The 72,089-nt window shown below is 39.9% G+C and overlaps 1 protein-coding gene across 1 annotated transcript; it reads right to left on the bottom strand.

Annotated features, from left to right (window-relative positions):
* Positions 1–37,665: 37,665 nt before the first annotated feature.
* Positions 37,666–42,332, bottom strand: LOC148030480 (uncharacterized). The gene is made up of 3 exons (XM_087686813.1): positions 41,745–42,332; positions 40,782–41,007; positions 37,666–38,412 (listed from the first exon to the last, which is right to left on the bottom strand). Exons 1-3 carry the CDS (start codon positions 42,075–42,077, stop codon positions 38,024–38,026), a joined length of 948 nt encoding a protein of 315 aa, XP_087542939.1. The 5' UTR covers positions 42,078–42,332; the 3' UTR covers positions 37,666–38,023.
* Between the last annotated feature and the right edge of the window lie 29,757 nt (positions 42,333–72,089).

Consider the following 72,089-nt stretch of genomic DNA (forward strand, 5'->3'; position numbering starts at 1 on the left):
ATATTCTAATATGACGTCTAGATCATATGGTATCCAGATCATATGTACTCTCTTCTAATTCTCCCTCTACATTCATACTTAAACTTATTAAGTAATACTTGTCATATGCTTTATTGGTGGGGAATCCTTATTTCCTCATATTATATATATGTTCATGGGAGAAATTAGGAGCCATCACCTCTCTTAACATTCCATCATCTTCATTTCCCTTAAGATGGGCTACAAATTCTCTCTTGTGAACTTGTGTTCTTTCCATTCACTTAGGAAAGGGATGTCCTAGCCTTTCCTCCTTTTGGCTAGGTAGTGCCCTTCTTTAGCTCACTTAGTGAGGATTGGGTGGAACCACTCATCTTTTCATCTCTCAGAGTCAAAAGACCGTCAAGCCGAGCGTTAGAAGCAAGAAAGAGCTGAATGGGCTAGATAACGAGCCTAAATAATTAGAAGATATTCTCCACAAAGGAGTGGTCCAATATCTTTACAAGGGTGGGGTCTTAGTAACCCTAGCTCGATGCATAGTCCACTCTAGGAGAACATACTAGTACTTCCTCTCTTTTAATTAGCCCGTCCACTTTGAGTGGAGTAGTAGTTTCAATCGTTCAAACTCCTTTAGCAAACCCAGTTGCACATGGTGCAACCCATTGTAATTCTAGCAGGAACACTGGACTTGCCAACCTCAAGGTTTCCTCTATCCATTTTTAATGGGTTAGCAAAGGAAGACACTAAACTTTATATCAATGAATTCCAAAAGTTAATGTTTAACTATCAAATTCAAGATTAAGGACACTTGATGATGTACTTTGATATGACTTTGAAAGGATGAGCTGCAGTACGGTATCATAGCCTAGAGGCTAGAACCATAACTATGATTGACTTATTCTTTGCGGCCTTTCTAAGAGAGTTTGCCCCTCTGAAAGGGGAGGTTAGTATTGGCTACATGTTTTTAATGTCACACGTTAAGAACCTCACAAGAATGTTTGTGGTGGGTATGCTAAGAAATTAAAGGAAATATTCTGTAAGTTGTAAACCTATATTCCTATTCCAGCTGTTGATCAGTTGCAATACTTTTTGGATGGGTTAGATTTTAACATTCAAGTGTAGTTGAGTAGTGTTGCTCTTGCGGACGTTGATACGGCTATTGCAAGGGTAGAGGAGATAGAATCGTGATTGCAAGTGGCTTATACTTCTAGGGAAAATTGGAACCTGAGGTTAGAGTTTGGAAATACGTTAGCACTGACCAATGGAGGTCAAGGAATGTCTATGAGTCCTCCTAATGGGAGAGGAAGCATAATTTCAAATGTGCCCATGTTGCCAGCTCCTCCCAGTGTGACTTTGCCTATGGCTAGTCAGATGGCTCCACCAAATGTTGCAAGTCAAATGATAAATCCTACCATTGCTCCAAGAAATCAACAGTCAATTCCCAATCAAGTGGTTAGTAAAATGGAACGATAGGTAAAGGATCGCGGCAATGAGTCAAGTGCATTGAATGTCATTGGCAAAGTTAAGGATATGATGAAGCATTACACCGATATGATTAGTTATCAATATAGACAAATAGCTGTTGATGTCAATTTTCTTAAGAAACAATAGAATCTGATATGGAGTTGACACCTTGAAGAGAGTGGTCCCTCAAGATTCAGTTGTAAGTGGTGTGGTAGCCAATATTTTCCTAGGAATTGTCCAAATGTTAAATATGACATATATGGAAAGTCTAGCCACTTAGCTAGTACTTGTTGGAGCAAGATTAGTTCTCTCAAATAAGGAAGTAAACAGCCAGGTCTGGTCAATCATCAAGCGCAAGGAAATAATCTCCAGTAAGATGAAAGATCAAAACATATACTACAAAGAGGGAAAGCTATGGTAGAGGAGTGGAGTTAGTCTTATAGAAGTCATTTGTGTCAATGGCACTGAAGCTTCTAATCTACGAGTCATTCCGAGAGGTCAAAAGGGTAAAGAAGCTGATAAAGACAAGGTAAAACCTATCAAGGGAAACCTTAAGCAAGATGATAAGGGTAGTCCTTAATCCTAATATGGAAGGAGGAACTATTAAAGCCGTAGATAGTAAAGCTGACCCCAAGAAGGATAAAGAGTCGCCAAAGAAGAAGGAAAAAGTCAAGAAAGAAGCACAAAAGTCAGTTCAAAGACCAAAGGAGAGAATGGTCTAGCAAGAAAAGCAAGCTCTTGCAAGTTATCATGAATTTGATTTAGCAAGTTCTCTTTGCAAAGTTAAGTTGGATGTAAACCTTTTGCAATTGATTAAGTTGTCTCCAAGAGTGCATAAAGAATTTAAGAAGATTCTTCACATGGGGTATATTAGTGAACCCTTGGGAATAGCACAAGTAGGTGATGATTGGTTTGAACATGCTGAAAAGCATTGCCCAAGGGTGGTAGTCTATGTTGATGGAATATTAGTGGATCATGCTATTGTGGACACAAGATCCTCCATCAACATTATGAGTTAGGAATTGATGGAGAGGTTGAGATTAGAAATAAAAAAAGATGCCTCCACGATTCTCTGAATGGTTAATGACAGTTTAAGACAACCTGAAGGTTACATTACTAAAGTACATGTGACCATTGCCAATGTGGAGTGCATTATGGACTTTAGGGTCATTAGGTTTATAGGGTGACCTAGCTATCATGTATTGGTAGGCATGTCATGGATCTTACAAGCAGACTGCCAGGTTGATATACCCGCTAGTCGATTGATCTCTGGTAGAGGTGCAAGACGTGTGGTAGTAGATGCCTATCCTGAATCTCCTCAAAGTGAGAGAGTTCCTTTATCTTCGTCCAAGTTTGATACATTAGATGCTCCATCTGCTAGTGAGTTGTCATCAAGTGACGAATCCAATGAGGGGTCTACTACAACAGATATCTAACAAGTAACCTTGAATGAGCCAATAGAAGCTTAGGAGAGAATAAGAGATGCGGATGTGATTGAGTTAGACCTTGGCACATTGAATGATTCAAGGGCAATCGAATTAGGGTCCATGCTCAGTTTGAAAGAAAGAAATGACTAGGTTTCCTTGATTCGGGAATTCTACGATATCTTTGCTTGGAGTTGTGATGAGCTGAGAGGAATTTCTCCCAGCCTGGTTGTTCATACTATCCCCTTAAAGGAAGGTAGCCACCCTGTGCGATAGAAAGTAGGGCATATGCCTTTCAAATTAAGAGATGGGCTATTTGAAGAATTGACAAAGCTATAGAAAGCTCGCCTGATATTTCGGTTCAATACACGAAATGGTGTTCACCAGTTGTTATCAAGAAGAAGAAGAACAATCAGATTTGGCTTTGCGTAGATTTCAAAGAGCTTAATAAGTAGACGGCTAAGGATTACTATCCACTGCCATTCATTGATTAGATTTTGGATCAATTAGTGGGGATAGGGAAATCTATTATTTTATGGATTGCTTTGTTGGATACAATCAAATGGCTATTGCAGAAGAAGATAAGCTAAAAATGACATTTATCACCATCTTCAGTACCTTTGCATATCATGTGATGGCCTTTGGGTTATGCAATGCACCTGGTTTTTGGCAATGAACAGCTGATAAGACTTTTGGTGATATCTCCCTAAAGGAATTAAAAGTCTTTATTGATGATCTAGGGGCAACCACCACAAGGGAATGACAGTTGCTCATTCTAAGGAAATGTTTTGAGTGTTGTAGACAATTTTGCATTGCTCTTAATCCTAGAAAATGTGTCTTTGGAGTGCCCTATAGACTATTATTGGTCCATGTGGTTAGTTCGGTTGGTATTGCAATTGATCTTGAAAAGATAAAGGTTATAGTTGCTATGAGCCCATCAAATACTCCAAAAGAGGTACACAACTTTCTGTCATCAGTGGGATATTATCAAAAATTTATCAATGCACTGGTAGAAAAAGTGTTGCCATTGACGAACCTCCTATCTCTTAGTTTTCTATTTGAGTGGAGTGAATCTTTTCAAGTATCTTTTGAGGATGTGAAGTAGGAACTAGTGAAAGTACCAATCCTAAAAGCACCCAAAAGAAGTGAAGTTTTCTACATATTTTCAGCAACCACAATGCATAGTATTAGCTACTATTTAGCCCAAATTTGGGAAGAGAAATGGTATCATCCAATTGCCTTTGCTAGCAGGAAGTTGGGGATATTTGAAGTCATACACACATGGAGAAATTGTGCCTTGGAGTGGTCTTCTCACGACGAAGAAATTTAGGCATTATAATCTCTATGAGAAGGTAGTATTCTTTATTAATGTAGGACTTAGATTGTTGCTGAACAAGTTGTAGCCACCTGACCATTTAGAAAAGTGGTTAATCACTTTGCGAAAGTTCAATTATGAGATTAGGAGTAAGCCACCAAAGCTGCAGGGTATTGTCGAATGTCTTGTGGATTTCGGGGAGCCAAAGGAGATTTTGGGTGAAGGAGGTGACATCAAAGGTTTCTTCAAGATTGATACAGCTTACATCCCTTCCTGGTATGCGGCTATAATGCATTATTTATCTATAGGATGGTTTGGGGCTGCTTTATTGAAGTCGAAAAAGAGGAAGATCAACAACAAGCATTTTTCTTTTTGATTATAGAGGATGTTTTGTATCAGAGAGAGGAGTAGATGACATTTATCACCGTTGTGTAGTACATAATGAGGTACCATTCATTCTTGAGGAGTGCCATGACTCAGCATCATGTGGGGGACATTTTGCTGGACGGCTTAGCACCCAAAAAGCCCTTCATGCTAGCTATTGGTGACCAATCGATTTTCCAAGATGCTTTTAGTTATGTTAAGCATTGTGATATCTATCAAAGACACAATGTGAGGGAAAATTGTAAGCGACCTCTAAATCCCATTTTGGTTACATTACCCTTCAAAAAATGGGGTATTGATTTTGTGGGACCAATATACCCTTCATCAACTACACGTAAGTGGTATATTTTAGCGACAGACTACTTTACAAAGTGGTATGAAGCTCGAGCAATGGTGAAGGATAATGCTAAGGAGATGGCCAATTTCATCATGGAGCAAATTGTTTGTCATTTTGGTCCAATGAAGGAGATTGTGTCCGATCGAGGGACACACTTCTTGAATAAGGTTATCATAGCTTTGACTGAAGCTTTGAAGATTAAGCACAACAAGACTACCCCATATAATCCTCAAGCGAACGGTCGAGTTGAGAGTACAAACAAATAGTTAATTTGAATATTATCCAGTATCATATTAGAAAGTAAGCGCGATTGGGATAAGAAATTATATGTGACAATCTGGGCTCACAACACCAAATTCAAGAGAGCCATATGCCACACCCCGTTCAAGCTAGTGTATGGGCAGGAGTGCATTTTGCTATTGGAAATAGAGCTGCCTACTGTGTGATTCACTCTTAATCATTCGTTGGGAGAGGCAAATGCATTACAAGAAGGATATACTTCTCTGGCACATCTTGATGAGATTCGATTGCAAGATTTACTACATCAAGAAATAAGAAATCGGACAATAAAATCCCTTCATGGCATTCGGGCTAAGAAGTACAAATTTGTGAAAGGTCAATTGGTGTTATATTATGATGCTTATCATGAGCTATTCCCAAGTAAATTAGAATCCAAGTGGGATGGACCATACAAGATTGTACATTTAGGAAAGAATGGTTCTAGCCCTTCTAGCAGATTTGTAGGGGGTAGAGTTTAAGACTAAAGTTAATTTTAATAAGCTAAAGCCTTACTATGTGTAAGGGGTGATATTAGGCTTGGTGCATGTGCAGGTCCTAGCTTTAATGTGCAGTAGGTATCAAGACGAGCGGATGGGACAAATCATTCCCTATCTGGAGCATCCATATCTAGAACAATGTCACCACCAAGGTCGAGTGATTTGGTGGAGTAAAGGGTATCAGGTTATTGAGTGGCAAGACGATCTTTTATGTGGAAAATTAAGGTCTAGTACCACCATTGTCAACAAATTTTGACTAATATTCCTATCGAGTTCAATGAGGAAGGGGGGATTGTGCCTATTATACATCCTCTCTCTCAGTTTGATTTTGATGATCATAAGTATGAGTGAGCTAATTAGTATGGTGTGGCCTATCAAATGAAGCTTGGATTTATACTCTGTATTTTGACAAAGCTTCCAGAGGCTTGCTAAACATGCGAGCATTGGAGTGGTCATTAAATATCCTCGACATCGAGTTGTTATGAAGATGGAAGTCTATTTAGGACTCTCTTTTACTAATAATATAGCAAAATACAAGGCCTTGATCAATGGGGCTGAATGTAACCTGATGTGGTAGTATCTGTTGATTATTGTTAAAAGGTGACTTGCACTTAGTGATCAATCAACTGAATGGGACCTCTAGTATGCAGGGTCCCATTCTACATATGTATCATCGCGCAGTCTTGGATACATTGCATATCTTTGAGATGGTGATTTGTCAATTAGTTCCTTGTCAGTGGACTCGCTTTGCAGATTCCATGACTAATTATGCTTCCATTGAAGATATTTTTTTCAATTGTGGTATAGGGGAGCTTTTACAATTACCTTTTAACATTAGCCTTGGACTACTTTGGGGTCTTCTTGCTGACATGTTATATTCCAGCCGTCGATGATTAGTATGGGTTATGGGTCAGGTAGCAATTGAGCACCTTCCTACTTTGTCATGGATGCATATGATTGTGAATCGTCATATTCGTTGGACACCCCTTACTATTTATGTAGGGGGGTTAGCTAATAACCTGATGCACTTAGTGTACGGCCTGATGAGTCCTTATCCTTCGTTGGTTTTGTGCCGTAATAGAGTTATGTTAGGATCGAGGGTTTGTTTCAACAACACGCTACTAAATGGTAGTGAAGTGTCTTATTTCTTTAGGCCACAAGGGCTAGTTTGTGGGTTGTGAACTATTCTATTCCTTAAGGCCAAGAGAGCCATGTGTCTATTTGGTGCAGGTGTGATGCCTTGTCTTCCTAGGGGTAGCAACTAACTGAAAAAAAGAAATAAGGAAGGTTGGAGCGAAAATAAAATTGAGCAAAATAAAAAAAGATTAAGCGCCGCCTTGCAAGAGCTTGGTAGGTACTTGGATACTGAATTAGGACGTGAGGCCGATGCCTTGTTCTCCTTAGGTCACTCTATGCTCAGCTCCCTCCTTTTTACACACTCGAGTATGGAAATTTGTAAGAAAACTATATTAAAAGAAAATATATGATAAAGTCTGGGCTATAGGAGTATCTGCCTAGTAGAAGTTCTTGGTCCAGTTGTTCTTAGTTAGGTAGGTAGTTCAGACCCCCATTAGAATGACCTCTTTGATGGTTCTTTTAGCTAGTCCATGTTGGAGCAATTGGTTAGTGACTCACTCTAGCTTTTTGTCAGATTATGCTAGGCCTATCCCTTATGGAGTTTCATGCCTTGATTCAGTTAGGGGGCAGGGTGAGGATTGTTCTTGTGCTTTGTTGAGTTATTTTTTGTGGCAGCTTGATACTTTGATGGAATTTAGTTGTGCAAATCAATTCATGGGATTTGATGGGTTGAGTCGCCCTATCCCATAGACACTAATCAGAGTAGATTTTGAAGACAATTTTTGAAGCGAAAAATAGCTCGGGAGGCCGTCAAAGACCAAATTTTCATGCAAAATGAAACAGTTGCAGATCATTGAGCTAGAGGTTTCCTAGATGGAGTTCGATGCTAGAAAGCCAACGCAACTCTTAGTTCATCAATTGGAGTTCGTTTGACCCTCCCTTTTAATCCATGCAAGGTTTCGCATTATGAAGCAACTACATGATTTGGAAGTCGAAAAGTGAGTGTTGGGTGCAAACTTTATAGATTTAGATGTCACGGAGCCAATCATCTAAACGAATCTCAATTTTGAGTATGTTTGCCCCCTCAAAAGCGAAAAAACTAATTTTCACATAGTGTAAAACCTCCAAAGTGAACGAGTTTTTTCATGTTTTAACTTTAAACTTGGTTTAAGCTTGTAGAATGAAGGAGCATGAACAAAAAACGTTTTTTTGGAGGAGGGGAGGCGAGCGTGTCATTTTTTTCGACACCCTCTCCAATCATTAAAAAATGATTTTTTGAGCCTGCAACCATCAGAGAGACCCTCTTGGCTATGAGATGCTCCATTTTTTTGCCCATCGCTCTAGAAATGATTGAATCTGATGCACTATTTAGCAAGATCTCATTTTAGTCTTTCTCTCTCCTCTCTCCTCTTATGGTGGTCTGTTCTTATGGATCAATGTAAAAGAGAGGGGGATGGGCTGAGATGGACATTTTTTGTTAAAGGATGAAGCAAGAGTGTAGAGACACATGAATTGGAGTTGGACGGATTGTCAAAGGCCATGGAAGAGCGTCAACGGGCCTCCAACATCGAAAAACGTGTGCCATAATGAGCGATTTTATAAGAAAAATGTGGATTTTATCGTTTTAGGATGGATTCTTGTTGGAAATGGTTAGTAATGCTTGGATTTGATTGCCAATTCTCTGTTTGATCAGTCATGATGAAAGAATCATAAAAAATCAATCGCACAAAAATTGTATGCAAAATACGCAAAACCCAAGAGTAGGTGGTTTAAAGAGAAATATGCGGTTTTTTGGGATTTTGGTGTGCATTTTCTGTTCCCATAGAATGAAATATGCTAATAATATCTTTTTTATAAGAGTAATCAGTCTACATCTAAAAATTAGTAATTATATGTAATTTTATATAAATAAATAGGAAAAATTTAAAAAAATAAAAAATTAAGTTTTTCGTATCATAAAAATAAGAAAAAATAATATTAATATGCGATTGTATAATGGAGTTGATGCATGAGGTTTAGCAACCCCCTTTATTTGTTAGATGAGTTTCTTTCACTTTTAATAACACATGGAAAATATGCCCTACATCTATCAACTCATGTAAAATCTTAAACGGTAGGGGATAAGGGGTTTGTTGAGTGGTTGAAGTACATTAAATTCCAATGTTTGATGTTGCATATCATATAGAGTTTGTGATTGTTTAAATTTAAAGGGACTAGTAGCACAAGGAAGCTCGATGCTAGTCCTAAACAACGAAGCATTCGTGTAGAAAAGAAAAGCATAAAAAGAATTGTCTTCGCGCTATCATGTTGTTGATTTTTAATGAATATTTTTTTGAGCAAAATTGTCATATTCACTTGCATTGATGCACCTCATGGTATCGAATAGTGGATGCATAGTACTTGTTTGTGTGAGTGATGACCCGACATGCTGAGAGTGTGAGGTATCCTAAGCCGTAGGGCTAGATACTCGATTCCTTGGGGTTTATTTGGTGAGGTTTATATATCATCTCCTGGATCGATTTATCAAAAGAGTGGACTTTTTTTTAAAAGTGATTTATGTTCATGGCGCATCTTGGGGCCAATCTTCGAGGTGTAGGAGAGCCATAGTGGAGCTATGGTGATCAATCGAGGGGTGCTTCCTGTGTGTGTGCCATGTGATGTATAACACCACGATGTTTAGGGACTCCCTTTGAGGACTGGGGAAAATAGTTATTTGTTAGACTATGAAAAAACACTACAAATGCAAAGTCTTAGATGCTCTTAGCCACAAGGCCACGTGGGGCGATTTTAGGTGAGTAGTGAGGCCTAGTTAGTGCTTTAGAGCCAGTGTCCGGCCCGTTTTAGATCCCAACCATTTGCAATGCCTAGATGATATATTGATGTCCTGGAAAGGATTTTGGACTAATTTGAGCTTGATTAGATGAGTCATTGAAGTGTTTCTTGTAGTAATAATAGTTTGGACAACAAGTATAGAATAGTGAGCTTCATGCTTTGAATGCCTACTATGCCTACATGATATTTCAAGTATGCTATATGTCTACGATGATGTCTAGCATTGATGCATGAGATCAAATATGGTTATGACATGCTTTGGAACTTGGATTTTGTAATATTTCCACGCAATAAAAGTTAGTTGGTTAGTTCGAAAGTTAGTTAGTCAATTAATAAGTTAGTAAGATTATTAACTAAAGACTAACTAAGGTAAAAATTGACTAGCATTAATAGCTAATAATTTTCATTCAATTAAAAATATATTTAAAAATTTTGAGAGTCATAAATCTGACATTTTTCTCGGATTGATAAGGACCGTAGCCACCCTTCACGAAAAGTATAATGTGAACGGGACTTATGAGCCATATTAATCACTAGTATTAATGTGTATAGTTTGAATGGTCCAAAAATATTAAATTCTTGGGGGGGGGGGGGGGGGCGGGAAACTATTATATTTTAGATATTATCCTAAAAAGATAGAACTAAAAGTCATTTAAAAGAAAAGACAAGTGATGTTTTAGTTAGTTTTGGAGATTTTATAAAAAGAGAAATAAAGAAAAGTGACTGGCAAAATCGCGCGCGTCATGATCGCAGTCTATAGGCAGTAGACAATACTTCGAACAGAGAAAAGAAGAAGGAGTGAACTAAGAGCTTTCTAATCAAGTGTCTTGGGGTTTTACCCCCCTTTTGGAGCCAATGCAACCATCAGATTTATGATCTGAGCATCAGATCACTGAGTCTTCTAAGAGCCCCTCCACTCTTGTTCTCAGACTTATCCCCTCCTCTCTAATTCATTATAAATATGAAGCATGGGGAGGCACAAGGGAGCATAATGAAACCCCGAAAGGCTGCAAGAGAAAGGGAGAGAGAGAGTATACCTCTCCAAGAAATTGTGAGAGAGAGCTTGAGAGAGAGAGAGAGAGAGAGAGAGAGAGAGAGAAGAGTTACCCCTAGAGGCTGCACAATTTCCCTCTACCTCGATCTTCGATTTAACCATCTTCTCTTACCCTCTCCCATCTCGAATCTATTCCACCTTCTTAATCTCTTGAGTCTACTTGCGGACAATGGCCTCCAAGTGAAGAATGTCGCGTGCAGATGACAATCCTACAACCAACAACAGGGCTTCGGGCGAAGGCATCACTGTCAATCCAATTGCCGTACCGGTCGTAAGTAATGTATTTTCAAATTGATAGATGCTTGTTTTAATACTCACAAGAGATACATTAGGCTCCGTACCTTGTGGTGCTAGAATAGGTCATTGAAAAGGATAAATCGCATCTCAAATATTCAAAGATGAAGTTTGTGAAGTGCTTGTATCAAAGGGAGTTAAATTGCACCTAGTTGCTATGTGATGAATCCATGCATAGCATAAGCAATATATGGGACACTAAAGTATTGAGCATCGATGAGTCTTTGATTAATCTTTACCGAGGATAATATTGTTTAAAGTTCAAAAATGCATATACACAGTGCATACATGGGAGAGATTATGTAAACTTTACATCGATGACATGCGACTCCTTACCTTAGGAGAAAGGAAGATAAAGCCAAGAAAAAAATATTGCATAGTAGGAAAATGCTTAAAGATAATTGTCACTTAGAGAAGAGGCATAATTGCTCTTGCTAGATTGATTAATTTGCATTGGAATGATAGGACTTACGTCATGTATAGTATTGGAACCTTTAGTATATGCCTTAGGCTAAAGGAGGGAATATTAAGTAAATTCTACGCTTTGGCCCCAAGGGGGAGAGTGAATATGTGATGGAATTATTGTCGCGTCTATTATTGTATTGTTTGGAAAAAATACAATTAGTTTTGTTGGTTGATTGAACAACACCCTAAATGTTTTTCTTTCAATCAAGGGATTGTTGCATTGTGATTTGGATAAATATTCCAAGGCTTGTGTTGATGGAAAATGCATGGCAGGGGTCTGTAATGACAAGTTCCCATGGGAATAAAGGAATGTTTTTCTAGAATATGATATTAGGGCTGATTGCTTTGATTGTGCTTGAATTTTAATTGGATTAATTAAGGAAGGATATTTTGCACGCGTGGATCATTTCCAAGATCACATCACAAATTATCTCGAGAGGGCACTGCTCGATTCACAAGCCGATGATCGAGTGGTAAAAAGGCCAACCACGGAAATGGCATCTCACTCCTAGACCGCTTGTGGGTCAGGTGGAGCTTTGAACATCCCTTGCCTGTCTAGAATGGAGTTGGAGATCCCCATGAGCCCAACTTCTGGGATGTTGGAAGATCCTATTCTAGATAAAGGATGGAAATTTTGGTGCCATGAGATTTGGACCGAGTACTTCTATTGGACAGAAGGGATAACATAATTCTCCTGTATGGGCAGGAGACAAAGATTAACTTAAAGATAAGTTAAGAAACTTGTTTGATAAAATGACTGCTTGTTTTGTTTTTGTGTATATATTGTAAATTATGTGAACAAACTTTGTGCCCTAAAAGGCTTAATTAATGAAGCTGATTTTAAATGTCGCACATAAATGTGGACCTAATTAGACAACTAAAGCTATTGAGGAAAGTGCGGTGGACGTGACTTGGGTCCCGTCCTACGGAAGGGTGGTCCCGGTTAGCTGGGAACTTTTCTCAAAAGACGTAATAATAAAACTGTGAAGACCTAGAGTCAGTAGAGTTAGAATCTCGATTTATGTTGTTTTAGGGGAGCGGAATGGGACTATGCCTTATGGGCAGAGAGGTTGAGCTTCACATCCCTCTCGTTTCCCATTCTCCATGAACCAAGTGCAGCATAAATCCGCTTCGACTATGTTGTTCCTATGCAAAGTGGTTCATCTAGAGCTCGATGCTAGCTACTTCTTAGAGACTTGGCTGATAGGAAAGAAACCCTGACTTCAGGTTGGTCCTAAGTGGGAATGGCTGGATACTTCTGCTTTGGGATAGACTCGGGAAGGCCTAGATCGTAAACCCTGTGACATTCCTTGCGAGTGCCAAGTGGCGCTTTCTAGACTCCCCTCCCGATGGGCTGCTAAGATGTGTCCCACAAGTGGACAAGCGGACACGTTACAGATTTGAGCTACATTTCATGTACTTAGGGTTTGGTCAATTGCTTTGAGCTTTTATGCTTACTCACTTACAAGTATTGAAGCTTCATTAGACGCTTATACTTCTCGATATATTTGTGATATGCTTGGGCTTCTCGGATGCTTTGATGTATATGCTTTGAGCTTTGCTTGCTCACTTTACATTCCATATTTGCTTTTAATGTGAGACACTTGTATTTAGTTAGGAGAGCTTGGTTCTTTGAGACAGTGGGACTCTTTATTCATGTATAGACTTAGTTCTTTTGTGTGGAAGAAGAAGATTTCAGTCCTATCTCTCTACATTCTGAAGTCTTCATTACTTTTGTGTGTATGTGCTCTTGGGTACTTCAACTTTCTCCCCTCTTGTCTATTTTCATGCTATCACATCCATCCCATGGCTATGCAGAGCTCAAGATTGAAGAATGAGGTGAGGGCATTGAGCAAGAAAGTAAGCAAGCAAGCAACATATAAGAAGCTCTTCCACCTTGCTCAATTTGCCTTAGTTTATAGCCAACAGGAGGCTCTTGAGGTTAGCAAAGCTATAGTCTCTGATTGCAATGAAACTTGGTGAACTATAGATAGACCCTTCAGAGATTTTTCATTGTGATTTTTGGCATTTGAAGTCATTTTGGCCTCCATTTTGGACTTGGAAGTGGCCATGACAACAGCTTTTGGGTATATTATAGTTTCATCTTTGTCCACCATTTACATGTGCATAGGTTACAAATTTTAAATCTGTAAGCATTCAAGTTTTTTCTTGATTACAGACACAAAAGGCATTTACATATGGATTGCAGATTGCAATTATTATTGTGTAGTTAGTGAAAAAGGTTGTATCCTTAGTTATGGTACACTTGGTATCGACTTGCTTACAAATTGGAGTTTTTGTAAGGTTTTTTGTTTTATCAAAATGTCTGACAACTTCAACCAAATTGTTAGTGGGAAGCTTGACAAGAACAATTATCCTAATGGAAGTTCATGATGACAAATTTTTTGAAGGACAAATGTGTCTGGAATTACATTGAAGGAGATATGGCAGTAGCACCTGAAGTTCCTACTACATGAAATGCTACTGTAGAACAATTAAAAGCTAAGAAACTTTGGGAGTAGACACAGAGGAAAGTCATGTATTGGCTATCTACTATCAGTGTCACAAATAGCATGATGGGATATTTGTTGGAATTTGAAACCCTTGCTATGACATGGAAGAATTTGGCAAGGCTATTTGAAGAAAATACAAAGGCCAGAAAGCTATAGCTCAAGTCATAGACTGAATCAAGTGAAAGGAGGGAACTTGTCCATTAATGATTATGCCTTGAAGATCAAGAGTATTGCGAAAGCTCTTAGATCTATTAGTGTGGCAGTTGTTGATGATGATATTATGCATGCATGCTTAGATGGACTTGGAGATGAACACAAGAGCTTTTGGTCAATCATCCTTGCCATAACCCTCTCCTCCAGCACGCCCTTCGGCTGGAGGAAGAAGGGATCATTAAAGAATTTTTTTTTTCCAGGCGCTCTTATAAAAATGAATTTGCTTTGCGCTCCATGCTTTCCTTGTGAGAGCCCTTAGAGGTTCTCCCTCATCCTTGGGAAAAGGAGATAGATTTGAATGTAAAGGTTGAAGAATACCCTTTTCTTTGTGTCCTAACATTTTCTAGTTGTCTCATTAACAAAAAACAATATGTGTTGCTCAATAATATTCAATATCTTTTTAATCTTGGAGAAGATTATTACTTTGCAATCCTTGCAAGGTGGGGTGAAAATGATAAGGATTTCATAAGTTATGAACCATGCTCAGTTGCAATTTTCAATGTGGAGGGGAAAAAAATCAAGATTAAAAAAATATCATTTTAGTAGAGAAGTAAGAGGCTATAAGAGTTTTTTGCTACATGTTTTTTTAGCACTGGATCTAGAGCAGTATATTTTGGAGTTCTAGGCTCCTACTTACTCTCTTGTGTAAAAAATGAACATGATTTAAAGCTCCTTCAAGACTATCAAAAATAGGAGTTCTTGAAATGTAGGTGCCTTATTAAGTGGAATGAAATCGGTTGGTGCCCATCAAATGGCATAGACTAAAGCTATTGTGCATATGCTCTTCTGGTACATCTAGAATGTAAATGCCTCTTATTATGCTTTAATCTTTGAGGTCCAAGAATTACATCAAAAAAATTTGGGTGTTAAGAAATATGTGCCAATGCATTCCTACATTTCATTTAGCGATTTAATGTGTTCAATCTAAACATGATATCTAATATTCCATCAAACTTCAATACCTAATGTAATTAAGAACCAATAGTAATAGAAGAGCTATTTAACAAGGAAATTAGAAGCTACAAGGTGGAATGATATATAGCTAGGATTTGAGGACACTCAAACGCATGTATAATGTGTCAAAGGGAGCCAACTCTAGATATCCTTGCCTCTATTACATGTCTCTAGCCCTGCAGAGTTAAAATCAAGCTATTAACATAGAGATCTCTCTAAGAACATCAAAGACTCACACTTTTAGGAAGTTTTAAATATACATTTAGCCAATCCTCACATATGTACACTTCATACACTTTGTAGAATAATTAAAAAGCTTGTTCATATTTATGTATGGTTTGCTTAGAACCTTAAGCCCTTGTCAACTAGAAAAGATGTTATAAACAAAGATCGAGCAAGTTTTATGTTCAATTAGTTTACACAGAGGTAATGTTATTAGTAAATTAGATCCTTAGAAGTTTAAGGATGAAAATTTTGTTATGGAAAAGCAATCTATTAGTGGGGTTACGGCTAGAAGATTCTTGGACTTTCATGGAAAAGCCATATGTTAGTGGTGTTAAGGCTAGAAGATTCTTGGACTTTCATGGAAAAGCCATCCATTAGTGTTAACACCAATGCAAAGCAAGCAAAAAGAAAATTTAAAAGACGTAGGAAAAAGCAGAAAAAGTGGCTCCGACTGAAGAAATAGAAGGAAAAAAGGCCAAAAGCGCAAGGATGACCTTGCAAGTTCAAGGAAATCGCAAAAGAGGAAAGGCACATTTTAAATATAAAATCGCACTCTAAATCCTTGTAAAAGAGTGCTAGGCTCTCTCCTATGCAATTTGTAAATGTAGATGGGCATGGGTAAAGGCATAATCCAACTAGGAAGGAAATAGGAAAAGAGGACCTAGGCTAAGGTGACTGGTCATGTAAAAAGGGATGGGTGCCCAAAGGGGATTAGGGTTAGGGTTTTGTATAAAAGGAAAAAAGTAAGAATGAAGAAGCTCATTCTTGTGTGTGACCAAAACTAGCTCTCCTCTTCTCTTCTTCGTCTTCTTCTTGCTTGTTTGAGCTTGTGCTTGAGAGAGGGAGTGTGAGGAATTGAGGGAGTGTGTGTGTGAGGGTGAGGGACCGTGGTGGAGAAGCCCTCCATCTTCTCGGTTCTTCTTATTATTCTCTTGTCTCACGCACGTCAATGTAGCATGGAGCTTGGAGCTTGAGAATTGAGCTTGCTTGAGCTTGCACCTTGGATCGCAGAGCTACCAGAGTGCTTAAGGGAGGAGGCAACTCAATCAAGGATGGAGGTAATCTCACTACACTCCTAAGTGTGAGAGCGCGTACGGCCATGTGAGAGGTAGCCATTGCACTTGGATCCCCAGGTGAGTGAATGGAACAATAAAGCCAATTAACTCAAGAGCTAAGATCCAACGGCCTAGAAAATGACCACAACACTGACCCTCAACCTTGTATCCCGATAGAGACCTAGACTAATTGAACAACCCTGCTACCCCTCAAACCACATGTCTAGGATGCTATATAGAGACCAGAACAAACTAGCTAGAGTGGTCGTTAAACACATGAAAGAATCAGGAAAGTGTGTGTTGCACTGTATTGTTTTCATTGGATTCGCACACTGCATCAATTAAACATTTGATGCACACAGAAAAGTTGAAAGCCTGATTTCACACATCACACCTTGAAGAGTACACCACTAGCATCTAGGTGCCCTTAAAATTAAGGATTGATTTAAATAACAAGGAACTCTCCCAAGATAAGATAAGTTGAACAAGCCCACTAGTAGAGGAGACCCCAAACATTGAACAATGGCCAACGACCCCAATCGCCAAAGACTAAGAGACTTGAATCGTCAAGCCAATTAGGGAGCAACAACAACAAGCATGATTAGGGACATTGATCTACCCAACTTGATCAACCTGATTGATGCCCTAGTTGCTCAAGAAGTCAGCAATATGTCAGGAGAACCAACGCCAACCCAAAAAATTACGAGCTTGACTTGGGAGAATTCCCAGTCAACACCCAGCCAATTGATGACTTGGTATGACATGTAAACCAAAATGGAGCATCATGGTAGACCAGTCGAGGACATCTTACCCGATCTAGAGGAGGAAAGAAAGTTGGCAAGGGAAGCACTACAAAGCATGACCGCCTATGATCGAGAGCAACAAGCTCAAAAGTCGAGACAAGACATAGAAATGTGTGAAGTCCAATGTGTCTCACCAATAGAGCCAAGTCAGGATTGAATGTTGAGAGAGAGAGAGAGAGAGAGAGAGAGAGGCTTAGAGGTTGATCTTATACTAAGTGAGATTCTCATGAAGCGACTCGTAGGCAACACAGCTGCATAGCACAGTGGAGTAGCTCTAGCAACTACATTGCTAGCAAGACTAGGAATCACCCCAAACTCTAGGAGCCATATCAAGATACTTGTGGTTGCTAAGAAACTCAACAAATATCAGCCCGAAAACTTTGTGAAATAGTTTGAGCAAGTATGTGAGGCACAAGCTTACTCAACACATGCACAAGCTTTCAAACTTTGCCTAAGAGACAAAGAACGAATGTGGTACACTAGTTTAGAAAAAATGCCGAACGTAATGACTTTAATACCCTCAAGAGTCTCTTCATCAAGAGATTCCCTTGAGGCAAGATACTCTAACAACCTCATCATTAGATTAATGAATGTCAGTCACATAAGGACAAGGAGGATATCTGACACTACATCACCCCACGAGCGAAGTCTCTTTAAGAGAATCCCATCCGCAAAGTGACCTAGTGAACAAGTGGTCTCCACCATGTTCATAAGTGGAATCGAAAGTGAAGAGATTTACAAAGCCTTGGTGAGCAACTCAAACCTGCAAAGGGATGCGCTAGCTAGGGTCTTCAAAGAAGCCATACAAGTGGATAATCTTCTCAAAGAGAGGAGCTCAAGACCCACAGCCCGAGACATCACTAGCTCTAGAACCTCAAAAAGAGCTCTGACCGCTAGTGAAAGATCTAGCCAAAGCACCCAAGACAAGGGAAAGAATGTCGATCAGAGCCAAGAGTTGGCTAAGCTGCAAGAGATGATGAGAAGGCCCATAAAACATGAAGCTAGAGTTGGCTAAGCTGCAAGAGATGATGAGAAGGCCCATAAAACCTCATGTGCAATGCATGCATTAAAAAGGAAATTACCTTCCAACTAAGCTCATGGATCCTAGATCCAGACCCTGTGCCAATTGAGGTAGGTTTGGCAATGATACAATGCATTGCCGATTACTGAGGTGGTTGCCATACCCACCTCCATATAATCAGCCTTACTACCTAGGGAGTAGACCGCCATATTACGAAAGGGGTGCTCCACTAGCTCTTCTAGCACCCAATGATTCAAAGTCAATTATCCCTAGGATGAACATTAACCCCACACGGATACCTAGATCACTTAGACCCATCGTGACCCATCCACCGACGAGCGATGCTCCAATACATTACATAGAGGAGCCCAACAAGGACGAAGCATACGTAAACCCTTATGTCTTGTATGACAATGAGAGTAATTTCAACTTGATGGATTTCAGACTATTTCCAGTGATGGCACTGGGCAGGGAAAGAGGTAGAGATCTAGGAGGACAGAACAAGGAACCCATTGCATGCTGGTCACCCAGGACACATCTCATCTCAATGTCCCGAAAGGGAGCAAGCTAATTGAGACAAGGCTAACTTGAGATGCCCTACGTGTGGAATCATACACTTGTATGTCAAGTGCCCTAAGCGAAAATCATCCACTATTTTGGCTATCATGCCATTTGTACCATTGGGACTGTTTGGAGTTGAAACACTTCACGACAAAGCCACACCAATTCCTCTAAATGTCATGAGTTGAGCACAGGCAAAGTAGGCTTGTATTTCATTACCAGGACCTAGCAACCTCGATGTAGCTTCAATAGGGAAGAGAATCCATAGAAGGAAAAAGCGGGATGAGACAAGGATTACGCTTAAGATAGATAATGTCACCACATTACCAAAGGGGAAGCAAGTCACTGATGTAATGAAAGGGAGCAAGGGATCGAAGGTTGGACTCGAGAGCTATGGCGGGAGAGCAAGAGCAAGAAAGGGAGAGACTAGAAATGGGGACTCCAACATTCACAATGTGTGGCCGGGCCTTCCTTTATTCAAATTGTCACTAAAAGAATAAAGAATAAAGTGACGGTGATGGGTGCCCGCCTCCTACAGTGTGCAGTAGCGGTGACTGTCAGTGTAGTAATACACGGGCGGCTAGGTAGAGGCGCCTTTACCCCCAACAACCTCCCACTTAAAGGCGAATCTTCCCCCAGTGAGGAGTGAAAAGAAAAAGAAAAAAGACAGTACAACATGTGCACATGTACAACGGGATGAGGAAAGACGTCATCTCATCCCACGCCCATCAACCTCCTGAGGAAGGAAAATCGCTCTGTAGAGAGGCTTTTTGTGAGCAGATCTGCAGGATTCTGGTCAGTCGAGATCTTGACAAGATCAACAAACTTGTCCTCAATGACCTCACGTATGAAGTGATACCTCACCTCAATGTGTTTCATCTTCTCATGGAAGACCGGATTCTTGACTAAGTAAATAGCACTCATAGAATCCGAATGCAGTGTAGGGATAGCATCAATACCAAGGTCAGCAACTAAACGACCCAACCAAATGGCCTCCTTCCAAGCCTCAGTGGCTGCAACATACTCGGCCTTTGTAGTAGAAAGGGTCGTGCATTTTTGCACCCTGGACATCCAAGAAACAGCACCTCCAGCATAGGTGAATACATAGCCGGAAGTGGACTTCCTAGTATCTGCATGTCCTGCATAATCAAAGTCAGTGTACCCCACGACTCCTGTATCCTGGCTGCCATAGCATATGCACATATCTGTAGTGCCCTTCAGGTACCTCATAACACCCTTCATGGCATTCCAATGCTTCTTGCTAGGTGTAGCCATATAGCGTGCCACAATACCAACTACAAAGGAAATATCTGGACGAGTGGTTATCATGGCATGCATAAGACTGCCCACTGTGGATGCATAGGGAATCTTGGCCATCTCGACCCTCTACTCATTTGTGTGCGGACAATCAGCCTGTGATACCTTCACATAAGAAGGCAATGGACAGCCAATAGGCTTTACGTCCTGCATGCGGAAGTGCTCAAGGACTTTATGAATGTACTCTCTCTATGACAAGTAGAGGAGTCCCTGATGCCTGTCGTGTCTAATGCGCATACCAAGTGTGTGAGCGGCCTGTCCCAGATCTTTCATCTCAAAGCTCTTCTTGAGCTGAGCCTTAAGAGCATGTAGCTCATCATGAGCTTTCCCTGCTGTCAGCATATCATCCACATAGAGTACCAAAATCAATAAAGAACCATCACGGGATTTCTTCGTGTAAAGACACGGATCCATAGCACTCCGGTTGTAGCCATGTGACTGCATAAAGGCATCAAACTTATGATACCACTCCCTAGGTGCTTGTTTCAAGCCATAAAGACTTTTCTTCAATTTGCATACTAGGTGATGCCTGCCAGGTTCTGCAAAGCCCTTAGGCTGCTCCATATAAACCTCATCATGAAAGTCCCCATGTAAAAAAGCCATCTTGACATCCATCTAGTATAAATCCAATCAAAGCTAAGACTAAGCATAGGGTGGTCATCCTAACCACAAGAGAAAAGACCTCGTCAAAGTCCATACCATGCTCCTGCTTAAAACCCTTTGCTACCAATCTAGCCTTGTATGCCGGCTTGGGGTGTCCAAGGGTACTTTTTAGCTTGTACACCCACTTGCATGGCAAAGACTTCTTGCCCATAGGCAAGGAAACCAAATCCTAAGTGCCATTCTTATGCAGGGAGTTTATCTCAGACTGCATAGCCCTCTCCCAGGAGTGAAATTCACCCCTGCGCATAGCCTCATCATAGGTGAAAGGCTCTCCTACATCTGTAACCAAGACATAATGTATCGAGGGCTGAAATCTATCAGGTGGACGTCTGTCACTAGTAGACCGTCTCATGGCAGACTTTGCTGCCTGCCCAGCTGCTTGTCCAATACCCTGACCATGAGCATCTACTGCAGCTGTAGGCTGTCCAACTGGCTGTGCGGGAGCTCTTGGCTCCTCCTATTATGACCCTGCAGATCTCAACAACTCTCTCAGGCTGCCTATGCATTTTGTCTTCATGGAAGACTACATCATGACTGCGGATGACTTTCCGCGCCTGCGGATCCTAGAGACGGTAACCCATCTCGCCTACATCCCCATAACCAAGGAAAATGCATTTGACACTCTTGGGATCCAGCTTACTTCTCTTGTCCTTGGGCACATGGCAAAATGCCTCACATCCAAAGACACGAAGATGTGCATAAGAGGGAGGTTTTCCAGTCCATGCTTCACATCCAAAGACACGGAGATGCGCATAAGAGGGAGGTTTTCCAAGCCATACCTCCTCTATAACCTGGAAATCCAAACCACTAGAGGATGATCTGTTTATGACATGCACAGCTGTACTAACTGCCTCAGCCCAAAAGCTCTATGATAGGCCTGCATGGCTAATCATACTGCGTACACGCTCCTAGATAGTTCTATTCATCCGCTCAGCCAAACCATTCTGGGGGGGTGTAGGGGGTAGTCAACCGACGCTTAATACCCCTCTCATCACATAACTACTCAAAAGCACATGAGACATACTCACCCCCATTATCTGTCCTTAGGCATTTTAGCCTATACCCAGACTGGTTCTCAACCAATGCAAGCCATCTCTGAAACACAGCCAAGACATCGAATTTCAGCTTAATGGGATAAGCCCAAACTTTTTGTGAAAAATCATCTATGAACGTAACAAAATACTTTGCATCACCCATAGACTAACAAGGCATGGGCCCACAGACATCCGAATATACCAATGCCAAGGGCTCACTCATGCGTGGCCTACCAGATTTCTTATGCGTAGACCTAGTCTGCCTGCCATAAAGACAATGCTCACATGAATCAAAACATGCATAATCAAGGGGCAGTAAGTACTGCAAACCAGAAAGCATTTTCATTCCCTTCAAAGACATATGGCCCAAACAGGCATGCCAAAGAGATACATGTGGGATAGAACCCACAAACAAAACATGATCAAGGGAAGAAGCTGATACAATCAAGGGGTAGAGACTGCCAGCCTTGGCACCTCTCGCAATCACAAGTCTTCCACAAGTGATCTTCCATGCAGAGTCTCCAAAACATACATGATATCCTGCATCATCAAGCTGTCCAGCTGATATGAGACTACGTATCAAAGCAGGTACATGATGTACATCCTGCATAACAAAATTGCTGCCAGAAGGAAACTGCAGCCTAACATCACCAATGCCCACAATATCAAGAGAGCTGTCATCACCCAAGCGCACAGAACCCGAAACAGTACGGTATGAATGAAACCACTCTTGGTAAGGTGTCACATGAAAGGACGCACCTGAGTCCAAGAGCCAACACTGTGCATACATAGAGTGTGCTCTGTCACCTGCGAAGCACTAGAAGAAGCTGCTAGGATATAATCATTATCATCAACATTCTCAGGATGCATAACATTGATCTCTTCAATTTTAACACTGGACTTTGCAGGTACTATGCTGCGATCAGAAGACTTATCCTGCACTTTGTCTTTCCCCTTATCTTTGCACCTTTCATTGCACAATTCATGGCATTGTGGCCTAATATGGTCCTTTTTCCCACAATAGTGACAAGTAACATCTGCATTCCTGCCACGGGATTTGCTACATGACTTTCCACGAGACTTGGACCGAGATTTCTGAGAATCCCGTCCACGGCCACTACCACTGCCATGCTTTCCATATCCATCATTCCTGCCTCTAACTGTCATAGCATGAGACACACGAGAGGCATCCAAATTCTTACGGTTTACCTCTTCCTGCAGAAGAGCACTCTCAACATCAGATAATTTCAAGGTAGCAATAGAGGCACATGATGCAGTGCAGAATACATCCCATAACTCATTAAGAGTACTAAGCAAGAAAAGAGGAGTGACACCCTCTGCAAAAGTGATGTCCCGCGAAGTCAAGTTCTTGATTATAGCATGGAACTAGCTCAAGTGAGCAGACAGTCACATTCTCCTTCATGCATAGATCCATAAGCTACTTCAGCCAATACATCTGACTCGTTGGACTTTTCTTGTTATAGAGACTTTTTATCTTATCCCACAACTACCATGCACTCTGTTCTTCCTCAAAGACATTATAGTGAACCTGTTCTGTGAGAGACAATACAATAGTGGACTTGCATAACTCATCAAGCTCAAGCCATTCCTCATCTGGCATAGTTGCAGGCGGATGCCCGCTCAACCTCAAAGGTTTGATCTGTGATTTCTGCACCAACACCTGCCAAATTTGGCTCTTCCAATAAGAGTAATTCATACCATCAAGCTTAGTGATGTTGAAATAGCATGATTAGTGGACGAACTTGCCATAATGCAGGCTGGAAGACTGTAGACAGTTCAAAACTGCTTGTTGTTTACTGCAAAAAATGACCAAAAAATCACCAAAATCGAGGAAAAATTGCGAAGAAATTGGAACCAAAGCTGTTGCCCACCAAGTACTAGTGAAAGTACATCATTTCAGAGTGTTTCAGCATGAAAAATCTATGTCAGTCCATACATATATGCTTGCTGTAATAAATTTCAGATTTCAATAAAAGAGAGCTAACAGTGCCAAAATCAAATCCCAAGGCAATCAGATGCTGCCAAGACCAAAGCCGGCATCATGCGGGCATAGCATAAGCATATGATGGTTGATAAGCATGAATCCAACACCCAAGTATGTCATACAAACATCTGCCAGTGAGTAGGCACACCCCCCAGGCAACGGGGCAAAGTGTTCCTACCACTACCAAAACTTGACACAAGTAGGTGTCAGTTCACAAAGATACGGATCCAAAACTGAGACTTAGCTCATAATCATACAGTGAACCAAGACATATGATGTATCATCCCAAAAGGTAAGAAGTCCCAAAGTCTCAAGTGTCCGTAAAACTGCTCAATAGCATGTAACAACTCAATGCATAAAAGTACCACCTGCTCAATGTCTAATAAGCATTCAAGAATGCTCCCACTGGCACAAAAGTCGTATGGACGAGCTCAAGAGCTCAAGCCAAGGCAAGACACAGTGCCAATGACATAAGTCCAAGACAATACATCAATAGTACATCCCGAACATGTAGACGGTAGAGCATCTGTATGTAGCATCCATAAGCATGTAAGACATCAAGTACATCCCAAGATACAACTCTGGCAAGCCAATAAATAGCTCAAGTAAGCTCCGAGAATCCATGGTCAAGCCAAGTCCGAGCTCCAGTAGCAATAGGCTCCAAACAATGTAACTAGCATGTAGTAATGGCCTAGGCTAAGCATGTCAAGACCAGTCAGACATAAGCAACATACATGCCATAAGTACATCCAAGACGGAGCATCCAAATGCTTTGCAAAGCGAGCTCAAGCTCAACCAACGATCCCGAATCAAAACCAAGCTCTATGTCGAGCCCCAAGTGTCAATACATTACCATACATGCCCGAAACATAGCCCAAAAAGCATAGGCATAAGTATACATGAGTAAAATGGCTTCAGCCCAACTATGTATAGCAGTGATTTATGTTCAAAACTGAGAATTTCAGCACCAAAATCAGCTCCAAGCATATGCCAAATAATAGGCATACATTCCCCTAACATCCGGGCATCAAATGGGACCAATTAAGCATCAAATGACAATGCCAAACAAGAAGTAGTATCAAATGTCAGTGTAACACTATCATAAACTGTCTGTGGACTATTATGACAATCCCAAAATAGTGTTAAATCAGTCCAAATGCTATGCCAACACATCAACCATCAAAACCAAGCATCAAAGCATGTTCATATGCCTGAAATGGAGCCTTTCCAAGTGCTAATGGAGGGGGAGAGCTGCTGTTGTGACTGTCAATGCTGAAGACACATATGGGAGGGCTGCGCGATTCCGCCAACTGTAAGTGCTGGTCCTGAGGCTGCAAAAAATGGTGGCCAAGCTTCGGAGGGGTCCGATTAAAGCCAAGGAAGGCCTCAAACAAGATCCAGCAAGTCTTGTTCAAAGGCAAGTGAGATACGAAGCAAGGGAGCTTCAATGGTGGCTGCCCCGATCTTGTTTACAACCTGTGAGACCTGAGAACTAAAGTAAACCCTGAAGAAAATGATCAAATACCTCTGATGTAATGCCGTGAAGGTGCTCAACAATGCCAGGAAGGCGCTCGGGAAGCCGGGGAGTGACAGGAGCTCAAAGGAGTCGGATATGGCTACCGAGAGAAGGAGACCCAATGCAAGCAGGGAGTTGATGGGATGCTGAGAATGCCATGAACCAAGCTCAAGAGTCGGAAAGCAAAGCTCTGATACTTGTTGAAAGGGAGCGACGGATCGAAGGTTGGACTCGAGAGCTATGGCGAGAGAGCAAGAGCAAGAAAGAGAGAGACTAGAAATGGGGACTCCAATAGTCACAATGTGTGACCGAGCCTTCCTTTATTCAAACTGTCACTAAAAGAATAAAGAATAAAGTGATGGCGATGGGTGCCCGCCACCTGCAGTGTGCAGTGGCGGTGACTGTCAGTGTAGTAATATACGGGCGACTAGGCAGAGGCGCCTTTACCCCCAACATGTAAAAGCAGAGACATCTGCTCCTAAAAAGGCAGAAAAGGAAAGTGCCAAGGTTGGAGAATATTCCAATTGGAGGCACCAATTAGAAGTGGTTGATAAGGCCAAGGAGTGGATGAGAGAAGCCCAAGCACACCTAAAATATGTGGAATCCATCATGGAAGATGATATCGATGAGCTCTCTAGCATGAGTACACCAGTGTCGCCTACTTGGTTCAAATCAAGAGACGCATCCGCACCCCATGTAACACCACATAGACAGAGTCTAGATGCCATAGGTGGGTAGATTGCCCAAGATCATTGGCAAAAGAGTGTAGAGCCCAATAATAAACATGTAGTTGGCAACTTACTCGCAACATTGATATTAGCCCCTATACCCTACCTCTAGGAGAGCTACTCATGCAAAACCCGATGCCATGGCAAGGATTGAAGTAGTGGGTAGAACAACATGACGAGCTTGGCATGACTGACTTGCTTGACCATGATGCAGTAATGCACATACCAAGCTTAACCTTAAACTCAATGCCTAGATCTTTGCACGTGAATGCTTTTTGGAAAGGCACAGAGATGCATGCAATGTTGCCTGTCAACGCATTAGGAGATGCTACAAGAAAGGGAATTATAAACACAGGAGCAAGAGTCAGTGTACTCAACCATGCAGTCCTCAGGCTTGGGTAACCCACCTATGGAGATTGCAGGATTTAATATCACGTTAGCTAACAAAATGAAGGTCATACTGTTTTTAGTGCTAAAAGATTGGCCCTTGAGGATAGCGGGAGCCCAGTTCTCAGTGAACTTCATAGTTATGAAGGGAGTGGACTACGACGTCTTGCTAGGCTGACCTTGGATGCAAAATGCATGAGTGATAGAAGATTGGAGTAATGGTCTCATATTCTTAGACAACAGATCGGAGGCTGTAAGAGTCGAGATAGACACTTAGAAGACCACTCTGGTCAACCTAGATGCCACCTCTGCTATGTTGAAAGGAGACTCAAATGTCAACTATGGGCCACTAGCAAAGTATATCCCTTGCCCTAGGGACGAGTGAGATTGGATGCATGTGCTATCCACCATCAATCTTCCATTCTCAAATGAAGAGGAGGATTATAAATAGGCTACCAGGGTAGTCAATGAGTCCCAAAAAGTCACATCAACTTAGTTACCACCAAAGAATAGGGTCCCACCATCAGTACCACTCTACATGATGGCCAAGAACTCTAGTAATCAACCAATACTAGCACACCTACCACATGAGCCTCCAATGCTAGAACAAAGACCTATTGCACACTCAAGGCTACTACGAAAGCAACCACTTGATTTGGTTGTCCAAGACTAGGAACGGTATGCGTGCCCCTCAATTCAGGCCCTCCAACCCATCTCCATGAAGCAATGAGCCGACTAGGAATGAGAAATTCATTGTATTAAAAAGCACCAAATCCATAGAACCTCAACGAGTCTATTGACCAAAGCCGCAACCAACCGCCCTAAGTCATCTCAACCTAACACTTCAAATGTCCCAACTTGTCCACATGCCAAGAGTAGTATATCAACCGAGCCGTAGAACCAATCTATCACATAAGTGATCGACAAACACCCCATTGAACAACCTAGAAAACATGTATCCATAGTTGAGCTATCCAACTCAACCAAACCCCAACCTCTCGTAGGCCTTAAACCCTCCTATAAGCATAAATATATCCTAACATTGGCCATGGACCTAGCCACAAATACAAGGGACGAATTAATCACCTGCATCACATGCTTGGATACCACATTCACCACGCTAGCCAAGAACTATGAATGGTTGGACTTAGGCCTCCTCGATGAGACACTAGCAATGGAAGTGCGCTATGCACTTGGGAGAACTATGAGTTTTGTTCGCCAAGATTCCCAAGGTAGCCTAGGAAGACAACGAGATCTCTCGAGAGCAAGCTTGCACACAACAGCTGATCACATCATAACACAAGAGCAAAGTCTTTGCAACAAGCCAAGAGCTAGAAGAGCTAACAAAGCTAGTCAACTCTGACTCTTCCTTTCTGTAAAAATGGCATGCTCTGTGTCTCCAATGGGAACAAGAGGGCTCCAATGGGAACAAGAGGGCTGCCAAATCATGACCAACACTGAGCAAAGACATGCAAGCTACCTCGTTCAAATTCTTGACCATCACGTGTAAACAACCTTTAGAGGAGTATGTCATGGCCCAATTTCGATCGAATCTTGCCCGAGGAAGAACTGCATATTGCTAGCAGGATGAACTCTGGTGACTTCCTCACTGATGTCCTAACCTACATTACACACGTAGACATTAGACCTCATGATATGGACTATCACGCCCACTTGGAGTATAACCCAAACTTCTACGATTGGCTCATGATAAAGTAGAGCACAGCAAGCATGTGCTTAAATGCCCTTAACCCTTCATCCTCCAATCCTAGGTAGGATTTTCATCTTTCTCAGAGGGAAGGGGGTAAGATGGAAAAGAAAACATAACTTGAACTTCAAAACTTCAAATCAAATTTTAGAAGAAATAAAAAAGAAATATTCAAAAGAAAAAAAAGGGATAAATAAAGGAAACTTGTACTCAAGAATTTTTTTTAATGAAATTTGTGCTTGGAATGTGTGAAGTGCTTGGAATGTGTGAAGTGCTTGAAGTATAAAAAGTTTGCATTCCCTATTGAAACAATCACACCATCCCATAATGTTTCTTTTTTGCAAAAAATTCTCTCAAAGCAACTAATTGTAAGCTATTGGGACATAACAAGAACTCAAGATGGCAGGCCAACTTCCGTTCTCAAAGGAAGAGCACAACACGTACTGCGACAACCAACCACCACTGAAACACAAGTCTACAACTAGCTAAAATACTGCAGTGTCAACAATTTGAGAGAGTTCGTTAACAAGGAAGGTGTGGTGAGACAAATAATCGAACAATGCAATCTGCACAAATACATGGAGAAGGTTGGCCAAAAATTTGACCATGGTAGATGCACAAAATTCCTAAGAACTTTTGACGTAAGAAGGAACATTAGCACGGTATACCATTGCTAGAGAGTCTTGCAACCAACACCATAGACGAGGAAAATCAAAACGCCTATGCCTAGAAAACAATATAGGCATCGACAAGGGTACTAGCCACAACACCAAGCGTGGTAGAAAAGGAGTCTACGACTACCATAGCGGAGTCCAAGAGGAAACAACCTGCCTCCAAGGCTTTGATTGTAGACTTTAGAGAAGTATTAATTGCCATCACTCGAGAAGCTCTGGGGGAGGTGGAAAGAGAAGCATCCGAGAAGACTCTAGAGCTGTCACCAATCCGAGAGGAGCATCACTCTTTTGCCCCAACAAGCCCAACCATCTCACTTCTAACAGGAAAATAAGGGGAAGATGAAGTCCACAAGGAATAGTAGAACAACATGGAGAGAGTTACTAATGAAAAGGAGAATGACCAACCATCTCAACAGCAAGAGCAAGAGGACAATCAGTGAGCAACAAGGCTAAAAAATTGTCAAGTTAAGGGGAGAGGAAAAGATCACTCTCAAAATCCCCATAAGAAGAACTCAATCCACCTCCAAAGGAAATAGAAAATTGCAAAGGGTGGAGGAGAAATCAAAGAGACTAGAAGAAGAGCACAAGAAAATGTTAGAAGAGGAGGAAGAACGACTAAGGCAACAAGAGGAGGAAGAGATTTCTCTAATGAAAATGGAATCAAAGATTTAGTCTATAAGATGGCCCATTCCGAGAGTGAACATCTCCTAGTGGAAAGCAAAGTCATGGTTGTCAAGTCAGGAATGCTAGAGCAGCAACGCGCATTCTTGAGCATAGCATTAAATGTCACACACCCGAGAGGAGAAGAGACATTGTAACAACTAAAAAGAAATCTAGAGCTAACAAGGAGGGTGTTGCAACATGAACTCCATGCCATGACACCCAAGCCTAGCACTGGCTTGGGAGTAGAGAAGCAACGTGCTCCCCTAATCTCAACTACCTGAACCTCACAAAGACTCTTCTTGCTATAGGGCTTGGGGAGGTAAAACAACAAATGCAACTGCCTCAACAGGAGCCATTGTAGCTGGTCTAGGAAGAAGGCTTGATTCTGAATCAGATCAACAAAAGAAAGAACAAGTGCAAGAACCAAGTACAATCAAAAGAGCAAAGGGCTAGATGCCAAGCCATGCATTCCTTGGAAAATCTCTTAGGCCCCCTCGAAATGTAACTACTGAGAGCATCATGATTATGTTTAGCGTGCTCCCTCCCAATGCATCTCCCAAAGAGAGAGAGAGAGAGAGAGAGAGAGAGAGAGAAAGAAAAACAAAAACAAAAACAAAAGAGATAACAAAGAAAAGACCCACACAAAGTAGAAGAAAAGGAACAACCAGCTTTTCCATATAATATCAGAGTGCCACAAACATTACACTTGGGGGTTCTCAAATTAGATGCATCCGATGGCCTCAATTGGCCGACTCCGTGTCTAACCCCCTAGCCCTTTCTGTCCCCCCACTTCACACTTAGGGCACATCAAGGGCGAGACACACCTAAGGAGTTTGTGCTCGAACTGTCTTCCTAAGTCACACCCACAACACCTCCTCTATACACAAATTGGGTCCTCAAGTATGGAACAACACCACAGGCTTTCCTGAGGTTCTTGACCCAACTCCCAATTTCACTGGCACAGACACCATGCACTGCACAATGAGTTAGACACACCCCCAAATAGTGCACTTCCTTTTTCTTTTTCATGTGCACTCAACAATTGCTATCAACCCACCGACATCGAAGGCCCCCACTACCCAATCAAATCTATTCTCAACCTCCACAATCTATCATCCAATTTTAATGCATCTTCTTCATGTCCAATCTCCATAAAGCCCCATCACCGACCCTTAAGGCAATCCTTCAACCACCCAAGCCCTCATCCACAAAGTGCAGCAAGCACCATGGGACTAGCACTCGACTACAAGGGGGATAATGTTAATGCCAATGCAAAGTGAGCCAAATAAATTTAAAAGACGCAGAGCAAAGTGAAAAAAGGCGGCTCCGACTGAAGAAATAGAAGGAATAAAGACCAAAAGCATATGGATAACCTTAAAAGTTCAAGCTAAGTGCAAAAGAGAAAATACGCGTTTTAAATATAAAAGCACACTCAAAATCCTTGTAAAAGAGCATCAGGCTCCCTCTATGCAATTTGTAAATGTAAATGGGCATGGGTGAAGGCACAATGCAAATAGAAAGGAAACAGAAAAAGAGAACCCAGGCTAAGATGACCGGTCATGTAAAAAGGGATGGGTGCCCAAAGGGGGTTAGGGTTTTGTATAAAAGGCAAAAAGTGAATGAAGAAGCTCATTCTTATGTGTGGCCAAAACTAACTCACATCTTCTCTTCTTCTTCTTGTTCTTGCTTGCTTGAGCTTCTGCTTGAGAGAGGGAGTGTGAGGAAGTGAGGAAGTAAGTGTGTGAGGGTGAGGGACCGTGGTGGAGAAGCTCTCCATCTTCTCCTCTCTTCTCATTCTTCTCTTCTCTTCTCTTGTCTCGCGCGTGGCAATGGAGCATAGAGCTTGGAGCTTGAGGATCAAGCTTGCTTGAGCTTGCACCTTGGATCGTGGAGCTACCGAAGTACTTGAGGGAGGAGGCAACTCGATCGAGCATGGAGGTAAGCTCACTACACTCGTAGGTGTGAGAGCGCGTACGGCTATGTAAGAGGTAGTCATTGCACTTGGCTTAAAACGCTTGAAGCAATAAGCGATCCATGGGTCTTGGCGGTTAAGCAAAGGCTCCCACATTTAGTGAGGTGAAGGCTAGAAGATTCTTGGACTTTCATGGAAAACTTGCTAAGATAAACTCTAGAAATGATGGCTCGATCATCAAGTACAATCAATGAAAATCCCTACATAATATAGCTAATATCATGTCACTAATGGATACGCTCAAAATAGAAAAGTCAATATTTAAGCAACACTAGATAAAATATTTGTTTATTACAATAAACCCATATGGTAAGATAGCGATTGTAGAGACTTTAATGACCAATTTGACCATTTTGAAAGTGCTCTATTCATCAAGATACTAGAGACCATTTCTAATTTTATACGCTTTAAAATCTCACTTTCATCAAGCTTAATCACAAACCTGGCTATTCCTTGTGCCTCTTCTAGAGACAAACTATAGAATTTAATCATCGAACATTATAGCATAAGGAAGTCAAGAAAATTATTATTAAATTCATTGAAAAAAAAACTTGTTTTTCTTGCACTTAAAGTTGGCCTCAATATAAAAAGGCTAACCCAAAACTTCCATCACTTTATCATTAACTCTTTATTTGATAGCTCTCATCGCAAATGGCCCTAGAAGAAGACAATTGTGTCCCTGACCTTGTTGCATATTTGATTGCATTGTCTAAAATTTTTGTCGATGCATCCCGATTAATATCAAGATACTATCCAAAGTCTCTTGACACTAGCTCGATATCCAAAGAGTAATGCTTAATGAAAGAGTCCAACCATTGTCTCTTTGCTTTTTTGAATTTCTTTCTCTCAAGAATATCCTTTAAGAGTATTGACGACGGAAGGTAGTAATAAAATTGAGATGCCTCTGAAGTATCTCTCACTTGCATTCAATAAAGAAGAGACCTAAAGAAGATCTTCATCAAGGTGATAATAAAACTAAGATATCTTTGAAACATCTCTCTCACTTGTATTTGATTACAAAAGATACCTAAATAAGATTAATATCACAAATCAAATATAATTACAGAAGTCACATTTAATATTTCTAAGTAAAATGATATACTATATTACTTGGATTTTTTTAGTACATTCATCTTCTTCTCATTTGAGATTCTTAATATTTTTAAGAGTTCTTTGTTAGTTTCAAAAGCCTAAAACTATTTGTTTTTGCTTGTATACTTTGTTAGGTTTCTCCAATGAATAGCTCTTATGTTGATTATTCTATAGTTTTTGCAATAACTCTCTAATAAGTAATTCTTCAATCTAAAAACATTTTTCTCTGCAACAAGGTTAAGTGTACAGCCTTAATTTCTATTATAACCATCACCAATGAATAGTTGCTTTGAAAAGAATATATATGCTATTTATAATGGTATATTTGGGATATAACCTTCTGTTATCCAACCAAAGATTAAGATTTTCTCTCCTTCAAATTTGAACACATGTTTCATTGATTCATGCTCACTTTCTAGTTCAATATAAAGATGATAAAAGAGCTCTTGTACTAGCACTACAAAGATTATTTGGATGATTCATCCATAGCTAAGGATGCTATTGGTAGGGAAATACTATGTGAATTCAAAAAAGAAGAAAATTTAGAAAGAATGGGAGGAGGAGAAAATTTTAAAGAAGAGAATGAGAATGGAGGGAGGGAATCAAAAGTCCCAACCAAAAAATTAAAATGGAATATTCACTTTCACTCTTAGGAAGAGAAGATGGGATCTCAAGAATATCGAGTTGAAGGAAAACAGCATTTTGCCTTGCTTAGTTGACCCGATTCATAAGCATGAGTACATTCAGAACATTATCTGAGGTATTCCTGCCCTTAACAAGCCCATATTGATGACTATTTACAAATTTCTGCAGAGTCTGACACTGGCAGCCAATGCTTTGGTAAATACCTTCAAAGAGACAGGCATCCAGCTCTGTACATTGTTTCAGTAGCAAACCATAGCTTTTCACACCATATAATTTAAGCCCATCATACACTGAAAGCATCTACAACTATACATCCATGCTAGGGTATTCTTGCTCAAGTTGCTCGACTGGAATGCGATTAAGACTAGCAAATGCATTAGCCTTTCCTTTGCTTGCATTGGGGATTGCACTTTTGCTCCAAAAGTTGGGTACTTGTGGTGCCTTGCCCACTTGCCCCTCCAGAAGCAATTGCTTCATCCCCCTTACCTCTGGAGTATTCAATAATCTGCCAGCCTTTTCTGAACCTTGCTGCTTGGCCATCTTACTCTTATCATCACACAGTTATAATTGATGCGTGCAGCATCTGCCTCTTGATGCTTCCTAGCATCATCCCTTGCAACCTGCACTTCTGCATTCTTCTCTACATTCCACAGTGAAAGCATGCACCTGCAAATTTGTTCCAGACCAGTCTAAGGCAAAGTTCACCCACATTGGAAACGTGTAGCAGCAATTTCTCTGGTTTGTTTCTGCTTGTGTTCCACATAGTAGGCATATTCTATCCCTAAATGGGCTCACAAGCGGCAGGATGTATAGCAGCTTGACAAGCCCACGCATGACGTCTCGGAATAAATTCCAATGATATGCTAGTAACCCTGGCATCTCCACCCAAAGAGGGCATTCTTTCCTAATGCAATCTCTACCAATCTCCACAGGCTATCATTGCATGATGTAAACCAGATCGAGACCCCAGAAGAACACGCCTTGCCTCTGCATCTTATTTGCTGCTTTCTCTCTATTGAACACTTTCTTCAAGAAAACCTTTTCTACCATAGCAAATCTGATCAATTGCCCCTTTGAATTGAAGGGTCATGTTAAGCCATGTGGCAACCTCCATTGCCTCTGGAGGCTTGCCATTCTCTTCAGAAGGCATGGACCTAGTATTTCTGCTACTATCAGAGGGTCGGCTTCCAACCTGAAGCCATATTTCTTGCTTGAGTCTTGAACTTCATTCTCCTGCGTTGTTTCTTTCCAGCGATGATGTCTTCTGAGTTGCGTTGTGCTTCATTCGATGAAAAGCTTTTGCTGTAGTGAGTAGCCATGATGGTTAATCCAGCACTCACTGCAGAAGCCTCGTTCTCTTCGGCATCTTCGTCCTCCGCCTCTGCTGTGCTTGGCAAACGCAACCCAGGCCACTTTCCGTGCGTGTAGAGGGGCGACATGGTACGAGTAGAAGACACTAGGCGCGAAGCGCCTAGACTCGCCCCGGCGCGGGCGCAATTTTTGCAGGCGGGGGCGGTGCTGGACGCGTGGCACCCGCCCCGCGTTCTCTTTTTTTCTTATGGGGGAGGTGGGGGGTTGCCATGTGGCACCCACCCCCCACCTCTCGTTAACTAATAGTATAGATGGGACTAATAGTAACTCAACCACCCGCTATGGCTCGACACTTTGCATGCCTTAATGTTGCTATCTATTGATGCAAGAGAGAGCTCTCAAATTGATTAGAAGGATCCCTCGGACATTTGGATGGGAGCAAAGAATAGGAGAGCAATGCCACTAGAATGATTGACTAGATTCATGTAATTGTTTGTTCACCTATGGACTTCATAGTGGATGGATTCATGTCATTGCTATTACTTATGCAATGGAATTCATTTATGCGTCTCAAGCATCTAATATCTATGTTGTTTTTGAAGTATTGACAGTAAGTTGCATAGTTACGATGTTTAAATTGGTTTGTCCATTTGATGACATATCCTATGAGCTTGCAAAATTGCATTTTATTATCTTAATTGAGACTTTTTTTATGGCACTTTTCGTTTACATATTTTTCCTCTCATTTGACTAGCATGCATTGTCTATCATCTATCATTAGAAAGGCATTTTCAAAAAGTGTCTGATATTAAAAAAATTTAGAGACCCGTTAAATTCAAGCCTTGCATTGGAGTTTATTGCCGCACTTGTGAGCCTTTAAAGATTGTTTGTTGCTACTACCTCTCGTAAATTGTAATGTCTCTTTCCAACTCGTAATTGTGTTGTGCCATATTGCTAGCCTTCCTATGCTGAGGTGGCACTTGGGGGGGCACGTTCACCGAAAACATTTTCAATAACATAAACAAAAACCTTAAGAGTCAAAATTTTCAAGGGATTTTGAAACCAAATTTCATATATTCACCCTTTTTTCAACTAAAATTATTGTTAAAGCTAAAGTTTTTGACCTTCATGTTTAAAATTTTAAAATTTTTGCAATTCATTCTACATTAAACCTCGATTTTTCATTGACATTGGGTAGTTTTGGAGCGATTTTAAAGATCCACCACTAAGAATGGTAAATCTATAACTTGGAAGCCATTCATACACATTTACTTTTTCATTCATTCATTTGTTTGTATATAACTCCCAAGGATGCAAACAAGGTGGTTCTACACTTGTACAAGATTTTCCTAATTAGCCTAAGATTTCCTAACCAGCCTGTGAAATATTTTAGTGTACATGGGCTTACATGACATTATGTTACCTACAACATTTTATCATTTGAGCCTAATACACAACTTTGATAATAATTATTCCCTATGTTCCATGGGTTTTTTAATTTTGACTACAAACTAACAAGCGACAATCACATGTTCCTAAAATATAGATAGAGATTTCATCTGCTCATGTCAAAGCCTCAAATATCACAAAAATTTAGTATGCTTTTTTAGTGTATTCTTATCTTTTTTTGCAAATGATTTTCACTTGCTATTTTTAACAACTTCCATGTTTAGTGACCAAATTGTCCCTAGATACTATTTTCAATAGCTTTAGCATGACTTTGATTTCTCTCCTCTTTGAAGCTCCACTTTTACTCCTTGTGCTCAAACCATTAACATTCAAGGTAATCATACTTAATGTGGGTAGGCATGTATTGGAGGCCTATACCTTGCACTCCGAAGACACCCTTGCAACTAATCATGCCTCGATATTGTTGGTGTTGTCAAGATTAACCTTGCAACAAAGAATCTCCTTTGAAGACACCCTGTTCTTCTCATAGGGGAAAATCACAAGATTCCAAAACTAGTTTGGGTGACATGCGTTCATCTCCTCCCCCTTTATATGAGCCACTCTATCTTGCAAATCACTCTATGCAACGTGATGCTGGATGTATTAGAGTGGTGTGGGAAGTAGCTCTTACAACTGGTCCCCATGAATTGTGATATGGACATTGGCATACAGATCTGCAAGGAAGCATGTTTGTCTACTTGGGTAAGGCAACAAATCGACAATAGATTCCGAAAAGGTAGTGGGAGTATAAGAGGAGAGAAACAAAGACATGAAAGATAGTTCAATGATAGAAGAAAACAAAAACAATGAAAATGGATTGAGGGAGCGTAGTTGGAATGTCAACATTAAACCAACAAGATAAAGGAATTGATATACTGCCAGGTAGAGAGGTAGACAAAGGCTATGGCCACAACCAATGACAAGGAAGTGGGGACAATAATACCATGTAGGACAATTGATTGTAAGGAGGGCACAACTTGTCAAAGATTACCAAGGTCTACTCAATAGGGTGAAAGTCTACAAAGCTGAATGCTTGAACACATCCATAAAAAACTTCAAAAGTGTGCAACCTATGTAAGATAGAGAGAGAGAGAGACATGGAGAGGTTCTAACATAGTAAAACAATCTCAAGATGCCTTCGAGGCATATCCCACAATCCAAGTTTTAAACATTCAACTCGACTTGAAAACACAAGAAATTCAGAAAATGCAATGCAATTGAATATTTTCATATTTTGAAACTTCAAGGCATATCCCACAATCCAAGTTTTAAGCCTTCAGCTCAACTTGAAAACACAATAAATTCAGAAAATGCAATGCAATCGAATATTTTCATATTTTGAAACTTTTTCTGTTTTGTGTTCTAAGTGAAAATGGTCTATCTATCCTCTTTCCCACTAAGGCCCTTGAAGGCAAACCTGGACAACAAGGCACAAAAGTGAACACCATTGCCTCAATGCCTAGCCATTGGAAAAGTAAAAGAGGCAAGAGACTCTACAACTCTCTACACACACACACACACCCACAACAAATAAAAACAAACACACACACACAGAGTATGCTCACACCCATATCTACAACCCCCTCCCAAAAAAAAGAAAAAATAACACCCCAGCCTCCAAAAAGATGTACATGCAAAAAACAAACAATGCCCAACATCTCTAGGCATCTGTTGACGTCCTAAGAATACATTGCATAAACCAAAAAGTGCAAGGCATTTCAACACTGGACAATGCCACACCTTTCTTAAGAGCAGAAGGAAAAATAAATACACCCAAACTTCTTGAAATGGCTTTTCCGTATAGAAAGCCATGCTTGTACAATGAGACTGATTTTTGACCGGACCAATCAACTGCATCCCAGGACCACATAGATGGAATCCAACAATCCACCTGACAAAGGTGACCAACTCTTTCACTATAGCAATCAAAAAGACTCCACAACCATAACTTTTTTGTTGGTAAACCACACAAAGGCAAGAGCCACTCAATAATACTAATGATATACAGGAGAACCCCTTACATTGAGTGTACTTCAGGAAATAGATCTTAGCAGTAACATTACTGTCCCTCTCCATTTATTGAGCAAGCCCTAGCTGCCAGCACCTACAAATACCATTACCTTACTGGCTGTTGATTGTAATGGCTTTTTTCCTTCTTCTTTGCAGCAGCAAGCTTTGCAGCTCTCGCAGCTGCCTCAGCTGCAGCTGCTTTAGCAGCCCCATCACTATCTTTAAAGGACTTCTTTTTCTTCATTGATGCAAACTTCTTTAACACTTGCTTTGGATCAGCAGGTGTTGAGTCAGTTTCCACCTCTGGTTGAGTGGAACCATCTTTCAAGACATCTGTATCTTCCTCTGTTTTTTCTTCTTTGAAGGATTTCTCTTTCTTTGGCTTCCTACGTTTTGGGTTTTTGCTTTCAATTACTGGGCCATTCCCTGGTTTTTCTACATGCCCATTGGCTTCACCAGTTCCATCCACTTCACTCTTTAGACCATTGCTGGCATCTGCAAAAACAACACTCCGTATCACTGGCAAGAACTTAAATCAAAGTAAGCTAATTTCTCCTGGCAGGATCAAAAACAGGTTTAAAAACAGCAATTTTGAACTAGTAATAGCATCACCCACACAAGAAGCACATAAAAGGTAATTTACAGATGCCCCAAATTAGAACAACAAAGAGCCACAGGGAAACATCAATTGCATGCAATTGATGTGATACTTTGATAACCAAATAGAAGGGGTTGCTCCCTCTGTTCCTAAAAGCAAGGGCTACTTTCTCTCTCTAGGGGTATTTTTTCCTCCACAACTCACCGTGTCACCATACCATTGTGTAAGAATATACCCTAACAGGCAGTGCTAATAACTAAACACTTGATGTCTAGCCTAATAAGAGTCAATACTCAGCTGTTATTATTTCTGTATGAACATAGGTATTTTTAGAGATACTAACACTGAGCTTAAAAATTTCAGAATGTTACTTTCTTGAACATACTAATACTGAGCTCAAATCAACTTCTACATGGAATAGTGGAATTCTTTAAACCCTTATTTTGAGAACTATATTAAACTACTACTAAGGATGAAGCATCAATCAGCAACCTAACCTTTCACATACTGGGTTGCATGTCCTTTCCACACTGAATCACAACAAAGACCGCAAGCAATTATGTCATTCATTAAATCTCAGTCAACAAGGCAACTACCATAAATGTAAACCTTTCGTTTCCCCACTATATGCCTATGCCAACAGACTCATCTTCTGCTTTCCCACAACCACGTATTACAAGTCTTATTCTCATTTTTCCTAAAGGCCATGGCCTCAAGTCTTTTGCTGACTACCGTTGGTGGGGACATCCCCTGACTTGTGAGAAATTCAACATGGCTCTCAGGGCATCTTAAGGACTTCAGGTATATACATCGTGACCTCCACTTCGTGTTGATCTTGCCAAAGGGCCAAGGTTGTGCCCCTACTGGTACAAATCGGTGAGCATTGAAGTCCTATATACGAACCCCTTCATCATCTTCCAAATCGAAGGTGATAATGGATGAAGTTATTGATTCATACTAGTAGGGGTTCGAAGGTATTGGTAACATATCTTGTAATCTCATTATCATTGTATCAAAGTTTCTTTGTCAAAACAATGGCCAAGGCACGATCTCGGTCCTTTGACAAGATCAACAACAAATGGAGATTAGGACATATTTAAAATGTTCTTTTTAGGATGTCTTGAGAACCATGCTGAATTCCTCCAACGGTGGGGGGATATCTCCACCATAGTTACCTGGAACAAGGAACGGGAACGGACACAAGAATGGGACCCCTTGGAATGGGGGGAATGTCCAAGGTGGGGGAACGGAAACTGGGGGAACGGAAACTGGGGGAACGGCACGTGTCTTAAGTGCCCCAAATATGCCCTACATGACCCAAGTTGCCCCAAAGAATGCCCTCTAATTGCCCCAATACCCTTCAATGCTCCAAATTGACCCAAATGTCCTAAAATTGACTCTATTACCCCCATAGCTCCAAATTGCTCTGAATTGCCCCAACTATCCCAGTTTCCCTTGAAATTAGACAATACAAATGGATGATTACCTTGGAATTGAGAATAGGCTGAAATTTGATTGTGATTTGCATGAGTTCATAATGCATCAAATTTGAACTCTGCATGGACTCCTGATTGGCTTGTGGGTTGTCTAAACACTTTGAATATTCAATGTGTGTGTGTGTGTGTGTGTGTGTGTGTGTGTGTGTGTGTGAGATTAGTGTGTGCACATTAGGCGATGGAGATGGGTGAACACATAGTAGGAGTGTGATACAAGCAAAAAAAAAAACATGAAAAAACGTAAATTTTTGGTCAACATGCCCGGAACGGCCATTCCAAACAAGAAACCGCAAGGCAAACGACAAGGAACGGTAGGGAACAGCCTTGGGAACGGCAAGGAACGTTCCCTAGCCGTTCCACCTCCTCCAAGGGTCTGGAACGCGTTAGGCCATTCCTATAGGCCGGAACGGACGTTCCCTGTTTCTGTGATCTCCACCAATGGTAGTCAAGAAGAGACTCAATTCCAGACCTTGGTTGTTACCTCAGGCATTTATTTTAAATGTTATTGCTTTGAATATATGAAGCAATCACTATTTTATAGAGAAGTGTTACAAAGAAAATGAGAATAAGATTTGTAATAGTCTATAGGCGATCAAGTGAAAGTAAAAGGCGACACTTGTAGCATAGGCACTTTACAGTAGTTTAAACCAGGACTTAAAGAAATATCAGGACAAGATGACAATGCAAGCCACATCATTACTGCATGCAATCAGCAGACAAATTCTTTGGAAGTGTAATAAAAACTTTGACAGTTAGGATAATGAGATTACCACTTTCATCCTTTTGACTCAATCCAAGTTCTGCTAAAGCTGCTTCAAGCTCAGCCAAACCCTTTTTCCTGAGCTCTTTTTTTGACAACTGCCTCTCTGGCTCACGAGTAACAGTAGGGACTGGCTTTGCATCAACAGCTGGGGTAGGGTCCCTTTTTGTAGCCTCTATCTCTTCATTTCCATCATCATCAAGTTCCCCTTCAACTTCTTCTTCTTCTTCACTTACCTGATACCAACGGTAGTACCATTAGTGCACATTTAAATAGAGTACCAACTCATATCTAAGATAATTGGTGCTTAATACTTGCATCTAAAAGAGACATGGTTAGTGATGGTAATAGCACAGCAGGTGTCTATTATATGGAATTATAGTTGCGGTGAGATGCCACACATGCACATCAGCAGTCTTTTCGGATAGCAGGAAGTCCAATGCAATCATACAAAACGTTATAGATGCTTCATTAACTGTAAATTAACAATCTGCTTAAGAAACAAATCGCCTTAATGACATCAAATGTGTGCCAACTACGCATAGATCACAGTCTGCATATGTAATAATATGCACCCTTGATGACATTAATCCAATGAAACCAGAACTCCGAATCCCAGTCATTATGTGCACAATAAGATCAATTCTAAAACAAAATTCAACCACCACGTGCATGAGAGATATCGATTCAAACAGAAAAGTTCAATTTCATATGCAGTCTCAATCTCTGTGTGGGAAACTTAATTATTGTAGGACACATCAATTTCAATGTCATTAAAATCTCAATCTCTGGGTGGGAAACATAATTATTGCAGGAAGCATATCAATCTCAATCTCTGTGTGGAATCGTAATTGGCGTATATCAATGGAGACATAAAACGCAACTGGGCCTAATACACAATATTAGAGTATTGAAACATATCAATGGGAACATGAAAGGCAACTGAAGATAATACACAAGGGATTATGCGTACTTCTTCCTCGCTGAGGCTTTCGTGGGCATCGCCATTGCTGATGCCGTCAATGTTCTCCGTCTGCTGCTGATCTGCAAGCGGGGGCAGTGCTGGCATTGCGAACTCCTCCTCGTCATCATCCTCGCAATCAGCCCAGGAGGTGACAGAGACAGGCGCGGGAGCCCAGGCAGTGACAGCAGGCTGCACCTCTTTCCCAGCAGATTCGGCATTATCCTTGTCTGATCTCTTCTTGCTGGACTTGCGACGGCGGCTCTCGAGGGCGGAGAAGATGTTGGTGCTGTTTATGGCGGGTAATCCATATCCATCGTCTCTTCGGCTCCCTCCTCCGACCATTCTAGAGCTTCTGCGCAAGGGTGTGAGGGGAAAGGGGGACACGTCTGCTAGGGTTTTGTGTGCACAGAGGGAAGGTGCTGAAGTGGGGAACCCGAATCTGATGCTGGCAAGCAGGCAGGACGAAGAGGATAGATGGTGGGAAGGGCAAGCTCCGGAGATGGAAGAAGAATCTCTCCGAGGAAACAGGAAGAAGAAGAAGGAGAAGAAGCAGAGACTAGCCTGATGATGATAACTTGATGATAAGATGAAGTGGGGAAACACGGAAAAATCAGAGGTTTTATAGGAGGCTCTCACGGTCGGCTGGATTTTTCCTTTTTACGTTTCTGTTGACGACGCTGTTATTTGTAAATTTGTTGACTATTCGGGTCCAGTAAATGGTTTCACTAAGGTTAAAGGGGCACCTTGTTTCTTCGATATTTCACTCGAGTTTAAGAACTAGGTTGACATGTGCACCTAAGTAAAGGAGTATAAAGTTCCATATGCAATTCTTTATGTTTGTCATGTAGCAGCTTTACTGATCGTGTCTAGACATGTGTCGTGTTTCAAAGTGAATTGCATTTATAGATGAGATTTAGCGTTATTAAAATGCATGGAGAATCTCAAAAGGAAAATGCTTTGCTATGTTAAATCGGGTTTCTTCTCTTCAAAAAATAATACTTTTACATCTTGTTGGCTGTCCCTGTAGGTTGTAGTACCCTGTCACGGTTGCATTTTTCTTTCGGCTGGTGGCCTGTTCGGAATTCCTAGCCTTGTCTATGCTATCAACTATTGCTTCTATGTTAACCTCGAAGTTATTCTCGAGTGGCTAGAATGTTTCTATGTCTTTCTTCATTTTCTTGACAGGATTTCTTCGGTGGTGTTGGATTTTTTTCTCGATGTTGGTTGTCTGTCCTGCGTACTCCTTGTCATTTTTCTTACATCTTATGTTATAGATGAAGTACTTGCTTTTGTGTCTTTGTGTTGGCGCTTTTGGACTGGCTCATGGGTTTTGGTTGCAGACGATGCTGAATGATATGGAAGTACTTGAGTTAGTGGCAGGACTTGTAGTGGTTGAGACTGCAAGTTTGGTGTTGGTAGAAGTTTAGTCTCTTCTTGGTTTGCTTTTGCCTATATTTTTGTGAGAAAAGTTGATATTGTTAGTTTTTTTTTTAATGTTTGAGAAGAAATCGTTTTGAGAACTTGCCTATAATGTAGTTAAGTTGTTGAATGGATCGGAATTGAAATTGTGTTTCTAGGTGCGGACTTCTTCATTCAATAGGTATGTGACCTTCTTGATCATTATTGCAAGATTATCACAACTGTGATTGTAATGGTTCTTTTTTGTGTAATCTTTTAGTATATCCTTGCCTTATTTTTTCATGACTTCTACCAATCGTTTGAGTGAGATGTTAAATCCATAGTGCAACATCTCAATTGGGTATATTCCAATGTCATTTATTCTTGTGTCTAGAAGCACTTGGGCCATACTTGTTCATAGTGGCTTGTCAACCAAGTCTTTGTACTCAAGTTTGAATTTGTCAAGTATGTCTTTGAGAAGTCCTACATATCAAGTGCATATGAGTTAGCATTGTTGTTTCAAGTAAAAACAAAAGTTGTAAAGTTTGTAGGAGATTGCGTACCAATCGTGATCTTGTCATCTAATGCAAGACGTCGTCATTCATTGTTAAAAATTTGAGTGGATGTGGCTATCATTTTTTAGAGGTCGTTGTACGTTGCAAAACCGCTGACGTATGTTGATAGCTTTTGCCCAGTAACGTTTACCATTCTCATCTGGTTTGTCATTGCGTACATGTGATTATGTGTATTTGCAAGATGATTCTCGATCTGGCGCTAGGTGTTCCTATGGTTTTGAATGTATAGCTAGAACATCTTGTCAAGATTGTGGGAGAGAAGGAAGGAGTCTCACTTGTAGCTTTCTTGCTTGCACAATGGGGGAATACACACACAGGTGGAGGCTGAAAACAGTTTTCCTCTTCTTAGTTGTGTAAGCCAAAAAGAACTCACGTACAAAGAAATAGAAGAACCCTATATATGGGTCTCAAACCAAACTCAACTAACTAAGGTGGCATACTAACTAAGCCACGAAATAGAGTAGATAAGGATAGCTGTCATCTAGCTATTATTCATGGGCGGTATACCAACCGCATCTCTAACAAGTCGGTGACATAAATGCACAACGGTCACCCTGGCATATCACAAGTGGAGCTCGATATCTCAACACTCCCCCTCGAGCTCAATCCCAATTCCTACACACCAAGCAGGTCTCTGAACTTGCGCAGCTTCTCTGTGCCCAATGCCTTCGTGAATATGTCAACTACCTGATTCTTTGTGCTGACATAAACTAGATCAATAAGACCTAGTAAAACCCTCTCCCGCACATAGTGATAATGCACCTCAATGTGCTTTGTTCTAGCATGATATATTGGGTTATTTGCCAAGTGTATACTACTCATGTTATCACAATAAATGACACCTGGCCCATCTGTAGGCTGATGCATATCATAAAGTAGCTTATGCAACCAAGCTACCTCACATGCAGCCATTGCTGCACCCCTGTACTCAGCCTCTATACTCGACGAGGCAACTGTAGGCTGTTTCTTGCTGCTCCAAGTGACTGCAACACTTCCAAAAGAAAACACATATCCACTAGTAGATCATCTATCAGAAATACTACCAGCCTAATCAACATCAGTGTATCCATGCAACTGTATCTAAATCCCAGTCTCATAAAATAGTCCATACTGTAATGTGGACTTCACATACTTGAGTATGCGTCTAGCCGCATCCAAATGCGGTCTCCTTGGATCTTGCATAAACTGACTTACCAATCCAACAACATAGCTCAAATCTGGCCTTGTAATAGTCATATAAATCAAACTTCCTACTATGCGCCTGTATATAGTAGGGTCTTCCAGAAGCTCACCTGCATCTGCACTCAGTTTCACATTCTGCTCTAAAGGAACTGAAATAGGCTTATAGCATGTCATCCCATATTTGAACAGCATGTCCAATCCATAATGTCTCTGCAAGAGCCATATCCCACTTGGTGATCTTATCACCTCAATGTCCAAGAAATAACGGAGCTCTCCCAAATCCTTCATCTCAAACTTCTACTTCAATAGCATTTTCACATGAAGGATATCTTCATCACTATCACTTGTGATAATCAAATCATCAACATAAATGACAAGCAGCATAATACCTTTCTCTATTTTTCTCATATAAAGTGAGAAATCTGCCTTGGAAATCTGAAAGCCAATAGTGACAAGATATTGTCCTATCTTGTCAGACCATGCTCTAGGTGCTTGTTTCAAGCCATACAAGGCTTTCTTCAACCTGCAAACAAACTTAGGATGAACAGTATGCACATAACCTGGTGGCTGCTCTATATAGACCTTTTCTTGCAAATCACCATGCAAGAAGGCATTCTTTACATCCATCTGATGTAAAGACCATCCCTTTGATGCAACCATAGCAATGACTGCTCTTACAGTTGCCATCCTTGCAACCGGACTGAATGTTACTTCATAATCAATGCCATATGTTTGTGCATATCCCTTGACTACTAATCTTGCCTTGTATCTGTTCACATAACCATCTGTATTGTGCTTTACCTTATACACCCACTTACAACCAATTGCATTCTTATCTTTAGGCAAAGGTACCAATTCCCATATAGCATTTGCTTCCAAAACATCCATTTCTTCATCCATGGCTTTCTCCCATTTTTCTTTTCCCATGGCTTGCTCAAAAAAAGTGGGTTCTGGTTCCTGTATCACTTTGACTATATAGGCATAGTGAATGGCTGTAAATCCATCATATTTCAGCCTATCCACAGGATACCTAGCTCTGGTAGACCTGCGCAAAGTAAGTTCACTCCCAAGTGCTCTCAAAACATCCCTGGTCTTCCTTAATCCAGGTGTAATAATAGAAGGAATACCCAACTCATCATCAATGCTCTGTTCTGAGCCACTGGATTCACCATCCACATAAGAGTGACCTGCATTCACATCAAACATGGACTGATCTACCTTCTCTTTTCCTTTTCGTGATATTTGCATACCACTATCTGCATTTCTTTGAGAAGATTCTCCTGATCTCAATATGTCTGTCCATGGCGAAGAATGTCAACCACTGCTAGAGGACGCTCCAGGTCCACTAATATCTTGTGACTGCTACTGTGAATTCTGTGCAACATTACCATTTTGTGCATCTACATTATCAATCACATTTACTGGTTTATACCAGCTACTCATCTCATCAAAAACAACATCTTTGCTCACTGTAAACTTACGAGTAGAAGGGTTATAGCATCTATACCCTTTTTGCTGCAAAGAGTAACCAATAAAGATGCACTTCTCAGCTTTTGGATCCAACTTGGATCTCAACTCATCTGGCACATGAATATAGGTAAAGCAACAAAAAATTTTCAAATGAGAAATATCTGGTTTCCTACCAGTATACCTCTCCTTTGGAGTCATGCCATGTATTGCTGCAGTGGGAGTCTTGTTCATTATGTAGACTGCTATAGCAACTACCTCAACCCAGTAAAAATTTGGCAGGTCTTTTTCATTGAGCATGGCATGAGATACCTCTCCAATATACTTATTCTTTCTTTCTGCAATTCCATTTTGCTATGGGGTATGACTACATGAATATTGCTACTTTATGCCATGCTCCTGCAAGAACCTTGCAAACTCATTTGAGAGGTACTCTCCCCCTCCATCTGACCTTAGGCATTTTATTTACAGGCCTGATTCTTTTTCAACCATAGCTTTAAGAGTTTTGAAATACCCAAAAACTTCACTTTTCTTCTTCATAAAATACACCCAAAATTTTCTGCTGTAGTCATCAATAAAAGTGACAAAATAATGACAGGCTCCAATAGATGCAGCTTTAGTAGTCCACACATCAGAGTGGACTAATTCCAATGGCTTTTTACTCTCTTGAACATGTCTAGGAAATAGTTTCCTTGCCTGTTTTCCAAATTGACATGCTTCACATACCTTATGCATTTTTGCAACCTTGAATTTAGGCAATCCTGCAACAATATTTTGGGCTTGCATTGATTTAAGTCGCTGTACATTAACATGACCAATGCATTTATGCCAGATATCAATATCTGCAACTACACCGGTCCCATGTGCAAACATTGCTGCACTCAATTTTAGGCATGTTTGCATCCAACGTAAACATTCTGTCCTTCTTCTTTTCTTTTGCTATCAAGCGATCTTTATTTTTCATATCCTCAATAAAGCATCCATGAGAATTAAATCTGACCTACAAGCCCTGCTCAACCATTTGACCAACAGAAACCAGGTTCTTGGTGATATTCGGGACATGAAATACATCCAACGGGTATTTCTTTTTCCCATCCTACATAGACAAAGGAATATTTCCAATCTGCACAATAGGATGTGTAGTATCATCACCAGTCTCCATAAATCCTGGTTTTTCCATTTTCCTTGCATCCTGCATCCATTCTGCATGACCTGTCATGTGGTTTGATGCACCTGAGTCGACATACCACACATCGTTGCTTTCTTCTGTACTTGTCACAGAATTGGTCATGTGCTGCACCATAAACAAATGCTCATTTCTGTCATCACCCTATCTACTAGAATATGCATAATTCCCTTGTTGCAATTTTCCATTCATAATGTCATTCTGCTTTTTATAGCAGTCTTTAGCCATATGTTCAACATTGCTATTTGCATTTTGGCCTCTTTGCCATCCACCACAATCTCTTTGGCTCCCCCTACCTCTAGAGTTACCACGTCCTCCTCCATAGGACTGGTTTTCTTGAGTTTGCTGCATATTCTGATTTCTACCACGGCCTCCAGATCGGCCTCCTCTATCTCTGCCTCTACCTCTTCCAGCATTTGAGTAGAAGATAGTTTCTTTTGAAGTTCCTCCTGAAGAAGACGCACCACCATTTCTCTGCTTCTCAGAAATTAGAAGAGCAATCAACTTCTCAAAATTAGAAAATCTTTCACGGACGGAAATGGATGTTCGGAACCGTGCATAATCCTTTCCTAGACCATTCAAGGTCATAGAAACTAAATCATCATCTTCCACTGGCGACCCAATGGAAGCAAGTGCATCTGCAATCTTCTTCACCTTCATGTTGTAGTCATTGATGCTCATACTTTCTCTTTGCACATTGTGCAACTCTTGCTTAAGCTGCATTTTCCTAGCTTGCGTATTTGTGCTATACATTTTTGACAAAGTATCCCATGTCTCCTTTAGCGTACTTGCATCCTGAATATGCACAATCATAGAGTCTGAAATACTGATAGACAGCCAGTACATAACTTTTCTGGCTCTCTCATGTCATCCTTTAAATGCTTGCATTTGCTGTTGATTGGGAACATCAGGAAGAACTGGTTCTTCTTCATTTCCTGCAACAAATTCCCAGTATCCTTTTCCCATATGGAAATTCGTCATTCTAAACTTCCATGCTTGGAAGTTGTTTTTGTCAAGCTTTTCAATGACAATTTATGAAAGAGAATCAGACGCCATTACAAAACACTGCAAAAAATTCTCTCACTGTAAAAAACACAACTTCAGTCTCACAAGGGCAAATCTGCAAAACTGACGAAAGTGGTATTTGACCACACAGTCACTTCTTAGTGACGATTTTACATCAATAGGCAACAAGGATGATTCTGTAACTCCCAATGTCTCTGCGCACAGGCATACGATGCAATTTCTACGGTAACTTATCACCGACTTGTAGAACAGTGGTCGCACAGTATAAAACAAGGCCTTTTCCTGAGTGCGTGCAGAAAACTTCCGCCTCCAAAACAGGCCCCAAAATGGCCTCAAATCAAAAAAATAGAGCAACTAAGGGCTAAAGCCCTCACTCGCAGCATATACTTGATGCCAGGAGGCATATTCCACGGTGGATTCCGTGAGGTTTTATGGTGGATTCCGTAAACTTTGATGACCGGGGCTCATACACAAAGTGGATTCTTTGTGCAAGAAGTTGATGGGGACGCTTGTCCTTTTCGGGCGTTTCATTAATTTAGTGTGTACATGGGTGATTCCATAGTGGATGATTCTGCAAAATGCATATTAAATTAATAAACGTTTATGAGTTTAGAGTGCACACTCGTAATAAATTAAGGTTAGGATTTATTTCTAACCAGTTGATTTATTTATGTAGCTGAAGACTGCTAGGTATTCACTTTTGTCGGTTTAATTGTATTATTTTACTAACGATTGTGAATGCTTCATTGATGTGTAGAGATAGCAGCAGTGGCGGAGGAAAGCATTGGAGTCTAGCGAGTATTCAATCTATGGATTATATTTTGATAGGCGCCACGCCTATATTTTGTCATGCCTATTTATTGAGGCATCGATTATTTATTATTATTTTGTATGCGCCCATGCGCACGGTTATGTTATTTCTATTTGGACATTGTATTGGGCATGCCAGACTCTTTGGGCACCGTCCATTGGCTTTATTCCTATTTTTGTAAAAGCAAACTCAAAAGCTAAAAGCTTGATATATTTTTGTAAATTGGGCTATTATTGAGCATGAATGAAATATACATAAAATACATGCTTTGTGGAGCGCTCACACAAGGCATGGGGGGAGATTGCAGCCAATTGGTCTCTTGCTCTTGTCGTTCATGCTTTTTACCTTGTAACTTGTGCAAAAAGTAGAGCTCATTGTTCTTAGGGACCTTCCGACATTCACTACGCGAGCATACAGCGTCCGATCTGTGCACCAATGGTATCAGAGCGAAGCTGAGATCAAGAGCTTCCAATCGCTACCCATCTCGTGCGAAGGCGGAGCTCCTGAAACGATCAGGCTCTACGGTCAATCTCGTCACGAACCGTCGATACAGGCAGACTTCTGGCGATCAAGAACCCCTGTTTCTGTCATTAGATCGCGAAGGACTGGGCTATACAGGTGGAGGACCACTTCCAACTTCCCTTCATCAAGTCGTGGATAACCAGAGAGATAAGTCATTAATTTTCCATTCTTCAAGTTTAAAGCTTTAAAGCTTGGGAAGCTTAAGAGAAGCTTTAAGCTTCCAAACGTCATCACGAGGTATCGAAAGACCTCCTCAAATCTCGCGACGCCATCAAAAACGCCTCCCCCCCCCACGATCTGTGCCGATTAAGCTCTAATAAGCTTAAGCTTAATCCATTAAGCTTAGCCACCTAAGTTTCAAAACCCTGCAAGTCACAATTAATTCAGGCCACACACAACAAAAGTCAAGTTCTACAAGTAATTTCTGATCAAGTTCTGCAAGTTCCTTAAGTCGAATAAGTTCTACAAGTCTGCAACTCTGCAAGTCACATAAGTCTGCAACTCTGCAAGTCAGACAAGTCAACTGGAGTCAGAACTGACTTGTGCTCAAAACTCCTAGAAGGACTGTTCCTGCGCAGAAACTCCGAACTGCAAAGTTGTTCGTTGGAAGGTACTCTATCCATACGCAGGTTTGCTGAAGCATTTTCAGCATACGAAGAAGGATAAATTGCGGATTTTTCGAAGATTGAGAAAGCTATACCAAAAAACACATAAGCCTTGTATTCCCGAACTTGAGCTACACCCATCCCGCTAACCTGATTTTGAGTGAGAAAGGTCTTTTGAGTTTAAGAGCTAGGCAAGCATTGCAAGCGCAACTGGCAAAATTACAAAGAGCATCTACCGATAAAGAAGAACCTCAAGCTGAAGATCTGATTCGACATACCATCGACGCAACTCTTGAAGCTCAAACCATCCGCAAGGAATCCAAGATAAGTAAAAGAAGTTTCAAATTCCGTACTTTCAATGGCATATGAGAAAGAAAAACTGTTCTAGCATTCATTAGTCAGTTTGATGACTATTTCCATGAGGAAACCTATGCAGAAAAAGATAAAATCAAGTGTGTTACTATTCATTTAGTAGACAGAGCATCTCTTTGGTGGACTGTAGTACGCAAGAGCATAGATTGTCCTGCTACTTGGGAAGATTTCAAGAAGAAGTTCATGCAGAATTTCCTTCCACCGCAATTTCATGAGAAAGCTATTAAGCAATGGGATCTTCTCCAGCAACGGGATCGTGAGCCTATTCCTCAGTATATAGAGCGTTTTTGGAATGCACTCCTCCAGCTACACATGCTTGAAGACGTATCAGAAGTGACACACAAGCGCAAGTATATGTCTGGACTCCTTGGGCATTACTACGCTGAAGTTAACATGTTCAAGCCTGTACCCTTGAAGACGCCATTTCACTAGCTCACGACACTGAAGATAAGCTACGAGGTAGAGACAGACGACCACAGCAATTCCAAGCCAATGGTAACTATGGATCTAAACAATTCAATTTCAATTTTAGAAGATTTAATCCAAGTCGTTTCTCTTCATCATCTTTCCGCAAGAATTGGGCAAAACCACTTGCATTACCATCCAATGTCAATCAAAACCCTAAGTCTATTCCACAGCTAAATCCTAATGTACCTAGACTTCCCGCCATTGCAAATAATGTAACCAAAGCCAAGCCAATAGTATGCTATAAATGCCACCAGCCTGGACATTTAGCAGCAAATTGTCATTCAAAGAAGCCACCAGCTCATATCAACTACCTTGGAGTAATGGATGAAGACGAACATGAAGATATGCCTGATTTCACTGAAGATGAGGACGACACTACTACTACTTTTGATACTTTACCAGGTATGCCTACTTCACATTCATTATTGACTATGAAATGTTTGGTGTATGGAAAGGAAAAGACTATTTTGCATGATGATGGTAGTACTCATGATTTTATTTCAGCAAAATTAGTAAAAGAATTGAAATTACATACTATACCTACGCATTACCGCATAAAAGCTGCATTTTTAGACACTAGGTATAATGGTACACATGAAGTGCAAAACTTAGAGATTCAAATTGGTCAATACACTAAAAGAAGAAATTTCTTAGTTGTTCCATTACAGTTGAGTGACATTATTTTAGGTATGCCTTGGCGACACCAGCATAATCCAGATATAGATTATTCCACACACACAATGAATATTAATTTTCAATGAAAATCTATTACATTATATGGTATGCATGCATCTAATGTCTTTCCACTGCTTTCGCATACTCCAGCTAAACGTGCATTACGCAAGAGTAATAAATCTTATCTCATTTGGGTGAATGAGCTGCAAGTAAAGGAAAATCATATGCACCCTAGGCATAAAGAATTTCTTGCATATTTTAAGGACTGTTTTGCAGAAGACTTACCACCTGGTTTACCTCCTTCACGTCCAAAAGACCATAAGATAGATTTGATCCCTGGCACACAACCACCTTGCAAAGCACCATATAGGCATAACCAGATAGAGCAAAAAGAAATCCAGAGTCAAGTTGAGGAATTACTAAATAGAGGATTAATTCGACCTAGCAGTTCTCCATTCGGTGCACCTGTACTGTTAGTCAAGAAAAAGAATAATACCTATCGTATGTGCATTGACTATCGAGCTTTAAATAAAATCACTGTAAATAATAGATATCCTATTCCTAAAGTTGATGACCTTATGGACAAACTGCAAGGATCTGCTATATTTAGTAAAATAGACCTTAAGTCTGGTTATTATCAGGTGAGACTAGATAAGTCTGACATATTCAAGACCGCATTTAGAATACAGTTTGGTCATTACGAATTTTTAGTCATGCCATTTGGATTGACTAATGCACCTGCTACGTTTAGTAGAATGATGAACCGTATATTTCTGAAATATCAGTATTGTGTAATTGTCTTCTTTGATGGTATTTTGGTGTTTAGTCAAAATGAGAAAGAACATTATGAGCATTTGTCATTGGTTTTTCAGTTATTGAAAGAAAATCAACTGTATGCAAATCCTAAAAAGAGTGAATTCTTTAAAACAGAAATTGAGTATTTAGGTCATGTTGTATCATCTGATGGAATTAAAGTTGATCCTAAGAAAATTGATGCAATATTGAATTGGCCTGTACCTAAAAACTTGCATGAGTTACGCTCATTCCTTGGTCTTGCTAGTTTCTATAGGAAGTTTGTACGTAATTTTTCATTACTTGCTTTACCATTAACCAAACTTCTGAAGAAAGGAATTGTTTATCATTGGACCGAAAATCAACAGAAATCCTCTGACTTATTGAAACATGCATTAACCCATGCCTCTGTTCTACAATTGCCTGACTTTAATAGACCATTCTTTCTAGTAGTGACCGATGCGTAGTGACCGATGCTAGTGGATCAAGAATAGGAGTTGTACTTATGCAAGACAATCATCCTATAGCCTATTCTAGTTGTAAGTTGAAACCCTCTGAACTGAAATATTCCACATATGACAAAGAACTATTAGCAATTGTACAAGCATTAAGACAGTGGAAACACTACTTAATGTGTTCAGAATTTATGATTAAGACCGATTAGCAGAGTATTAGACATTTACTTAGCCAACCTCAAATCTCTGACCGTCATATCAAATGGGCCTTCTTTATTCAAAGTTTTCATCCTATCATTCAATACCAACCCGGAAAAGAAAATGTAGTGGCTGATGCATTGAGTAGAAGACCTGCCATTCATAATATTTCTGTCATATCTTTTGATTCTTTGATTGCTATGAAAGATACATATCACTAGGATATTACTTTTCATAATGATTGGAATAAATTGGTTCAAAATAATTTCATTCCTATTGATTCATTGTCATATAATGATGGATTTATGTTTTATGAAAAGAGATTGTGTGTTACAATTCCATTCCGATCTTTTGTTTTGAATGAAATTCATTGTCCCCCATATTAAGGTCATAGAGGTATCATATCTACCTTACGTATGTTAATTGAAGATTTTTATTGACCGCATATGGATGCTGATGTATCTAACTTTGTTTCTGAATGTTTGATTTGTCAAAGAGTTAAGAGACATCATGGTAAACAGTATGGATTACTTATGCCTTTGTCTATTCCATCTAAACCTTGGGAACAAATTTTTATGGATTTCATTACTGGTTTACCTAATACTAAATCTAACCATGATATGATTTGGACAATAGTAGATAGATTTAGTAAACAAGCATATTTTATTCAATGTAAGAAAACTTTAACAGCATCACAAGCAGCACAATTGTTTTTGAAAACTGTTTTCACTAACCATGGATTGCCAAAAGTTATTATTTCAGATCGTGATTCTCGATTTTGTAACAATTTTTGGATTACTCTATTTGCTAACTTAGGCACAAAGATTGATTTCTCATCTGCATTTCATCCAGAAACTAATGGACAAACAGAAGCCACTAATAGCACAATTCTAGATCTTTTACATGCATATATTATTTCTAAACCTCAGACATGGAACACACATTTGCATTTATTACAGTTTGCATATAACAATACACCACACACATCTACAAAGAAAGCACCGTTTGAAGTGATTTATGGATATAGATTATCTACACCTGTTGCATCTTTGTCTAATCGAATTCAGAGTGCTGATGATATTGCTAGTATGCATAACACTATTTTTGATGAGGTTAAAGATATGATTGCTAAAGCCCAGCAATCATATACCAAACAAGCCAACAAGAAAAGACAAGCAATGAATTTCAAAGTTGATGATTATGTTTGGCTGAGAATAGAAAAACGTAGACTACAAAGTGTAGATAGACATCCAGTTGTCAAATTAGCCCCTAGATTCTATGGACCATTTAGGATCATTCATAAAATTAATGACAATGCATTCAAGTTAGAATTACCACCTCATTGGAAAATTCACAATACATTTCACATTAGTTTATTGAGACCATTTAGAGGCCAACTACCTGTACACCTTGTTTATGAAAACCCACCTTTATTAGAGGAAGAGATTGAAATACTTGAACCAGAAGCTATTATGGACACTAACTTTATGACCACTAGAACTGGTCGAAGATATTCTAGATATTTAGTTAAATTTAAGAACCATCCTGTAGAGGAAGCACAATGGATGCATGCTAGAGACTTAAATGCTTTCCCCACTCTGTTAGCTCCACATTGAGCTAATAGCAATTGAGGTCAATTGCTATCCCACCCCGGGGGTATGATGCCAGGAGGCATATTCCACGGTGGATTCCATGCCACAGTGGATTCCATGCCACAGTGGATTCCGTGAGGTTTTACGGTGGATTCCGTAAACTTTGATGACCGGGGCTCATACACAAAGTGGATTCTTTGTGCGAGAAGTTGATGGGGACGCTTGTCCTTTTCGGGCATTTCATTAATTTAGTGTGTACATGGGTGATTCCATAGCGGGTGATTCCACAAAATGCATATTAAATTAATAAACGTTTATGAGTTTAGAGTGCGCACTCGTAATAAATTAAGGTTAGGATTTATTTCTAACCAGTTGATTTATTTATGTAGCTGAAGACTGCTAGGTATTCACTTTTTTCGGTTTAATTGTATTATTTTACTAATGATTATGAATGCTTCAGTTGATGTGTAGAGATAGCAGCAGTGGCGGAGGAAAGCATTGGAGTCTAGCGAGTATTCGATCTATGGATTATATTTTGATAGGCGCCACGCCTATATTTTGTCATGCCTATTTATTGAGGCATCGATTATTTATTATTATTTTGTATGTGCCCATGCGCACGGTTATGTTATTTCTATTTGGACATTGTATTGAGCGTGCCAAACTCTTTGGGCACTGTCCATTAGCTTTATTCTTATTTTTGTAAAAGCAAACTCAAAAGCTAAAAGCTTGATATATTTTTGTAAATTGGGCTATTATTGAGCATGAAGATGAAATATACATAAAATACATGCTTTGTGGAGCGCTCATACAAGGCATGGGGGGAGATTGTACCCAATTGGTCTCTTGCTCTTGTCGTTCATGCTTTTTACCTTGTAACTTGTGCAAAAAGTAGAGTTCATTGTTCTTGGGGACCTTCCGCCATTCACTACGCGAGCATACAACGTCCGATCTGCGCACCAATACTGCCCTCTTGCTACACCGCGAAGGGCGTCTCAATCTGAGACAATGCACCCTTGCACTTTCCGGCTGTGCTACCTGCAGAGACTTGCTCCCAAACTCGAAAAATGAAAGCAACACTGGTCCTCTTACTAGAACATCACGAACTTGGTTTACTTTCTTGAGCTCCTTACCACGAACCAAGCTCTGATACCATGTCAAGATTGTGGGAGAGAAGGAAGGAGTCTCACTTGTAGCTTTCTTACTTGCACAATGGGGGAACACACACACAGGTGGAGGCTGAAAACAATTTTCCTCTTCTTAGTTGTGTAAGCCAAAAAGAACTCACGTACAAAGAAATAGAAGAACCCTATATATGGGTCTCAAACTAAACTCAACTAACTAAGGTGGCATACTAACTAAGCCACGAACTAGAGTAGATAAGGATAGCTGTCATCTAGCTATTATTCATGGGCGGTGTACCAACCGCATCTGCAGGTAACAGGTTGGTGACATAAATGCACAACGATCACCCTGGCATATCACGAGTGGAGCTTGATACCTCAACACATCTATATGCATAGGTCAATGTGGTTAGGTGAAGTAATATATTTGTATTTTGACACAAACTAGGTATCGTTTGGATTGTGTATACCTCATTCGGAGTCGTCTTTGACTTGACGAGTAATGTGTATTTGTGAATGAGAAAATAAAAAAAGCACATTAGTATGTTAATAAATCTATTAGTAGGGGAAGAAAATTAGGAAATCACATTAGTATATTAAGAAACAATGTTTGAAAGAAGGTTTAGAAGATTACTTTATTACTTGCTACAAGAAGCATATGAGATTGTTGTGTGATGGAATGTGTTGTGTTTAATCTTTGTTTGTTTTTCATTGAGCTGTGTTGTTTCTCTACTTGAGTCACGGAGTCAAGAAAGGTGTCGAAGCAAAGACTAATGGATCTAGAAGGTTGATGATAAATTTCTTCTTTCAGTTATATGGGAGAGCATTATGTAGACTAGTTTGGACACAAACATGCTTCTTATGTGTAAAAGTGCTTTTTGGTTGACTGTGGCTCCTTGTAATTTGTGGCCGGTGGTTGCATATACAAGTGTCAATGAGAATATGGATTTATGGTACTACTTGCTATTCAATGCCTTGTATTGGTGGCTGTCGTGCCACAAGGTGAGTTGTTGGTTCGTTGACTAGATCATGACTTGGATTTCTAATATTGTTTTGTCGTTTGATGTGTTGATATTGTTGGTCTTACACATCGCACCATTTGTTGCACCTATGGTGAGATCAATGTTCTTAGTTATCATTGTAGTCACCCCAATTACTATCTCCTCTATCTCGTGGAAGTTATTGTCATGTAGCCAAGTTTGCAATGTTGGCTCATAATTTGCATTTGTCTGAACTTTGACGGTGTGGATCTATTCAACTATGCAGTATTTGCATAGAATCCACTTGTTGTGACAAAATCCAGGATGTTCTTCTCATCGATCATGCATTGATGTAAGCATTCATATATCTCTTGCTTTTGTTGGACAACGATGCCTGATCAATTGTAGAAACTGTAGGAATGGCAAGTCGCGTATGTGTCAAACTTAGGTTGGAGTGTATTGCTTTCTATGTGTCCACTACAATGAGGAGGTGATGTGACATTGTTCATAGAACTCGATTTGATGGTTTCAAATAGGTGGTAACTGTGCAAAATCACCAAATAGTATCACGAACTTCCTGCTATTGGATTGAGCAGCAAGCCTTTAGCGAACACTCACTATCTTGTGCACTATTATATCGAACGTTGTCCTTGTAAACATGGACATCTCATCCATGATGATTGTATGAGCTTCTCTTATTAAAATGTAGCATTCATAGGTCTCTTGCAACTATACTAGATATTGCTAAGCACATACTAATATGTTGAATTGGTAGTGGACCGTGGTGGATAGGTTGCATAGTCTAATTGCAACTACTCCTATGCTTGTTATCAGCAATACACACTTATTCCTGGCAATGAAGTTGTAACTATAGTAATGTATGAGGAAGCTCCTTCCATTGCCTAGTGTGCCACTAATGATATGTAGGCCATATGTCACATCGATGAGGTGATTGTAGACAGCTTGTTGTTCTATCATTAGAGTACTACCAAGAATTATTCAAAACTCTTTCATGAGCTACAACATCTTTATCCGTATTGATGCAATGCTACTTTTGTAGTCAGAAACCTGCTAGAGGTACTATTGATCCGGGTTTTTTACAACCCGGATTATTACCACAAAATTTGGCCAAAGCCCCTATCAAGAGCTTACCATATCACTTTGGGTTTACTCTTCAAGCACTAGGTATGCTACATTGCTTCTCGATTATGATAACTCTAGCAAATGGGAGGAACAAGTTCTTAGGAGGCATGTCAATGTAAAGGGTAAAAGGGATGGTTATCTTAGTGAAGATGAAAATGGATTACACCTAGGAGTTGAGTGAATGCATAGATTTTTCAAGGACTAGCCTCCAACTACACATGGGCTCCGTCTGCATCACTAAGATTTGGAATCTATCACCATCATTAGAGGACACCTCACCCTAGCACACAAGTTAATATCCACATCATGGTGTCACTTGGATCTTGCACAAAAGCTTACAACCATGGACCCCTTTTGTCACATGCTTATATGTATTTATATATATATATATATGGGAGACTAAAGTCAAAGCAGCTTTTGGAAGCCGTTTTTTATCATCTCAATAACTCCCAATAAAAAGCGAATTTCAAGAAAATTCTTGCGATGCCCAATTGCTTTCGATCTGGTCTACAAAGTTGTAGAAGAAACTTTTTTCAAATTCCTCACGGATTTGAAGTTACAAAGGCGCAGATTGCTGGCTACATGCAATTTTCTTCTCTCTTTCACCACACCAACTTTCCACTCTATCATTCTTGTAAATATATTATAATAATGTGCTTTGGGCACCCACCTCTTGTAATCTAGCTCCATTTCTCTATTTTGTCTACCACCACCCTTGGCTTCTTGCATGATGACCAAGGTGGGGACTTGTCCCATCCACTATTCTCCATATTTTCAAAGATGCCATACATCATCTAGGATTATGTTAATCAAGAAGATTAGCTTAATCTAATCCCTCATGGAGGCTATATAAAGAGCCCATGGAGAATGAAGAAGGGGGAGGAAGGACAATGACAAGTCCATGAGAGCATTCTAGAATATCCTCATCTCTTTGAGGTAAGCTATGAGTAAGTTCCTTTTATTATGTACTATAATGGCAAGCTTTCTCTACCTCTTCTCCTATTATCTCCCTCTCTTCTCATCTTCTCATTCCATGTAGCATAATGGCAAGCTTCTTCTACCTCTTCTCCTCTTGTCTCCCTCTCCTCTCATCTCTCTCTCTTATATTCCAATATGGTGTCTAGTATATATATTCTCTCTTGTAAATTTGTGTCTTGGTTCTCTTGATTCTCTTTGAGAAAAGGGATGTCCTAGCCCATTCTCCCTTTGGCTAGGTGGTGCCCCTCTTTAGTTCTCTTAGTGAGGATTGGAGGTTGGATGGGTAAGAGGCAACCCGTTCATCATTTCAGCCCTCATTTTTTGTGCCCCTGTTGAGGACATTCTCAACCACAATTCTCTACCTCCTTATGTGGAATGATACAACACATGGTGGTGCATCCTCTACAACAATTTTCCCAAGTGGCTCTTCCTCAACGCCTTCACCAACTATTTTTGAAGCTGGTCGAAGTCGACGATTCCCAGAATGGTCTCCTAAAGAAGCTCAAGAAAGAAAGTATGCCTATCGGATGATGGCACGCATGCGGGTAAAAGGTGTTCACTTTAGAAATTCCATTCTCTCACAACGGAAAAAATTATGTTGCCATCAATTGCTAGGTTCTCATAATTGTGGTGAGTGTTTTGCAAACAAAGTGAAGGCCCTTTCGAGAGGTCCTCGTCTCCAAAACATCAAATCCCTCTCTCTCTCTGGCCTAATCCACATCAAAGGAGGACAACTATGCATGAACGGTGTGGAGTTTTGTAGAAGTGCAAAGTATGGAGACTATCTTCAACTGTTGTTAGCTCGAAGGTTGGGTGTGGTTGAAAAGGTGGCCATCACACCTTATGAAATATATGCCACCGAGGATGGACACACCAAGGCAAGAATAATCACTGGTGAGCAAATTCTCTGTATAGCAAAGTTGGTGGGTTCCAAAAAGAAACACTCTGGGAAAAATCCTTCATAATTCAAGAAAGTGCATTCCCTCTACTCCCTTAAGTAGTCCCACTCATGAATAATAATAATGGCCCGAATTTTTACACCTTCCACTTTGTACAAAACATCCGAGTTAATCTATGCATTAGTAGGAAGATTTTCTTCCAGCAGCGTCTTGTCATGTACTTTAGGGCTGAAAGATTAAGGGAGATTCTTGTATCACCAGAACCTATAATCTTCCCAATGCTAGACTTCAATGCATCCTTCAATGTACATGTCTTTATCCTATTATAATAGTTTCTCATGAATCAGAACGAGTTGTATGGACCTATCCGTCCACTTGCTATGCAAACTGTGCATATTGTAGCTAGCACAAAGCTTAGATTCCAAGGCATTATTAGAAGCATACTGGGGCCTAGACGTCTTGCTGAAATCAATGCATCTGTGAACCCATTCATCCTTCCCCTTATAAAATACAACTTAAGTCTAGACGTTTTCATCTTCGTACTCTACTAAGGCAACATGGCATTTCGAAGTTTTTTTGGGCACAAAGGGGAGAAAGCTCTAGACTTTTTGGATGACTTAGAAATGGCCTTCCTAGTCACAGGCCGGGATGATGAAGCAACCAAAGTACGGGCCTTCTCTTTAGTTCTAAAGGATGATGCTCAAGTGTGGTATCAAGCTCTCTCGGAGGCTACAAGGGATAATTTGGAGGATCTCAAGACCGCATTCATGCACAAGTATCAAGATACAGAGCCACCTGAAGATATTTGGAGACAACTCTTAGATCTTCACCAAACCTTACCAGGGGAGTACCAAGCATATGAAGGCATGTTTATAAAATTGTTGGATAAATGGATAGCCTCTTTAGCCGAGGGAGAAAGAGTACCTAATTGCCTTAAGAAATATTGTTTTCTAGCTGGACTCCATCCTCTACTAAGGGAGAAGGTCAAAGGAAAGTTTCCCACATCCTATGAAGAATCAGTCACTTATGCGAGGGAGAAAGATAGAAAATTGAAGTATCAAGCCCAGTTGAAGGGGGGAGTTGAGCCCATGCAGGTTTTACCAACTATGCCAAGGCCTAGAGAAATAGCAAAGGCCCCACCTGAACCGGAGATACCACAGCAAGAGCTCCTATAACGCATTACTAATTAACTTGAAAGCCTTTTGTTAAATTTGGTGCAAGGAGTACGACCCCCTCCCCTCATAAATGAAGGCAATCGAGGTCCAAGGAGACAAGAAAGAGAGTATGTTTGCTATAATTGTGGGGGGATTGGCCATGGTATGTACTTTTGCCCTCATCCTAAGCGTTTTTCAAGAAATGGGTTCCAACCAAGAAGGAGGGGACAACAAGTGACACCACCTAGGGAAATGTTTGTTCCACCGAATCCAGGGCCTCCACCACCGGTTCAAGTTCTCAAGCATCCTCTACTACTTGCAGAGGTGTTGCCCTTGCCTGTCCAACCGCCAGAGAATCATGATGTTAGGATAATTAGTTTAGATGAGAGTGATGTCAAAGGGAAGGCCAAATTAGTAGAGGTTGAAGCAATGCCGGTGAAGAAAGACGGGAGAATTGAGAGAATGGAGCCTACACCACCAAAGGAGGTTGAAAATATGGAAGAGGAGGCAGAGTTATCAATGGATGCAAAGACACGCAACAGTAAAAAGAGGAGGGCTCGCTCACGCCGACACATTGAGCCAGATGATTTTTCCCTGGGTAAAGGTACTAGAGCTTATGATTTGCTTGCTGATATGAGGAATCAAGGGCAAAAAATTTCATGGCCACAATTACTACATCTGTCTCCAACAGTGCGACGACAATGGCCAAAGATGGTAAGCATTAGACCCATGAAGAATAGACATGTGAATGCAATCCAGGCTAGAAAGATGAAAGATATTATGCCTCTAGTGGAAGCCGAAATCAATGGGAAGAGAGTGTCAAAGACATATGTGGATGGAGGTGCAGAGATTTGTGTCATGACATAAAAGTTGATGCATCCTTTGGGATTAGAGGTAAATGAAACTACTAAATTTGGGGCCAAAATGGCTAACAATGTAGTAGTAAATTGTTTGGGAGTTATAAAGTAAGACTAGATAGATGTTACCATCGTAAACACCATGGCCAAGTGGAAATAGGAACAAAAGCACTACATTTTCCAAGGTGATATCTAAGCAGGGTGAGCTTCTTGTAGGCAAGCCATCCATTCTAAACATTGATGTTCTTTCTACAAGACGATTATTATTCCATAGTATGATGTATGCAAACTCGTGTTGATCAGCACTTTGGAATGTTTGATTGGCTTGACTATATTGTCAAGCAAACAATAACCTCTTTCATTCTCATGTTTTTCTTGAAGCATTGGGTCGAATAGAGAGCTTTCACAATGGAGCTCTAGAATCCTTTTGATGGATTGACTTCTGAGGATGCAAATCCCTGTCTTTGGATGTTGATATTTTGCTATAGCCATGTACTTCTGGATCAGTGGATTATGTAGCATGTTGAAAGTAAACACATCCTCAATATCGGATGTAGTCAAGTCAATTCTAGTAGACGGCTGTGAAAGCAATGTATCATTCCAAGAGATTAGAGGGTTGTCGAGAATTGATTGACAGTCCAAGGTTCCGTTAGCAACTATTGTTGTCATTTTGGAGACCAAGATGGATGTATCAATGATGCTCAAGAGTTGAAGATTTAATGGCTTTGCATTAAGAATTAGTTTTGTGTAGTCTAGCAATAGTAAGATCATGTATTTATTTCTGTCTTTGTTCGCAAGACATGATCGACATTTCATAATCATCATGTTTACTTTGTGTTGTTGGCATGCAAGGATGAGAATAATGCTTGATAAAACCATTGTTACTTATATTTCTTCTATAGATGCATTGTTCTTTTGGGAGATGATAGCATGATGTTGCATTGTAACTATACCACAAGATGCACACATTGTTAGTGTTTCAATGATACTTTCACATTTTGTTGCCCAAGATGATTTGAATTTGTCTATATCATACCAAGTTGCAATGAAGGGTTTTAATGATTTTTTCTACAAACCATAGTTTTTCTTTTTCTAGAAATCTTGAAGGATGCCATGTGACTTTGTTTTTGCACATTGTCTATTGATGCTGATGAGAACAATACATTTTTATCATTCAACTACATTTCACTCGTTTATGAAAACAACATGTTATACTTTGTAATTACATATTTATAAAAAAATAAAAAAGCTAATTCATCTCTTTTACTTACGAGAATAATGATTTTCAATCCTTTCACTTAATAGTAATTAAAATAAATAAATAAATAAAATAAATAAACATTAATAATACTTTTAAAATAAATAAAATGAAAAAATATGCTATATAATATATCAAAGAGTTGGCACAAGTCTTTTCGTATTTAAATAATTATAAGGGAAGGTGTCATTCCCTCATCCATTCAAAATATATTGTTTTTTCAAAAGAAATACGGCTTCATATTTTTTAGTATGTTTGGAATATTGTTACACTTCCATTTTTTCCATATGTTCAAAAGATCATTTTCTTTTCCTTTCGTTTCATTACTAATTAGCTATTAACTACTACTAATACTACATAAGTCTAAGTAATTAACTAATAATACTATAGCTACTAATACCACGAATAAGTCTAACTACTAATAATTAACTATTAACTACTACAAATACTACTAATACTACATAAGTCTATCTAATTAACTGATAATACTACAACTAGTATTACTACTAATAAGTCTAACTATTGAAATGAAAAGGATACAAACTGAATCTTTTGCCAAGTAACATTTCTAATTATTATGTTTATTACTTGACATGAACTAATATTTATTAATTAATAACTAAGTAATGTTACTAATTTCTATGTTTATCAATTGATACAAACTAACATAATATTAACTAATTTATTACATTGACGTTAGTACATCGTCATTTGGCTTTCTTATTGATCTAGAGAGTCAATGCCATATTAGTCATTAGTGTCTATTTGTCATGTGGATGGTTCAAAAATACTAGATTTTTGGACAACTTTAGCCTATTTTTAATATTTTGGATATTATTTCTTGTAAATATCCAAAAGTTGTAGACAACTTCTAGAATAGGATGAGATGTAAAAAAAAGCAAGTGGCTTTCATCTATTTTTGGGGAATTTTATGCAAAAAGAAGGATTAGCGAAATTGGCGATACACAATTGCAGTTTACAAACAGCTCAACACTCCGAAGTGGGAGAAGAAAAAGGAGTGATCCGAGAGAATTCTAACCAAGTGTCTTGGTATTTTATCCCCCTTTCGGAGCCAGGAGAAGCATAATATTGGTGCAACAGAGAGGAAGCTACTGTTTGGTGCACATTTTTGGTCTACAAGGGATTTATCTTCTTATGATGCAAAAATAAATTGACAGGCTTCACCTCTATGAGTATTCTTCTACATCTTCTATTTCTTTAAATCCCTTCTCTTTCTTCTTCTCCTCTCCTTGAATCTCCCTTCACCCTACTGTCTCTTACCCTTGTGGTAGACTTTTGACCCCAAATGCTTCGACAGTGGTGAACCCAACGTGGAAGTTGGCAGTAGGTGTGTGAAGATGGGGGACTCTATAGGTTCAAGTAGTGGTGATACTTTATAACAGATGATTGCTTTGTTATAGCAACAATAACAATAGCAAATGCAAACTCGACAGGAAGAAGAAAGAATTGATTTCTTAGCTATGAATGCATTGCAGGCAGTGGGACCGGAATTGAAGCATTTTAAGGGTCAAAATATTTTGGCTTTCATCCGGTTGTATGAAGAAAAGATGTTGTTTCATGGGGTATCGTAGTATGCATGGACTCAATATTTCGCTCGTTTGACCATGCATGCATTGCATGATCGTATTGATGAGTTACATAGAAGAGATGTTGATTGGGCAGCTTTTAAGAAAGCTTTGAGAGAAGAGTTTTTCTTGGAAGATATAGGATTAGTAACTAAAAAGACATTTACAAATTGGATTGAGAAGCCCAGTAAAGAATTGGCAGCTACAATTTTGCTCAGTGATTTTGAAAGTCGGTATGCGTAGTTGGATGCCGATGAGCAGCAATCATTGGAGAGTCAGAAAATTGATTTGTTTCTGAAGGCTGTAGATCATGTCTTGCAGGAGAAGCTGATTGATGGTTTAGAAGATGCCTCTTTTGAAACGGGGCTAAAATCAGATTGGGCTAATGTAATTGAGGCACTGCATGTGCTGGTAAAGAGAGAGCGGATGAATTAAGATGGGGTACATGCACCACACTTGCTAGTACTCAGAAGGGACTGAAATTACATGCAAGGCGCCTGTGGCTATGGTAGAACAACCGGCTATACTTGTTGGTCTCTTAAAGGTGATGTTGTGGATGAATTAATCAAACGCATGTGTGATTTGAGGCTGAATTTGACAAAAAGCTATGCAAAGGTTGAAAAGTTGGATGTCAAGGTAGAAGAGAAGGGTCGAGCAATAGCCCAAAGGCCATATAGAGAAGGATACAAGAGGAGATGCATTTGGGGTGATAGTTTACAGCATGAAAAGCAAGACTGTACATTCTACCGTGAAGCAGAAGAAAAAAGGTTAGTCTTTTGGAAAGATAGAAAAATACATGCAACAGAAACTGAACTTCCAATAGAGCCAAATTTTGGAAATGGTGGCATTCAGAAGAGGTTGGAAGAGATGGCAATAAGGACAGCATTTATTGCCATAGATGCAGCCACATATGGGTTGAGAATTGAAAGGACCGAAGAAGCTTGTAAAGGAGGCATGGCTAAAGCAAAATCTTGTGTTTGGATGCAGACATTAGATTGCATGGAAAATGGAAAAACAACAAAGTCTGAATTGGTTGATGCAAGTCAGAGTATACGAGGGAGAACAGGATGGAGTGCACTAGTGGATTCATTTTCAGCATATGCTTGTTTGGCTAAGGTTTATAATCAAGAAGCTCTTGTGGAAGAAGAGATGAGGACAATGCTGGTTTAGGGTTTAGGGTTTAGGGTTATGCGTTTAGGCCCATCTAAACGCATAACACGAAGTAAAATGGAGCAGCATAAAGAGTTTGAAAAAGCCATACATGAGTATGTTATGGAGGATGCATCTCAAGAGAAGAAACAAGAAGGGAAGAAAAGGGGCAAGCAACCCGGTTACAAGTCACAATCGGATATTGAGACTGCCACAAACTTTAAAAAGGTCTTGGAAGATCGCATACTTGGCAATGGAGTGGAATTCACACTTGGCAAAGTTCTTGGAATAGCGAAGCGTGAATTTTATGATGCAATCATTGATATCTTGAAATGAAAAAGATATTTTGATGGTGAGGTTTTATTGGTGCAGGTTGACAAAGACAGAGAAACAACTTCAGAGGGAATATGATGATTCATGTAATGCTAATTTGGAGCAAGTTGATGTTGAAAATGGGTTAAATGGGAGTGTAGACAGCAAGCTTGTGGCTAAAATTGGTCTTATGGGCAATAGTAAGCATAGAGAGAAGGCTATGTATAATGGGGATGTCAACCAACAAGTACATGAAGAAGGAGATGCTCATTTTATTCCAAGCAGTCATTATTCACAAACACATTGGGCTCATGCTACAATAGAGACAATTGTTAAAGTGGGATAAAGAGAGATGCTAGTAGGTGAATTGGATAGTCGGTCTCTAACAACCCCCAGGACAACACCACAAGATAAAGACCGATGATCTCCCCTCAACAAAACCCACGAGATAGTACCAATGAACACATGATCAAATATTCCTGATCATTCACTCCTCACTAAGACTTCAACTCAACACTTAAGCAGTTTAAATCTTCAAGCTCAAAATTTACCATTTTCAGAGAGAATCTAATGTGGAAATGACCATGGCTGAGACTCTGACAACATAAGCTTTCAGATTCACACAACTTCTATTTTTTAGGAATGGTAACCCCACGCAACAATTGCCCTATAAAGTGTGGTTTCCTCAAGCAATGCAAAATTAGTTGTAGACCCTTTTTGTTCTTCTTTTCTCAAAGCACACATAAATACAAACCAAAAATGTAGTTAACCAAGGCTTTATACGGCGAATTTTCATGCCAATTTAGCTAGTACAAGCATTTCATTTTTGTAGACATTCCATTAGTGCATTAAAAGAGCATTTACACTAATATAGAAGTGGATAATCATGATGAATTTCATGGGAAACCAAGTTGGTGGTGTAGATGCTCCCGAATTCACCTGTTGCCTCATACAACATAGAGATTGCCTCATAGAGCACTGTACAAAATAGCTCATAACTTTCTAATCAGGTCTCGAATTGCTGAGATTCAAACAAAAAACTTGTAGCTCTCTTCTGATCATGAACTCTCTAGAGCAACTTAGAGCCAAATTCTTTGAGCTGCTATCCTGAAATAGCTCTGCATAGCCTGTAGTCCTAAATTTCTGCATGTAGTACCTATTGCCTCATATAGCATAGAGATTGCCTCATAGAGCACTGTAGAAATACACTACTATATAGCAAACACATAACTTCTTTGTTCCAAGAAGTACAAACTTGCAAATGAGAGGATATTTTCTTTGATTTCAGATTATCATTTCAACATAACAGCAGATACATTTCAGCATATGCTGCATTGATGAAGAGTTATGGAGCTTTGAACGTTATGAGCTCTAATTCATCATTTTCTTGGTTACAAATTCGTCCGAATTTTCACTAACACGAGTCTGTGCATTCAATACCTGCCCATAATACATGTTCTCTACCATATGCCCAGTTTTAGATGCAGAGATCCTTTACTTTCATTCTTCTTTCCTGATGGGAAGCCTCATGCAAACAACTAACATACATCACTCTCAACACGAAGAAGAATAGCCCTTTGTTGTCTTTGAATCATATCCATACATCAGAACTGATTTGCATACTATGTGCCCCACATAGTATTAGAAGAAAACAAGACAAAATAAAGACTCTTATTGCCATCACTTGAAAACTGAGAACTTGCATCAGTCAATTGGCTTCAACAGCCTTGCCGTCATGCTCCACAGCTCTGATGACTTCAATTGCATGGTCTCTTTCTTCTTAAACTTGTTCTTCTTCTTCTGAGCATTAGATTTCTTCCTTCTCTTCAGAATGCAAGATTCTTCTTGCCTCTCTCTTTCTCTCTTTCTCTCTTTCTCTCTTTATGATATGCTGATTATCTTGTGTAGAATCCTTCTTCCCTTCTCTTCTTTATTTAAAAAAAAAAACTCCTCACGTTTTTGCTTTTTCCCCTATTTTACCAAGCTACCCCTTGCTTCCCCTTAGCTACTAGATGGAAAACATGCCCCCTGCCACGTAAAATTCTACTCGGGAACTCAAAATCGGAAGCGAGATCATGTTTTCTATATGAGGATATCACTTCCTACATGAGGCACATGTCTCAAATTTGAAATATCACAAACACGTGTCGAACATGCATGGTACCACTCGGGATTTCCATCTTTCAACTCAACTCCTGCTACGTGTAAGTGTTAGAAATACAAAAAAATGATATTTGCATGTGTTACCCCACTTGACCCCATGCAACATCATGTCCCCAGTCGCTCATTTTCACACACCAATGCCTTGCATAGCTCTCTTGGATCATGGTTTTGAAATCAATGTTATGGCATGTAACTTGTATGAGAATGGACGTTGGCCAATAGATGTAAGTTCCGGGATGGCGCATGTGGGCAACAAATAATTCATCAAGGGATCTTTATGTAGCTTGCCCGAATGTACCCATGACTATTGGAGATGTTAGGGATGAATATCATTTTTTTGTATAAGATTCATGTAGTTATCAGGTGATTTTGGGACAGCCCTATATTTCAGAATCAAGGCTAGAAACAAAAGCCTTGGATAATGGTTATTCATATGCTTGGGTTCGAAGTAAAGATAATACAAAGGCGGTACAATTTCTTATTGTTTGTGTGAATCATCCCCGCAATCGGGATAGGCTGTAGGATAATCCCATGCCACCTAATGCATGAGAGTTTAAGGGTTTTTAGACATCATTGTTGTAAGTGGAGGCTATGGTAGTGCCTCTAGGAAGATAATTATGCCTCCAAGAAAGGGGGAAACTGTGTTTGTGTTTGGATTGCAGGAATGGATAGCATGTAGTCTTGGCAATTTTAAGAATATTTTAGCCATGTGTAGGCTGAAAGAAATATGTAGAATGGGTTGAAAAAGAGTTGAAGACATATGGTTTGATGGCTACAAATGAAGGTATTTTAGGGCTATTTTTTGGGCTAGTTGATGTTGATACAATGGCTAAAATTTCTACAGCAATTAATGCTCAAAACAGGGCAAAAAAAGAGGTTATGTGTGTTGACACTTTAGAGATATATGAACTCATTCAAGGGTTTGCTGAGCATGAATGTTATGGGATGCAAAACAAGGCTGAAGCAAGGATGGATACAAAGTACAAAATAATTGCAAAGAAGGTTAAGCTTCTGGCTTTGCCTTTACCGCCTGAAAGTGATGGATTGCTAAAAAAGTGACTCAACAACCTAGTTTACAGGATCCACATGGAGTAGGATATAAATTTACAGTTGAAACTTTACAAGAGCTGAAAATTGGTGATACAAGCTTTCTTTTGCCTGCAAAAAGAGCTTGTTTTTTATAGATGTTGGCAAGGCATGGTAAAGCCTTTGTGTTTTAGCCAGATGAAATTGGATGTGTTGATGCGACCATAGTTGCACCTATGGTGATCTTTACAATACCTCACGTGCCATGGAATTTAAAGCCTATTCGAGTGCCTCGGGCATATTTGCCTAAGTTGATGGAGCTTTAGAATGAGAAGATTAAATTGTGGATTTTGGAGCCTTCTTCAACTCCATATTCGAATCTGTCGTTTACTGTTCCAAAGAAGAATGGTGCTTTGAGGTTTATATAGGATTTACAATCGGTTAATAAAGTCACCACAAGGAATGTTTAATCATGCCCATATAGTGGATGAATTTGCAAAAGCATTTGCAGGCAAGGAAATTTATTCTATGGATGATTTATATTCAAGATATGATAAGTTCCAACTTGCATTGGAAAGCCAAGATATCACTACCATGAAGTCACCGCTTGGATTGGTTAGGATATGTATGCTTCCACAAGGAGCAACCAATTTAGTGGTGCATATAATGAATGCTATGCATAAAGTTTTGAGGGAGTATATTCCTCAGTTGACCTTACCCTTTCTTGATGATGTGTTGATCAAAGGATGTGATATCTATGAGGAGAATGAAGAGTTGAATGAGCATGGATGTAGAAGATTTGTGGCATGCAAGGGCAAGATGAAAGAGTGGTCAAGAATGTTACCCTTTGCTTTATGGACCGATAGGACCACTCACAGTGTAGTTATAGGGTATATACCTGCCGAATTAATATATGGATAATAGCCAATCATGCCTATTGAGGAGACTATTACTACTTGGAGTGTTCTACCATGGGAAGAGGGTTTGAATAGAGAAGAGTTGCTAGTCCTATGCATTAAACAGTTAGAAAGAAGGCCCGAAGACATTGAGACAGCCATGAAAAAACTAAAGACTACAAAGATCAAGAACAAGAAGAGGTTTGACAAGTGACATAGACTTTGACCACGAGCTATATATGAAGGGGACTGGGTGCTGGTTTATGACAACAGCTTGGAAAATCAACATAGTGCTAGTCGGAAGATGGCAAAGTGGTGGTTTGGTCCATATGTGGTAAGGTTTGTTTTTAACAATGCTACCTATGCATTAAATGAGATGGATGGGACAGCTCTAAGGATTCCAGTGTGGCTAGAAAATGTATCAAGCTCTTTAAACGTAGGGAATCTTCAGCATATGAGTTCAAGGAGTTGGATACTGAGCAAGAACATGAGAATATGGAAGAAGAAGATGTAGAATATGAAGACATTGACATGGCAGAGGATACTTCTTCTGACACTGTAGATCCATAAGACTTTGGCACATGCCGGATGATGTGCAGGTTAAGAGTGGGTGGATGTCGTGTCGCTATGCGGACACAATGTGAAAAAAACTCTAGAGTGCATTGTCATTCAGCTTTCTTATTGATCTAGAGAGTTAATGCTATATTAGTCATTAGTGTCCGTGTTCGTAGTGTGGATGGTTCAAAAATATTAGATTTTTGGACAAGTTTAGCCTATTTTTGATATTTTGGATATTATTTCTTGTAAATATCCAAAAGCTATCTCTACAACTTCTAGAATAGGATGACATGTAAAAAAAGCAAGTGGCTTTCAGCCATTTTTTGAGGCATTTTATGCAAAAAGAAGGATTAGTGAAATCGTGCGACGTGCGATTGTAGTTTACAAGCAGCAAACAACACTCCGAACTGGGAGAAATCGTGTGACACCCGATCGCAATTTACAAGTAGCAAACAACACTCCAAATTGGGAGAAGAAGATGGAGTGATCTGGGAGAATTCTTACCAGGTGTCCTGGTATTTTACCCCCCTTTCGGAGCCAACGAAAGTATCAGATTGACGGTTTGAGCAGTAGAGAGTACATAAACATCAACGTAATATACATTGACAAGATGCGTCCACTAACCTGGATGAAAAGTTGATGCGTTCAATAAACACATATGCATCTCCACACATGTGTATGACCTTTGTCTCTCCTCACATAAGAGGCAAATTTCATAATCAGGGGAATGACCCATACTACTTAGCTCTCCTCCCTTTATATAGGCTTAAGGCTTCCCAACATTTAAAGCTTTCCATTAAGCTTTTTAAGGCTTTTATTGTTTAGAAACTTGAAATGCCTAAAGGTTTCTAAATGTTTAAGCTTTTTTAAGCCATTTCTTTTTTGTTTTGGTCACCATGCTTTGTTCCAGCCATCATCCTCACCTCTTGTATAACCTTCTTCTTCCC

This window comes from Lygodium microphyllum, chromosome 10 (assembly GCF_053477565.2).
Source record: "Lygodium microphyllum isolate KBCC chromosome 10, Lygodium_microphyllum_v1.1.10, whole genome shotgun sequence".
NCBI lineage: Eukaryota > Viridiplantae > Streptophyta > Polypodiopsida > Schizaeales > Lygodiaceae > Lygodium > Lygodium microphyllum.

Excerpts from the sequence above, each read along its gene's own strand:
- LOC148030480 (XM_087686813.1), bottom strand. The coding sequence starts at position 42,077 with ATGGTCGGAGGAGGGAGCCGAAGAGACGATGGATATGGATTACCCGCC. Across the intron at positions 41,008-41,744 it reads AAAGCCTCAGCGAGGAAGAA|GTAAGTGAAGAAGAAGAAGA; the intron begins GTACGCATAATC and ends CGTTGGTATCAG. Across the intron at positions 38,413-40,781 it reads GAGTCAAAAGGATGAAAGTG|ATGCCAGCAATGGTCTAAAG; the intron begins GTAATCTCATTA and ends TTGTTTTTGCAG.